This window comes from Arachis ipaensis, chromosome B3 (assembly GCF_059453495.1).
Source record: "Arachis ipaensis isolate K30076 ecotype BB chromosome B3, ASM5945349v1, whole genome shotgun sequence".
Classification (NCBI taxonomy): domain Eukaryota; kingdom Viridiplantae; phylum Streptophyta; class Magnoliopsida; order Fabales; family Fabaceae; genus Arachis; species Arachis ipaensis.
This window is the reverse complement of record NC_142438.1, coordinates 103,469,314-103,541,402: the sequence shown is the minus strand read 5'-3', so window position 1 is coordinate 103,541,402 and position 72,089 is coordinate 103,469,314. Positions and strand designations below refer to the sequence as shown.

The following is a 72,089-nucleotide window of genomic DNA, read 5'->3' as shown; positions in this document are numbered from 1 at the left end:
CAATCCAAAGGGAGGCATTAATGCCATCACCCTAAGGTCCGGAACCACACTACAGGAGAGGAATTAGGAGGAGCCAAGCTCACCAGACCATGCCTCAGCTGAAGAGGTAGTAGAGATAGAAGATGTTGAAGAGAAAGAGGACATACAGGACATAGCTGAAAAAGAAGAAGCTCAACCACAGGAGGAAGCACCAAAAGGCGCAGACACTGCAGAAAACACCACTCCCATTCTATTTCCACAACTTGCAAGGAAACCCAGGAAGCAGCTGGAACCCGATTCCAAGATGGTAGAAATATTCAAAAAGGTTGAGGTAACAGTCCCTCTTTTTTATGTTATTCAATAGGTGCCTAAATATGCAAAGTTTCTAAAAGATTTATGTATACATAAAGACAAAATTAATGACTTAGAAACTATTCCTTTAGGTAGTTCCATATCTGCTTTAATGGGAGGATTACCTGAAAAGTGTAGTGACCCAGGTCCTTTTATAGTTAGTTGTACTATTGGTGGTGTAGTAATTTATGATTGCATGTGTGATTTAGGAGCATGTGTTAGTATAATGCCTTTGTCTATATATGATATTTTGAGGCTCCCTCCCTTAAAAAGGTCGGTAGCTCGTTTTGTGTTAGCAGATAAAAGCATTATTACAGTGGCTGGAGTTGTTGAAGATGTTTTAGTGAACATTAAAGGGCTTACATTTCCCACTGATTTTTATATCTTGGAGATGCCCCATAATGACTCAGATAAGCCATCATCAATCCTACTTGGAAGACCATTCCTGAAGACATCAAAATTCAAATTGGATACTTTTTCAGTAACATACTCTTTTGAAATAGATGGCCAAATAGTAATCTTCAATCTGAATGGAGTCATAAACAACCCTCCAGAAGATCATTCTATCTTCCAGTGTGATGTCATAGATGAAACTGTAGCTGAAGTTCACAAGGAAGAGTTAGAAGAGAGGCACACTGGACAAGGTCCAAGTGTGGGGACCCTCTTGATTGACAATGAGGGCACCTCAGCATTTTCATAAGCTCCAGACAATCCAGTGCCTGCCCATGATCAGAACTTGGAATTAAAACCTCTTCCTCCACATCTCAAATATGCTTATCTTGAAGATGAGCAGAAGTTTACAGTTATCATTGCAAGGGAACTCACTTCACAACAAAAAGAGCAGTTACTTGATGTACTGAGGAGGCATAAGAAGGAAATTGGGTGGAGTTTGGCAGACATAGTAGGCATCAACCCTCAAGTATGTGAGCACAGAATATTTTTAGAAGATGGAGCAATACCAGTCCGTCAACACCAAAGAAGATTGAATCCCACTATCTTGGAAGTTGTCAAAAAGGAAGTGACCAGACTGTTGGAAGCAGGTATCATCTATCCTATTTCAGACAGTGAATGGGTTAGCCTAGTACAAATGGTGCCCAAGAAGTCTGGAGTCACTACAGTGAAGAATGAGCATGGAGAGCTCATAGCAACTAGAGTTCAGAACGCTTAGAGAGTCTGCATTGATTACAGGCGTTTCAACCAAGCCACCCGTAAGGATCACTACCCACTTCCATTCATTGATCAAATGCTGGATCGCCTGTCAGGTAAATCACATTATTGCTTTTTAGATGGTTACACAGGTTATTTCCAGATTCATATAGCTCCTGAGGATCAGGAAAAGACCACTTTAACATGTCCTTTTGGGACTTATGCTTACAAGAGAATGCCCTTTGGCTTGTGTAATGCACCAGCTACTTTCCAAAGGTGCATGATGAGTCTTTTCTCTGATCTTATTGAGGACTGTATGGAGGTTTTTATGGACGACTTTAGCGTCTATGGTGATTCTTTTAGCCTTTGCTTAGATGGATTATCTAGAGTATTAGATAGATGTATTAATACAAACCTTGTATTAAATTTTGAAAAATGTCACTTTATGGTAAAACAAGGGATTGTACTAGGACATGTGGTATCTAATAATGGAATTTCTGTAGACCCAGCAAAGGTGAATGTTATTTCTAGTTTACCTTACCCCTCCTCTGTGAGAGAGGTCCGTTCGTTCCTTGGCCATGCAGGTTTTTACAGGAGATTCATAAAGGACTTCAATAAGGTAGCACTCCCCTTGTCCAGATTACTGCAGAAAGATATTGAGTTCGAGTTCAGTGAGGATTGCAAACAAGCGTTTGATAAGCTGAAGACCGCTCTGACTCAAGCTCCAATTGTGAGAGGACCAGACTGGAACCAGCTGTTTGAAATCATGTGCGATGCTTCCAACCATGCAGTAGGAGCAGCGTTGGCTCAGCCTGAATGCAAGGATCCTTTTGTTATAGCTTATGCGTCTAAGACTTTAGACGCTGCCAAGTCCAATTATACTACTACTGAGAAAGAGCTTCTTGCTATTGTTTTTGCTCTGGATAAATTTCGAGCTTATTTACTTGGTACTAGAGTAGTAGTGTATTCGGACCATGCAGCTTTAAAGTATCTATTAGCTAAAAAGGAGTCTAAACCAAGGCTTATACGTTGGATACTACTATTACAAGAATTTGATTTAGAAATAAAGGATAGGAGTGGTAACCAGAATTTAGTGGCAGACCACTTGAGTCACCTTGAGCACATTAAGGATGATTCTACTCCTATAGATGATAATTTTCCATTTGATAACCTACAAGCAGTATCTGAGGTAGTCCATTGGTATGCACCTGTAGCTAATTATCTAGTTAGCCGCACATTTCCTCCAAACTTTTCTAAGCATCAAATAGACAAGCTGAAAAGCGAGTCTAAATATTATATATGGGATGACCCATATTTATGGAGATGTGGCGCTGATCATGTAATTAGACGGTGTGTGCCTCAATCAGAATTCCAGTCTATTTTAGAGGCCTATCACTCATCTGAGAGTGGAGGACATTTTGGCCCTCAAAGAATAGCAAGAAAGATCTTAGACTGTGGATTCTGGTGGCCTACTCTTTTTAGAGACACTACTGAGTTTTGTAAATCTTGTCTTCCATGCCAAAAATTTGGTAATATATCCAGGAGGGATGAAATGCCTCAACAAATTATGGCACCAATAAATTAAGTGTGGGGAGGTCGGTCAGTACCTGACTTCCGAAGGTAATTTCTCTTCCCTAGCACCAATAAATTAGGATATTTTAGTTAGATTTTCTTTCTTTTATAGAATAGGATAAATTGCATAGTAATAGGTTAGTTGCATGCATACTCTACTTGATTATAAAGACAATAAGTTTCTTCTAAGACTCTATCTTTGGAACAAAATTTCACTAATTTTTAAAAAAAAATTTATGATAAATCTGCTTGAAGTTGTATTTGGGACATGATTTTTGAGCTAAAGAACACACAACCCGTGAAGGTTTGAGCCTTTATACATGGTTACATTATTTAACCATAAATATTTTATTCTTGTGTGTCTACTTCTCTATGATTGTAATCTATATTTTGTTTCATCCTACATGTCCAATATTTATTATATTTGTATGCTTGCATATGATTGAGGCCATTTTTTGCTTAAACTCACTTATCCAAATTAAGCCTACCCTTTTCAATTACTTTTGTTAACCACTTTGAGCCTTTAAATCCCGTTTGTTCTATATTTCACCACATTACTAGCCTTAAGCGGAAAAACAATTGTATATCCCAAATTGAATCTTTGGTTAGCTTAAGATAGAATTGTGTGTGCTAGTTAAGCATGGGAAATTGTGGGAATAAAAGTTATTAAGGGAATGTGTCATGATAATACAATGGGAATTTGGATACCTACTCATGTGAAACTATAAGAATTAAAAATCTATGTGCATTGATAAGCTATGTTTATTTTTATGTCTATAAAATAATCAATAAATAAATAAGGGGACAAAATTACCCCAATGCTGAATTAAGAATTCAAAGATCAATGCACATATGATAAAATTAAAATAAAAAGTTGATACATGAGTATGGAATGTAAAAGGAAATTCTGGGTAGCTAGGTATGAATTCTAAGGTTACACTAAATATATATATAGGTTGGGTTAAAGCTTGGGTTAATTAAAGATTCAATTTATAAGCTCACTTAACCATAAATGTATCCCTACCTCTACCTTGGCCCCATTACAACCTTGAAAAGACCTCATGATGTTTGCATTGGTATATTAACTGTTGTTGATTGGTTAGGAGAAGAACAAAAGTTAGAGAGCATGATTAGAGAAGGATAGAGTGATTACCCTATACACTAGAGAGATTAGAGTGTACATACATCATCAGTGAGGGTTCAATGCTTGAATTTCCATGTTCCCTGCTTTCATGAGCTATCTTCTTGCACTTTTATCTGTCTTACTGTATAATGATAGAATTAGTGGAATTTGATTTGTAATTATTTTGAAGAGCTTATTTACTTTTGATCAAGTGGGCAAGAATCATATAGTTGCATTCATATATATAGGATTGCATTACATTGCAGGAGTTTCTACATGTTCATACTTATTTATTTTATCCCCTTCAATTAAGCATGAGGACATGCTAATGTTTAAGTGTGGGGAGGTTGATAAACCACTATTTTATGGTTTATATTGTGTTTAATTGTGTGATTTTATTATGATCCTTACCCACTTATTCATTAATTTAGCATGCATTTATATTTCCTTCCTGAAATTATTACATGATTGAAAACTGCTTCCTAGGGACTTTTAATTATGCATTTTAATTCTCCTTTATTCCATTCGATGCCGTGATCTGTGTGTTAAGCGTTTCAGGCTTTATAGGGCATGAATGAGTTGGAGATTGGAAAGGAAGCTAGCAAAAATGGAAGGAACACAAGAAATTGAAGAGATAACCAGCGAGAAGTGACGCGGCCGCATGGCTCACGCGACCGCGCGGAAGAGGAGAAATCGCAGTCACGCGGCCGCATGGCTTACGCGACCGCGCGAAATGGAAAAGCATAAGCGACGCGGAGGCGTGGACGACGCAAGTGCGTGGCAGGAAAAAAGCGAATGACGCGTTCGCATGGATGACGCGATCGCGTGACATGCGCGATTTGCATAATCTGCAGAATTCGCTGGGGGCGATTTTGGACCCTATTTTGACCCAGTTTTCGGCCCAGAACAGCAGACTAGAGCCAGAGAACATGCAGAAACCAAACACAACATTCATTCTACAGAGTTTTAGTTTTAGATCTAGTTTCTTCTCCTCCCCTAGGTTTTCTCTAAACACATTCATAGTTCTTAGGATTTCAATTTTCTCTTGCTTTTGCATTGGGATATTGAGAAGAGTTATTACCTCATCAAGACTTCGTCATTCTAGTTCGTTTTCTTTACTTGGCTTTACTCTTCCATGTCCTTTGCTTTGTTTAATTTTACCATTGGAATATTTTTAGGATTATTTAATACAAGGATCACTTTTTATTTTTAATTGACTATTTTGATTTTTATTTACAATGTCTTTCTTTAATTCCTTTTCATATGCTATGAATTTTACATTCACAATGAGCGAGTAGTTCCCTAACTTGATGGGGAGTTGATTGAAAGGAACCCTTGAGTTGGAAAGCTTAAAAGACAGATTGTAATTGGATTTATGGTTGGATTGTCTTCTAGTCACTAATACCAATCTCTTTTAATTAAGTGGATTGCAACTTGTAAACAGACATAGCATTCCAACTTGTTTGACTTTCTCTTACCTAGTAAAAGATAACTAAACAGGACAACCTTTAATTGTCAATTAATCCTGAGAGTATTCCAACAATAATAGGGATTCCAACTAATCAACTCCCAGTCAAGGCTTTTATTTACATTATTCAAATTCTCCAATTTAATTCCCTGTTTACTCAACTCAAACCTTTTTGAAAACATCTGATTAATAAAATAGCACACTTTTCTGCAACTCGTTGGGAGACGACCTGGGATTTATACTCCCAGTATTTTAATTTTAATTTTCTGTGACACCTTTTTAAATTGATAAGCGGATTTCTGGCGAATTAAGAACTATACTTACAACGTTTATATTTTAACAATTTTTAATTTGCTAATTTCTGGTGCCATCAGACCCCAGCATAACCAACAACAAGTCCCACAGATCACTTATCCTACTTCCTCATCAAATGACGAGATGCTTCGTTCTCTTGCATAAGGACAACAAGACATGCAGACTACACTGACCTCTACTTTAAATGGTCTGAATGCCACTTTACAAGCTCTCGCCGCCCAGATAGATTCATTACCTACTTCTACTAACCAACCTTTATGCTCCAGTGGAATTCCTTCTCAACCCTTACCTAACCCCAAGGGTGGCATCAATGCCATCATTTTGAGGTTCAGAACCAGACTGCCAAAGAGGAATCAGGAGGAGCCAAACCCAATAGAACACGCCCTAATTGAAGGGTCAGTAGACGTGGAAGATGCTAAAATGAGAGATGTTGAAGAGGAAGATAAAGTACAAGACAAGGTTAAAGAAGAAGTAGCTCAGCCAAGGAATGGAGCACCAAAGGATGCAGAGGCTGCAAGTGACGCCATTCCTATCCCATTTCCACATCTTGCAAGGAAGTCCAAAAAGCAGATGGAACTTGATCCCAAAATGGTAAAAATTTTCAAAAAGGTTGAGGTAACTGTTCCCCTTTTTTATGTTATTCAGCAGGTACCTAAATATGCAAAGTTTCTGAAAGATTTATGCATACATAAAGACAAAATTAATGAATTAGAAACTATTCCTTTAGGTAGTTCTATATCTGCTTTAATGGGAGGTATACCTAAAAAATGTAGTGATCCAGGTCCGTGTATGGTAAACTATACCATTGGAGGTGTAATATTTTCTGATTGTATGTGTGACTTAGGAGCGTGTGTTAGTATAATGTCATTGTCTATATATGATACCTTAAGGCTTCCCCCCTTAAAAAGGTTGGCAGCTCGTTTTGTGTTAGCAGATAAAAGTATTATTACAGTAGTTAGAATTGCTGAAGATGTATTAGTGAGCATTAAGGGGCTCACATTTCCCATTGACTTCTATATCCTGGAAATGCCCCCTAATGACTCAGGAAGACCATCATCAATCCTGCTTGGAAGACCATTCCTGAAGACTTCGAAGTTCAAGCTAGATGCATTCTCAGGAACTTACTCCTTTGAGATAGATGGCAGAACAGTGAGTTTCAGTTTAAATAAAGCTATGAAGCACCCTCCGGAAGATCATTCTATCTTCCAATGTGACATTATTGATGAAACTGTAGCTGAAGTTCACCAAGAAAAAGAAGAAGAGAAGCACATGGAGCAAGGTCCAAGTGTGGGGACACCCTCTGAACAGAATGAAGACACTTTACCATTATCACTAGCCCCGGATGATCCAGAGCCTAGCCAAGAACAGAAATTGGAATTGAAGCCCCTTCCTCCACACCTCAAGTATGCTTACCTTAAGGATAATCAGAAGTTTCCAGTTATCATTGCAAGGGAACTCACTTCTCAACAGGAGGAGCAGCTACTTAGTGTGCTAAGGAAATATAAGAAAGCAATTGGATGGAGCTTGGCAAATATAGTAGGCATCAGCCCTCAAGTTTGTGAGCACAGAATATATTTAGAAGAGGAATCAAAACCCGTCCGTCAACCCCAAAGAAGATTGAATCCCACCATCTTAGAAGTTGTCAAGAAAGAAGTGACCAGGCTACTTGAAGCAGATATCATTTACCCCATCTCAGACTGTGAATGGGTCAGTCCAGTACAAGTGGTGCCCAAGAAGTCTGGAGTCACAACAGTGAAAAATGAGCATGAAGAGCTCCTGACAACTAGAGTGCAGAATTCATGGAGGGTTTGCATTGACTATAGGCGTCTCAACCAAGCTACTCGCAAGGATCACTACCCCTTGCCATTTATTGATCAGATGCCCGATCACCTGTCAGGTAAATCCCATTACTATTTTTTAGATGGTTATACAGGCTATTTTCAAATTGATATAGCTCCTGAAGATCAGGAGAAGACTACTTTTACATGTCCCTTTGGAACGTATGCATACAAAAGGATGCCTTTTGGCTTATGTAATGCACTGGCTACTTTCCAAAGATTCATTATGAGTATCTTTTCAGATCTTATTGAGAACTGTATGGAAGTATTTATGGATGATTTTAGCATATATGGCGATTCGTTTAACCTTTGCTTGGATAGTTTGGCTAGAGTATTATACAGGTGTTTTAGTTCAAACCTTGTATTGAATTTTGAAAAATGTCACTTTATGGTAAAACAAGGGATTGTTCTAGGACATGTTGTTTCTAATACTGGTATTTCTGTAGATCCAGCAAAGGTGGATGTCATTTCTAGTTTACCTTACCCCTCCTCCGTGAGGGAAGTCCGTTCATTCCTTGGCCATGCAGGTTTTTACAGGAGATTTATTAAGGACTTCAGTAAGGTAGCATTACCTTTATCCAGACTGTTGCAGAAAGATATTGAGTTCGAGTTCAGTGAAGATTGCATGCAAGCATTTGATAAGCTGAAGATCGCCCTGACTCAAGCTCCAATTGTAAGAGGACCAGACTGGAGCTAGCCATTTGAGATTATGTGTGATGCCTCCAACCATGCAGTAGGAGTGGCGCTGGCTCAGCGCGAAGGTAAGGATCCTTCCGTAATTGCTTATGCATCTAAGACCTTCGACGCTGCTCAGTCTAATTACACTACTGCTGAAAAAGAGCTTCTAGCTATTGTTTTTGCTCTGGATAAATTCCGAGCCTATTTACTTGGTACTAAGGTAGTAGTGTACTCAGACCATGCAGCTCTAAAGTATTTATTAGCTAAAAATGAGTCCAAACCAAGGTTGATACGTTGGATACTGCTGCTGCAAGAATTTGATTTAGAAATTAAGGATAGGAGTGGTAACCAGAATTTAGTGGCAGACCACTTCAGTCGCCTTGAGCACATTAAGGATGACTCCACTCCTATAAATGATGCTTTTCTATTTGATAGCTTGCATGCAGTATCTGAAGTAGTTCCTTGGTATGCACCTGTAACTAATTATCTAGTTAGCCATACTTTCCCTCCAAATTTTACTAAGCATCAGAGGAACAAGCTGAAAAAGCGAGTCTAAATATTATATATGGGATGACCCATATTTGTGGAGGTGTGGTGCTGACCAGGTAATTAGAAGATGTGTGCCCCAATCAGAATTCCAGTCCATTTTAGAGGCCTGCCACTCTTCTGAGAGTGGAGGACATTTTGGCCCTCAAAGAACAGCTAGAAAAATTTTAGACTGTGGATTCTAGTGGCCTACTCTTTTTAAAAATGCTGCTGCATTTTGTAAATCTTGTTTCCCATGCCAAAGGTTTGGTAATATATCCAAGAGGGATGAGATGCCTCAACAGATTATGCTTTTCTGTGAAATTTTTTATGTTTAGGGCATTGACTTCATGGGTCCATTTCCAAATTCTAATGGTTACCTTTATATACTGTTAGCTGTAGATTATGTTTCTAAATGGGCGGAAGCAATTCCTACCCGTACTGATGATGCTAACACTGTTGTTTCCTTTGTTAGAAACCATATTATTTGCTGCTTTGGATTACCACGAGCAATCGTGAGTGATCAAGGCACTCACTTTTGTAACAGGAGACTAACAGGATTACTGAAGAAGCATGGGATTGTCCATAAAGTAGCAATAGCTTATCATCCCCAAACTAATGGACAAGCAGAAGTGTATAACAGGGAGATTAAACGCATTCTGGAGAAGATAGTAAAGCCTCAAAGAAAGGACTGGAGTGCAAGGCTACAAGATGCACTCTGGGCATATAGAACAGCATACAAGACACCCATTGGGATGAGCCCCTTCCGCTTAGTGTATGGAAAGGCTTGCCACCTCCCAGTAGAGGTGGAACACAAGGCTTTTTGGGCTGTGAGGGAGTGCAACATGAATTTTGAAGAAGCTGGTGCTGAAAGGAAGCTGCAACTAGCAGAATTGGAGAATCTTCGCCTAGAAGCATATGACAACTCCAGGCGATACAAGGAGAAGATGAAGGTTGTCCATAACAAGCACATTAAAAGGAGAGAATTTAGACCAGGGGAGTTAGTTCTTCTTTATAACTCCAGACTGAGGCTTATGCCAAGTAAACTGAGATCAAGATGGGAAGGTCCTTAAAGAGTGGAAAAGGCAGAGCCATACGGAGTTTTCCACCTACGTCATCCTTCTAGCTCCAAATTCATGAAGGTCAATGAACATCGCCTAAAGCTTTATCATGGAGAAAAGATTAAGGATCACAAAGAACTAGAGGTCTTCCTCTTGGAAGACCCACCAACAGAAGCAGAATAAGCCCGAAGACCGTCCAACTTAAGGACGTAAAAGCAAAGTGCTAGGTGGGAGACAACCCACCATGGTATGATCCTTCCATTTCAGTCTTAGTTTTATTTTACTTTATTCTATTTTTTTTTTTGTTAATGACTCTTCTCATATTCTTTGCATATAGCCTGCATTTGCATTTGCATTCTGCATATAAAAAAAATAATGCACGCGACGTGCAAGCGTCGCTGACGCGTCCGCGTCATATGTGCATTCGAAACAAGGAAGAAAAGAAATAGAGAGTCACGCGGGAGCGTGGCTAGAGGCGTGCCTTAGGCACAAGCATGCCCATGCGAACGCGTGCCCTACGCGTCCGTGTCATTTGAAAACTCAGCCTCCCACGCGTGTTCGTCGCCCATGCGCACGTGTGACCCTGCAATATCGACGTAAAGAGGTAAATGGCAGAGAGTTATAATGGAGTGGGGCTGGAATGATGCTAGAAGCACAAGCCTATCACGCAAACGCGTGCCCCACGCGTCCGCGTCATTTTTCAAAAAGAGGTCATTCACGTGAGCGCGTCACCCACGCTCACGCGTCACCCAAAATTTTTGCAATACGCGAACGAAACAGAGAGTTGTGCATACGCAAGGCTGCTCTCGCGCCAATGGCACAATTTATTTCACGCAAACACGTGACCCACGGGTTCGCGTCACTGGAACATAGTGCTAATCATGCGAACGCGTGCACCACACGCCCGCATCACATGTGTCGCACATGTTATCCAAATCAGCGCCAGATATCTTATCTTTTCTTCCCCAAATCCTAATTTTTCCTTCTCCCTTCTTATTCCTTTCTTCTTCCTTCTTTCTTCTTTATCCCTTCTTACTTTTTACTTTTTTTCTCCCCTCTTTTTCACATCCATTCTCAAGGTTCTTTTCTTTTCTTCTTCTCTTTTTACTTTTCCATTATTACTTTGATTTATGTTTTCTTCTTTTTTTTTTCTTTTTATCTTCATTATCTATGTTTTCTTTTCTTTTTTTTTTGCATTATTTTAATTGGTGTTAGAAATTTATTTGGGTGATTATTTTCTTCTATAATTGCTTGTGGATTATTAAGGAATTGATTGACAATTAATATTATTTCTTAAGGGTTGTTTGCATGTTTAAATTTACTACTTCCAACAATATATTCACCATGCATGCTAAGTGTTTGTGAAAAGCCTGTATGGCATTGTGCATTATTTCTAAATTATTCTACTACTCTAATGCCTGTTTTTCACAAAACTCTTTTATTATTTTATTAATTGAATATAATTTTCAATACAAATGTGATGGTTAGTTTGTTACGAGTGATAATACAATTTAGCATTTGATGCTTGATCTATGCTACTCATGCCTTTGCCAGCATGCCAATAAACATCTTGCATCTTCTTGCCATCACATGCACTTGCTATATTTCCATTGATGAACTTCTCACATGTAGTCGCGACCATGTGTTAACGACATCCTTCTTTACTGTGCATTGATTATCACTTGTACCATCCTCTTCCTTGCTCTAACCCTTACCTTTAAAAGTTACTTATCTTTTCTCTTTTCAGGATGGCCACCAAGAAGGGTAAAGAGAAAGCTACTCCCAAACAACCAGCAAGGAAAGGAACAAAAAGAGCACTAGTGGCAGAGCCATCTTCAACAGCAGTAAGGCCCTCAACAAAGCGAATCAAGAGGATCATCAAGGTCGATGAAAAAGAAAAAGCCTTTCCATCAAAGGACACTGTGCGGTTCACTAACCGCTACTGTGAGCAGATGTTCCCTATCCTAGCTGAGAGGAATTATAATAATGAATACCTTCTCATCCTCCCGACCAACATTGTTGAATTTGTTGAGCCCCGAATTGAACGAAGACAAAGGGGATTCCTACGGAGACAGCCACGGCAGGTTAATCTATCATGGGTAGTTGAATTCTACTCCAATTTTTACATGCCAACCATGCAATCTGTCTATGTCCGTCAGAAGCAAGTTCCCATAACTGAAGAGGCCATTCAGAAAGCTTTAGATCTTCCCCCTGCTCCAGAAGGATTGGACGCATTCCAAGAAGCCTCTTTCAAACGCCAGACATACCAATTTGACTGGGACGCCGTTCTCAGAGTTATAGCACAACCTGGCAGCAGATGGATCTATGGATACCATCGATCCCGACCTAAGAGCATATTGGCTTCAGCACTCACCTTGGAGGCTCGAGTATGAGTACAGAGCATGTCCCATTACGTCTTTTCGAGCACTCACGAGTCCTCCTTCACAGCAGACATGGCTGTTCTACTCTGGTGTATCCTTACAGACCAACACCTCAATTTACCAAGACACATTCGGCATGCTATGGGACATGTACAGATTGCGGGCAACCTACCTTTTCCTGCCTTGGTTTCAGATCTAGTCTCAGCAGCCGGAGTCTCCTACAAAGCTGGGGACACTGGTGCACAAAATCGTGATCGTTCATTCCTTGATAACGGCGCCAAAAACTTAATACGCACGTTCATAATCTAAGTTCTTTGTCACAACTTCGAACAACTAACCAGCAAGTGCACTGGATCGTCCAAGTAATAAACCTTACGTGAGTAAGGGTCGATCCCACGGAGATTGTCAGCTTAAAGCAAGCTATGGTCACCTTGTAAATCTCAGTCAGGCGGATTCAAATGGTTATAGAGTTTTAATAATTAAAAGATAAATAAAACATAAAATGAAGATAGAGATACTTATGTAATTCATTGGTGAGAATTTCAGATAAGCATATGGAGATGCTTTGTTCCTTCTGAATCTCTGCTTTCCTACTGCCTTCATCCAATCCTTCATACTCCTTTCCATGGCAAGCTGTATGTTGGGCATCACCGTTGTTAATGGCTACATCCTGTCCTCTCAGTGAAAATGGTCCAAATGCGCTGTCACCGCACGGCTAATCATCTGTCGGTTCTCGATCATGCTAGAATAGGATTCAGTAATCCTTTTGCATCTATCACTACGCCCAGCACTCGCGAGTTTGAAGCTCGTCACAGCCATCCCTTCCCAGATCCTACTCGAAATACCACAGACAAGGTTTAGACTTTCCGGATCTCAAAAATGGCTGCCAATAATTCTAGCCTATACCACGAAGACTCTGATCGTAGATCAGGAGGCTAAGAGATATGCATTCAAGCTTGTTTTCATGTAGAACGAAAGTGTTTGTCAGGCACGCGTTCATAGGTGAGAATGGTGATAAGCGTCACATAATCATCACATTCATCATATTCTTATGTGCGAATGAATATCTTAGAGAAAAAATAGGCTTGAGTTGAATAGAAAAATAATAGTACTTTGCATTAATTCATAAGGAACAGCAGGGTTCCACACCTTAATCTATGGTGTGTAGAAACTCCACTGTTGAAAATACATAAGTGATAATAGTGTTCATTGGCTTAGGCCCCAGAGAGGGAACCAGAATAACTAAGACCCTAAAGGTGGTCAAAAGACTCTGAATACAATAGTAAAAAGTTCTATTTATACTAAACTAGTTACTAGAGTTTACAGAAATGAGTAAATGATGCAGAAATCCACTTTCGGGCCCACTTGGTGTGTGCTTGGGCTGAGCGTTGAAGCTTTCACGTGTAGAAGTCTTCCTTGGAGTTGAACGCCAATTTGTAACTTGTTTCTGGCCCTTAACTCTGCTTTGCAACTTGTTTCTGGCGTTTAACGCCAAAATAGGGTAGAAAGCTGGTGTTAAACGCCAGTTTGTATCGTCTAAACTTGGGCAAAGTTTGGACTATTATAAATTGCTGGAAAGCCCTGGATGTCTACTTTCCAACTCAATTGAGAGCGCACCATTTGGGTTTTTTTAGCTCCAGAAAATCAACTTTGAGTGCAGGGAGGTCAGAATCCAACAGCATCTGTAGTCCTTCTTCAGCCTCTGAATCAGATTTTTGCTCAAGTCCTTCAATTTCAGTCAGAAAATACCTGAAATCATAGAAAAACACACGAACTCGTAGTAAAATCTAGAAATGTGATTTTTAATTAAAAACTAATAAAAATATACTAAAAACTAATCAAATCATACTAAAAAAACTATGTAAAAACAATGCCAAAAAGCGTATAAATTATCTGCTCATCACAACACCAAACTTAAATTGTTGCTTGTCCCCAAGCAACTGAAAATCAAATAGGATAACAAGAAGAGAATATACTATAAATTCCAAATATCAATGAAACTTATCTCCAATTAGATGAGCGGGATTAGTAGCTTTTTGCCTCTGAACAGTTTTGGCATGTCACTTTATCCCTTGAAGTTCAGAATGATTGGTATCTATAGGAACTCAGAATTCAGATAGTGTTACTAATTCTCCTAGTTCAGTATGTTGATTCTTGAACACAGCTACTTTATGAGTCTTGGTCGTGGCCCTAAGCACTTTGTTTTCCAGTATTACCACCGGATACATAAATGCCACAGACACATAATTGGGTGAACCTTTTCAGATTGTGACTCAGCTTTGCTAAAGTCCCCAATTAGAGGTGTCCAGGGTTCTTAAGCACATTCTGTTTTTGCTTTGGACCTCGACTTTAACCGCTCAGTCTCAAGCTTTTCACTTGACACCTTCACGCCACAAGTACATGGTTAGGGACAGCTTGGTTTAGCCGCTTAGGCCAGGATTTTATTCCTTTGGGCCCTCCTATCCACTGATGCTCAAAGCCTTGGATCCTTTTTACCCTTGCCTTTTGGTTTTAAGGGCTATTGGCTTTTTCTGCTTGCTTTTCTTTCTTTTTCTTTCTTTTTTTCGCCTTCTTTTTTTTCTTTTTTTGTAAGCTTTGTTCTTCACTGCTTTTTCTTGCTTCAAGAATCAATTATATGATTTTTCAGATTATCAAATAACATTTCTCCTTTTTCATTATTCTTCAAGAGCCAACAATTTTAACATTCATAAACAACAAATTCAAAAGACATATGCACTGTTCAAGCATTCATTCAGAAAACAAAAAGTATTGTCACCACATCAAAATAATTAAACTAATTTCAAAGATGAATTCGAAATCATGTACTTCTTGTTCTTTTGTAATTAAAACATTTTTTATTTAAGAGGGGTGATGGATTCATAGGACATTCATAGCTTTAAGATATGGACACTTAAACACTAATGATCATATAGTAGAGACACAAACATAAATAAAACCTAAGGCTCAAAAACTGAAAAACAGGAAAATAAGAACAAGGTGATTAAGGAACGGGTCCACCTTAGTGAGAGTGGCGTCTTCCTCTTCTTGAAGAACCAATGGTGTTCTTAAGCTCCTCTATGTCTCTTCCTTGCCTTTGTTGCTCCTCCCTCATAGCTCTTTGATCTTCTCTAATCTCATGGAGAATGATGGAGTGCTCTTGGTGCTCCATCCTTAGTTGTCCCATGTTGGAACTTAATTCTCCTAGGGAAGTGTTGATTTGCTCCCAAAAGTTTTATGGAGAGAAGTGCATCCCTTGAGGCATCTCAGGGATTTCATGGTGAGAAATTTCCTCATGCTCTTGTTGAGGTCCATGATCTCTTGTTTGCTCCATCCTTTTCTTAGTGATGGGCTTATCCTCATCAATGAGGATGTCTCCCTTTATATCAATTCCATCTGAATTGCAGAGGTGACAAATGAGGTGAGGAAAGGCTAACCTTGCCAAAGTGGAGGACTTGTCAGCCACCTTGTAGAATTCTTGAGGTATAATCTCATGAACTTCCACTTCCTCCCTAATCATGATACTGTGGATCATGATGGGCCGGTCTACAGTAACTTCAGACCGGTTGCTAGTAGGAATAATTGAGTGTTGGATGAACTCCAACCATCCTATAGCTACAGGCTTAAGGTCCGGTCTTCTCAATTGAACCGCCTTGCCTCTTGAGTCAACTTTCCATTGAGCCCCTTCCACACATATGTCCATGAGAACTTGGTCCAACCTTTGATCAAAGTTGACCCTTCTAGTGTAGGGCCGTGCATTTTCTTGCATCATTGGCAAGTTGAACGCCAACCTTACATTTTCCGGACTGAAATTTAAGTATTTCCCCCGAACCATTGTAAGCCAGATCTTTGGGTTTGGGTTCATACTTTGATCATGGTTCCTAGTAATCCATGCGTTTGCATAGAACTCTTGAACCATTAAGATTCTGACTTGTTGAATAGGATTAGAGAGAACTTCCCATCCTCTTCTTCTAATCTCTTGTCGGATCTCCGGATACTCGCTCTTTCTGAGCTTAAAAGGGACCTCAGGGATCACCTTTTTCTTGGCCACAACTTCATAGAAGTGGTCTTGATGGACCTTTGAGATGAATCTCTCCATCTCCCATGACTCAGAGGTGGAAGCAATTGCCTTCCCTTTCCTCTTTCTTGAGGTTTCTCTGGCCTTAGGTGCCATTGATGGTTATGGAAAAATAAAAAGCAATACTTTTACCACACCAAACTTAAAAGGGTTGCTTGTCCCCGAGCAAAAGAAGAAAGAAAGTAGTAGAAGAAGAAGAAGATGGAGGAGATGGAGGGAGAAGGTGTATTCGGCCAAGGGGGAGAAGTGGTGGTTGTAATGTGTGAAAATGGAGTAGTATTGAGGGGTTTATATAGGGTGGGGGAAGGGTAGGTTTCGGCCATTAGGGTTGGGTTTGGGAGGGAAAAGAATTTGAATTTAGGAGGTAGGTGGGGTTTATGGGGAAGTGTGGATGGATGTGAGTGGTTAAGGGTATTTGGGGAAGAGGTATGGAGGTGATTGGTGAAGGGTATTTGGGGAAGAGAGTTATGAAAAGGTGTGAAGAGGAGAGAAGAAGAGGTGGGATAGGTGGAGATCCTGTGGGGTCCACAGATCCAGAGGGGTCAAGGACTTAGCATCCCTGCTCCATTTAGGCGTGCAAACGCCCTTAGAATGAATGTCTGACATTAAACGCCAGCTTGCAGCTTGTTTCTGGCGTTAAACGCCAACTCCATGCTCTGTTCTGGCGTTAAACGCCAGTCTGGTGCTTTTTTTGGCGTTTAACGCCAGCTTGATGCGTCTTTCTGGCGTTAAACGCCTGTTTGATGCTTCTTACTGGCGTTTAAATGCCAGTACGCTCTTCCTCTAGGGTGAGTGGAGAACTGAAGATTGATGGTTTAGAAGTTATAGTAAAATATCGTTGCAAGTATAGTTACTAAACCAAGCAATCAACCTTTCTTACAAACGTTTGGTTGTCACAAGTAACAAACCCCTTTAAAATTGATAACCGAGTATTTAAACCTTGGGTCGTCTTCTCAAGGAATTGCAGGGAGGTGTTCTTAATATTGGTTATGAAGATTGTAAATTGAGGGTTTTGAAAGTAAGAAAGCAGTATGTTGAATGATAATAAGAATAAAATAAATAAATATAAAATAGACTCTTGGCAAGGTATGAAAACTGGAAGTCCTATCTTAGTTATCCTTATCAATTGTGATGAGAATTGGATTTTTTCTCCCACCTTGTTAACCTTTAACTATGAAGGTAAGTTAAGTGGATGAATTAATTCTTATTCCTCAAGTCCTAGTCTTTCCTTGGGAAAAGTTAGAGTTATTGGAACTCGAATTAATTTTTGAAGAATTCCAATTTTCAATCAACAATGAGTTTGATAACTCAAGAGTCTCCAATGACTCAACCAAAGCCAAAAGGGAAAAATCTAAATTATTTATATAAATAAAGGAAAGCAATCATAATTCTGAAATACCTCAAATAGCACTAATAAAGATATCAAATATAACATGGAAAATTTCATAAATTAAATTGGAAAAATAAATAACAGGAACATTGAACCTATGACTGAAGATGAAATGAATTAAACTAATAGAAATCCTAAAATCCTAAATCCTAAGAGAGAGGAGAGAACCTCTCTCTCTAAAAACTACATCTAAAACTAAAATTATGAATTATGAGCTTATGATTATGAATGAATAGTTTCTCCCACTTTATAGCCTCTAATCTGTGTTTTCTGGGCCGAAAACTGGGTCGAAAACAGCCCAGAAATCGCTGGAGAGAAAAACTGCCACGCTGATTTTCGGAACTGCGACGCGTCCGCGTGGAGTGCGCGTTCGTGTTGCCTAGCGTCAGAGCAACTATGGCATATTATATATCAAATCGAAGCCCCGGACGTTAGCTTTCCAACGCAACTAGAACCGCATCGTTTGGACCTATGTAGCTAAAGTTATAGCTGTTTGAGTGCGAAGAGGTCAGGCTGGACAGCTTAGCAATTTCTCCAACTTCTTGTATTCCTTCCACTTTTGCATGCTTCCTTTCCATCCTCTGAGCCATTCCTGCCATGTAATCTTTGAAATCACTTAACACACATATCAAGACATCTAATGGTAATAAGAGAGGATTTAAACATAGAGAACTTAAGGCCAAACAAGCATGTTTTCAATCAAAGCACATAATTAGGAAGGCGAATGTAAAACCATGCAAATAGTATGAATAAGTGGGTAAAGAGTTGATAAAATCTACTCAATTAAGCACAAGATAAACCATAAAATAGTAGTTTATCAACCTCCCCACACTTAAACATTAGCATGTCCTCATGCTAAGCTCAAGAGAAACTATAAAGGTGAAGAGGGGTAGTAGAATGTATGAAATGCAACCTATAAATGCAACTACATGCTAAATGCTTTTATTTACTTGGTTAAGAGTAAATAAGTTCTTCAAGACAAAAGTAATTCAAATTCCACTAATTCAAATCATACAATAAAAAGCAAGTAAACTTGTAAGAAGATAGCTCATGAAAGCAGGGAACATAGAATTAAGCACTGAACCCTCACTGGTAGTGTATATCACTCTAGTCTCTCAAGTGTATAGGGTAATTCACTCTACTCTTCTATAGTCATGCTTTCTAAACTTTATTCTTCATCTAACCAATCAACAAATATTTAATATATCAATGCAAACATCATGAGGTCATTTCAAGGTTGTAATGGGGCTAAGGTAAGGGTGAGGATATATGTATGGCCAAGTGAGCTATAATATGAATCTTTGACTAACCTAAGCTCTCACCTAATATACATATACTCTATATAACTCTAGAATCATGCTTAGCTACCCTAAATTCTCACTTTTGCATCACATACTCATGTATCAACTTTTCTTTAATTTTATCACATATGCATTGATTTCATTAACTTAACATTGGGGTAATTTTGTCCCCTTATTTATTTACTTATTGAATATATTTTTTTCTTTTTCTTTTTCTTTTTCTTTTCTTTTCTTTTTCTTTTTTTTTATTTTTATTTATTTATTTTTTTTAAAATAGAAAAATAAACATAACTTATCAATGCACATAGATTTTTTATTTTTCTAGTCTCACATGAGTAGGTACCCAAATTCCCAATATTTTATCAAAGTAAAAACATAACACATTCCCTTATTAACCCATGTTCCCACAGTTTTCCCACACTTAATTGTTACACAATCCCTATCTTAAGCTAACCAAAGATTCAATTGGGATATTTAATTATTTTTCTGCTTAAGGCTAGTGATGTGGTAAAATACAGAATAAATAGGGATTAAAAGGCTCAAGGTGGCTGACAAGGGTGATTTAAAGGGTAGGCTTATTTTGGATAAGTGAGCTAAAATCAAATAATGGCCTCAATCATATGCAAGCATGTAACACATTAAACATTGGACATATAGAATGGAACAAAATAAAGATTACAATTATAGAGAAGTAAACACACAAGAATAAAATATTTATGGTTAAATAATGTAACCATATAAATAAGCTCAAAATCTCACAGGTTGTGTGTTCTTTAGCTTAAAAATCATGTTCCAAATACAACTTCAAACAAGTTTTAACACAAAAAATTTTTCAATTTAAATTAGTGAAATTTTTCAAAGATAGGGTCTTAAAAGAATTTTATTACTTTAACCAAGTAGTAACTAGATGCATAAAATCAAACAAATATGCAAATGCAACAACTAATTTAACAAAGAAAATTAAACATTGGTGCTAAAATATGAAGTGACTAACCCATGGAAGTCGGTATCGACCTCCCCACACTTAAAGATTGCACTGTCCTCGGTGCATGCTAAGATGTGCAGGTGGACGGGCTATTCCAACTGGCGCTTTTCTCTGAAGATTTTGCAGATGGACTTGTCTGTCTCCCTATGTAAACGTCTTTCGGTTCTCTTCCTGGTGGCCATCCTGAAAGAAAAAGGGAAGAAAGGTAACCCAATAATAAAGATAAGAAAATAAATAAAGTATGGTTGGGTTAATGCCAAATGATAAGGGTCTCATTTACATGGAAGCTTCAACATGTACGTGAGAAAACAATATAAGCACATGGCATACTAGTGGTGCAAAATTTACAACAAAGGAGAGGAAATGTGGGTAATGCAAGATAGTATAAGTTCATATCAATGCAAGAGAAGTACAAGTATCATAAAAGATTAGCATTGATTTAAATAATGTTACCCAATCAGAATAAAACAAGTCATAAGCACTAAGATAATACCAGAAAAGATATAACAGTTGAATAAGAACATTTGAACACCAATGGTAAAATAATAAATTTAGAAAAGAAAATAAAAATATACAAAATTAAAATGCAATGAATGAAAGTATGGAAATAAATAAAATAAAATAAAAGATAAGAAGAATGAGAAGGGAAAGAAATAAAGTAAGAAAGAAAGAAGAAAGAAGAAAAGATAGAAGAAATTAGGATTGGGGAAGAAAAGATAAGATAATTGGCTGATCTGGATAAGCTGTGTAGCGCAAGCGACGCGGACGCGTGGGGGACGCGGTCGCGCGACTTGCGCTTAAATTAATCGACGCGGTCGCGTCGGTCACGCGGACGCGTGACACATTTTGTGCTACTGGCGCGAGGGCAACCTCGCGCTTGTACAACTCTCTGTTCAAAATGCATTATTGCCAAATATCAGGGTGACGCGATCGCGTGGTCGACGCGATCACGTGAGTGGTCATGACAGGGATGTGACGCGGACGCGTGAGCCATGCGTCCGCGTGGTAAGGCTGGGCGTTCAGTACCAGTCCAACATAACTTTCGGCTATGCACCCTTTTCACGTCGATTTTCATGTCATGCGGCCGCGTGGGTGACGCGGTCGCGTGGGAGGCCAAAGTTCTCACATGACGCGGATGCGTCAGCGACGCGGTCACGTGGATTAATTTGTGCCAAAGACACGCCTCCAGCCACGTTATCGCGTGACTCTCTGTTCGATTTTTTTGCTTCCCAATGCACTGGTGACGCGGACGCGTCAGCGACGCTGCCGCGTCGCGTGCGTGCTTCTTTTTTTTTTAAATAATGCAGTATGCTGAATGCAATACTAATATGAATGTTATGCAAAACTCCAGGTTCAATACAATAAAATAAAATAAAACTCGAAAACAAATAAAACTAAATAAAAAATGAAAAAGGAACGGTCATACCATGGTGGGTTGTCTTCCACCTAGCACTTTTAGTTAAAGTCCTTAAGTTGGACATTTGGTGAGCTCCCTGTTATGGTGGCTTGTGCTTGAACTCATCCAGGAATCTCCACCAATGTTTGTAATTCCAATGGCCTCCGGGATTCCAAACTAGGCACGTAAAGCCTTTGAGCAGCTTCAAACAGATTCTTAGGCTCCCGGGGTGTTGGATGTCAGAACAGATTCCAGGATCCCAAATCTTGCTTTTACACCCATTTTTGTCGGGATCTGTATTTTTCCAGCCGGGTGATAAGTAATTTGAATTCTCACTGCAGCTACCAAACAGCTTCCTAGACCCATTCAATTGAGTTTTATACCAATCTTTGCGTTTAAACTTAAAGCTTCCAACCATAATGAACCTTGCAGGACAATTCTTACCACTGACCATTTTTCTCTTACTCTTAATGCCACAAAGAGCTCTAAGTTGACCATCCATCTCCAGTAGCCCATATTCAAGTGGGATTAGAAAGCTAAGGGATATGAATTTTACCCACTTGAATGTTGTGAAGGATGATGGCAACTTAGGGGGAGGAGTCTCCAATAACTTTGGCAAAGTGATTTCAAGCTCCACTCCCTTGTGCTCTTTGACAACTTCCACCTCTTTGCAAACTTCTTTAATTTCAACCTCTTCCTCTTGGTAGCTTTCTTCCAATTCAATCTCTTCTTCATTACTTATCAAGGGCATGGGAGGTAGTGCTTTTTATTCTTGAATTTCCATCTCTTGATCAACCTCTTCAAAGTCTTTAGCCATGATATGCCTTGGAGGTTGTACACCCTCCTCAACATCAATTTCAAACGTCTTTGAAGGAGGTTCTATGGCTGGAGTTTCCCATGGAGGTTCTGCATCTCCTAAGTCTTCAACCACTTCTTCCTCCTCAATGGCAGGCGTAGCTTCTTCCAATTGTTTCAATATAAAATCGTGCTGCTCACTGTCCACTGGAGTTTCTAATATCTCCTTCCTGCTACGTTCTTCATTAGATTGCCCACATGAGGCCATGGGGGTTCCTTGAGTGTCCGAACATTGTGAAGGTAATCGATTTATCGCTTGATCCAGTTGGCGAAGGGTTGCTTGAAGTTTTTCACATGTTTCCGTGAGACGATCCCTTGATTCTTGTTGCGCTCGGCTATCATAAGTAGGATCATAGTGCTCTTGGATTGATGGATATGGAGATGGCAAATATTGAGGTGGTGGTTCTTGGGAGTAATTGGGTTGGAATTGGGGTGGTTCTATATATGGTTCATATGGCTCATAAAGTGGTTGGTGTGGTGGATACGGGTTAGAATCATGTGATGATGTCTGGTAGTAGGGGACTTGTAAGTATGGTGGTCCAAAGCCATGTTAAGGAGGTGGTTCATTGGCATATGATGGGGCTTGTTGGTAACTACAAGGGGGTCCACCGTATCTATTGTCTTGACATGCATTCTGGAATGGTCGTGGTCCATGGTATCTTGGAGGGGGTTGTTGCCTAAAGGGTTGATCAGATCCTCATGGCTCCTTCCATCTCTGATTATTTTGACCTTCATGCATGTTCCTGTTATAATTTCCATTCCTTGCAACAACATTGGAACCAAACTCAAAGCGAGAGGGGTGAGAATTCATAATAGTAAATAAAAATTAAAAACAAAAATAAAAACAAATTTTAAATTAAAAGGTTATCGAAATTTAAATTTTGAAAATTAAATTTTTGAATTTTAAATATTGAAATTTGAAATTTTGAAATTTGAATTTTTAAATTTTGAAATTTGAAATTTGAAAAAGTGAACAGTATAAGATAAAAATTTGAAAAAGATTTAAATTTTGAAAAGGTTTGATTTTTAAAATTTTAAATCTAAAATTTTAAATTTGGATTTTGAATTTTGGAATTTAAAGATTGAAAATTGAAATTTGATTTTGAAATAAGATAAGATAAGATTTTAAAAAAAAATTGAATTTTGAAATTTTGAAATTTTAAAATTTGAAATTCGAGATTTGAATTTTAAATTTTTAAATTTGAATTTTGAAAATTGAAATTTGAAATTTTGAAATTTTGAATTTTAAATTTTGAATTTTTGAATTTAATGAGGAAAGAGAAAAACAATAAAATGATACCAAACTTAAAATTTTCAGATCAAAACGAAGAAAACAACTAAAGAACAACTTGAAGGTCAAGATGAACACGAAGAACAACTTGAAGGTCAAGATGAACACCAAGAACAAATTTTTTGAAAAATTTTTAATAACTAAATAAAAAACCAATAACCTCTGAAATTACGAAAAAGCAAAAATAAAAACAAAAATAAAAACAAATAAACAAGCAAAAAGCAAATATTTACAATAACCAATAATAAGGCACACGTTTGCAATTTTCCGGCAACAGCGCCATTTTGAAGAATTGAAGATTGATGGTTTAGAAGTTATAGTAAACTTTCGTTGCAAGTATAGTTACTAAACCAAGCAATCAACCTTTCTTACAAACGTTTGATTGTCACAAGTAACAAACTCCTTTAAAATTGATAACCGAGTATTTAAACCTCGGATCGTCTTCTCAAGGAATTGCAGGGAGGTGTTCTTAATATTGGTTATGAAGATTGTAAATTGAGGGTTTTGAAAGTAAGAAAGCAGTATGTTGAATGCTAATAAGAACAAAATAAATAACTATAAAATAGACTCTTGGCAAGGTATGAAAACTGGAAGTCCTATCCTAGTTATCCTTATCAATTGTGATGAGAATTGGATTTTTTCTCCCACCTTGTTAACCTCTAACTATGAAGGTAAGTTAAGTGGATGAATTAATTATGATTCCTCAAGTCCTAGTCTTTCCTTGGGAAAAGTTAGAGTTATTGAAACTCGAATTAATTCTTGAAGAATTCCAATTTTCAATCAACAATGAGTTTAATAACTCAAGAGTCTCCAATGACTCAACCAAAGCCAAAAGGGAAAAATCCAAATTATTTATATAAATAAAGGAAAGCAATCATAATTCTGAAATACCTCAAATAGCACTAATAAAGATATCAAATGTAACATAGAAAAGTTCATAAATTAAATTGGAAAAATAAATAAAAAGAAAATTGAACCTGTGACTGAAGATAAAATGAACTAAACTAATAGAAATCCTAAAATCCAAAATCCTAAGAGAGAGGAGAGAACCTCTCTCTCTAAAAACTACATCTAAAACTAAAATTATAAATTATAAGCTTATGATTATGAATGAATGGATTCTCCCACTTTATAGCCTCTAGTCTGTGTTTTCTGGGCCGAAAACTGGGTAGAAAATAGCCCAGAAATCGCTGGAGAGAAAAACTGCCACGCTGATTTTCGGAACTGCGACGCATCCGCGTGGAGTGCGCGTTTGTGTTGCCTAGCGTCGGAGCAACTATGGCATATTATATACCAAATCGAAACCCAGGACGTTAGCTTTCCAACGCAACTGAAACCGCGTCGTTTGGACCTCTGTAGCTAAAGTTATAGCCGTTTGAGTGCGAAGAGGTCAGGCTGGACAGCTTCGCAATTTCTCCAACTTCTTGTATTCCTTCCACTTTTGCATGCTTTCTTTCCATCCTCTGAGCCATTCCTGCCCTGTAATCTCTGAAATCACTTAACACATATATCAAGGCATCTAATGGTAATAAGAGAGGATTTAAACATAGGGAACTTAAGGCCAAAGAAGCATATTTTCAATCAAAGCACATAATTAGGAAGGCGAATGTAAAACCATGCACATAGTCTGAATAAGTGCGAGTTGATAAAATCCACTCAATTAAGCACAAGATAAACCATAAAATAGTGGTTTATCAGTGAGCTGTTTTTAATGCTATTTTTCATTCTGTTTTTGATTTTTCAGTAGTTTTTGTGACTTCACATGATCATCAACCTAAAAATAACATAAAATAGCAATGGAAAATAAATAAATATGATTAAATAACATTGAGTTGCCTCCCAACAAGCGCTTATTTAATGTCAATAGCTTGACAGTGAGCTCTCATGGAGCCTGACAGATGTTTAGAGCATTGTTGGGACCTCCCAACACCAAACTTAGAGTTTGAATGTGGGGGTTCAACACCAAACTTAGAGTTTGACTGTGGGGGCTTTGGTTGACTCTGCAGTGAGAGAAGCTTTTCATGCTTCCTCTCCATGGTTATAGAAGGAGAACCTTGAGTCTTAAATACAAGGTAGTCCTCATTCAGTTGAAGGACCAACTCTCCTCTGTCCACATCAATCACAGCTTTTGTTGTTGCTAGGAAGGGTCTTCCAAGGATGATGGATTCATCCTCATCCTTCCCAGTGTCTAGGATTATGAAATCAGCAGGGATGTAAAGGTGTTCAACCTTTACTAACAAGTCTTCTACTAATTCATAAGCCAGTTTCATTGATTTGTCTACCATCTCTAGTGAGATTCTTGCAGCTTGTACTTCATAGATTTCCAGTTTTTCTATTACAGAGAGTGGCATGAGGTTTATCCCTGACCCAAGGTCACACAGAGCCTTCTCAAAGGTCATGGTGCCTATGGTACAAGGTATGAAGAACTTTCCGGGATCCGATTTCTTCTGAGACAATGTCTGCCTTATCAATGCACTTAGTTCATTGGTGAACAAGGGGGGTTCATCCTCCCAAATCTCATTACCAAATAAACTGGCATTCAACTTTATGATGGATCCTAGATATTTAGCAACCTACTCTTCAATGATGTCTTCATCCTCTTCAGAGGAAGAATAGTCATCAGAGCTCATTAATGGTAAAAGGAGGTTCAATGGAATCTCTATGGTCTCTAGATGAGCCTCAGATTCCTTTGGTTCCTCAAAGGGAAACTCCTTATTGGTCAGTGAACATCCCAGGAGGTCTTCCTCACTAGGATTCACGTCCTCCTCCTCCTCTTTGGGTTCGGCCACACTAAGTAAGGTTATGGCCTTGTACTCTCTTTTTGGATTCTCTTCTGTATTGCTTGGGAGAGTACTAGGAGGAGTTTCAGTGACTCTTTTACTCAGCTGGCCCACTTGTGCCTCCAAATTTCTAATGGAGGACCTTGTTTCATTCATGAAACTTAGAGTGGCCTTAGATAGATCAGAGACTATATTTGCTAAGCTAGATGGATTCTGCTCAGAATTCTCTGTCTGTTGCTGAGAGGATGATGGAAAAGGCTTGCTATTGTTAAACCTGTTTCTTCCACCATTATTAAAGCCTTGTTGAGGCTTTTGTTGATCCTTCCATGAGAAATTTGGATGATTTCTCCATGAGGGATTATAGGTGTTTCCATAGGGTTCTCCCATGTAATTCACCTCTGCTATTGCAGGGTTCTCAGGATCATAAGCTTCTTCTTCAGAAGATGCTTCTTTAGTACTGTTGGATGCAGCTTGTAATCCATTCAGACTCTGAGAAATCATATTGACTTGCTAAGTCAATATTTTATTCTGAGCCAATATGGCATTCAGAGTATCAATTTCAAGAACTCCCTTCCTCTGAGGCGTCCCATTACTCATAGGATTCCTTTCGAAAGTGTACATGAACTGGTTATTTGCAACCATGTCAATGAGTTCCTGAGCTTCTGCAGGCGTTTTCTTTAGGTGAATAGATCCACCTGCAGAATGGTCCAATGACATCTTAGATAATTCAGACAGACGATCATAGAATATATCCAGGATGGTCCATTCTGAAAGCATATCAGAAGGAAACTTTTTGGTCAGTTTCTTGTATCTCTCCCAAGCTTCATAGAGGGATTCACCTTCTTTCTGTTTGAATGTTCGAACATCCACTCTAAGCTTACTAAGCTTTTGAGGAGGAAAGAACTTGGCTAAGAAAGCCGTGACTAGCTTATCCCAAGAGTTTAGGCTATCTTTAGGTTGAGAGTCTAACCATATTCTAGCTCTGTCTCTTACAGCAAACGGGAAAAGTATAAGCCTGTAGACCTCGGGATCAACCCTATTGGTCTTAACAGTATCACAGATTTGCAAGAATTCAGTTAAGAACTGAAAAGGATCTTCTGATGGAAGTCCATGAAAATTGCAATTCTGTTGCATCAGAGAAACTAATTGAGGCTTTAGCTCAAAATTGTTTGCTCCAATGGCAGGGATTGAGATGCTTCTTCCATGTAAGTTGGAATTTGGTGCAGTGAAGTCACCAAGCATCTTCCATGCATTGTTGTTGGGTTCGGCCATGTCTCCTTCTTTTTCGAAAATTTCTGTCAGATTTTCTCCAGAGAGTTGTGATTTAGCTTCCCTTAGCTTCCTCTTCAGAGTCCTTTTAGGTTCAGGATCAGCTTCAACAAGAATGTTCTTATCCTTGTTCCTGCTTATATGAAAAAGAAGAGAATAGAAAAGAAAATATAGAATCCTCTATGTCACAGTATAGAGATTCCTTATATGAGTATAAGAAGAGAAGAATAGAAGAAGGAAAAGATAAGAATTCGAACACAGAGGAGAAGAGTGGGTTCAAATTTTTAAGTGAAAGAAGGGTATTAGTAGATAAATAAATAAATAGAAGAAGATGAGAGGGAGAAGAATTCGAAAATTAAATAAAATAAAATAAAAATATTTTTGTTTTTATTTTAAATATTAGTTATAATTCGAAAATACGAAAAGGAATAAAATTAAAATTAAAATTTCAAATAATTAGTTAATGAAAAAAAATTTTTAAAAAGAGGTTAGTGATTTTCGAAAATTAGAGAGAGAAAATTAGTTAGGTAGTTTTGAAAAAGATAAGAATCAAACAAAAAGATAGGATTAATTGAAAAAGATTTGAAAATCAATTTTGAAAAGATAAGAGGTTAGAAAAGATTTTGAAATTGATTTTGAAAAAGATGTGATTGAAATTTATTTTGAAAAATATTTGAAAAAGAAATTTAAAAAGATTTGATTTTGAAAATTAAAGTTGATTACTTGATTAACAAGAAACAAAAAGATATGACTTTAAAATTTAAAGATTGAACATTTCTTACTAGGCAAGTAACAAACTTAAAATTTTTGAATCAATCACATTAATTGTTAGCATTAATTTCAAAAAATATGAAATAGAAATAAGAAAAAGATTTTGAAAATAAATTTTGAAAATTTCGAAATTATGAAAGAAAAAATGAAAAAGATTTGATTTTTGAAAAATATTTGAAAAAGATAGAATTTTTAAATTCAAAATTTGATTTGACTCATAAGAAACAATTAAATTTAAAAACTTTTTGACTAAATCAAACCAAATTTTCGAAAATTTATGAGAGAATAAGGAAAAGATAATTTTTTTTATTTTTGAATTTTTAATGAAGAAAGAGAAAAACAACCAAAAGACTCAAAACATGAAAATTATGAATCAAAACACATGATGCATGCAAGAACACTTTGAATGTCAAGATGAACACCAAGAACTTATTTTTGAAAATTTTTAAGAAAAAGAAAAACATGCAAGACACCAAACTTAGAAATTTTCAAACTTTAGACACTAAAACAAATTGAAACTGCATATGAAAAACAAGAAAAGACACAAAACATAAAAATGCAAAGATCAAACAAAGCAAATCATCAAGAACAACTTGAAGATTATGAAGAACACCATGCATGAGTTTTCAAAAATTTTAATGAAATTAAAAAGATGCAATTGACACCAAACTTAAAAATTGACACAAGACTCAAACAAGAAACATCAAAAATTTTTTTAGTTTTTATGATTTTATTAATTTTTTTGGATTTTTCGAAAATTAATTGAAAAAGGAAAAATAAGGACTTCAAAATTTCTAATGAGAATTCCAAGAATTATGCAATGTTAGTCTAAAGCTCCGGTCCAGGAATTAGACATGGCTTACTAGCCAGCCAAGCTTTCAGTGAAAGCTCCAGTCCAAAACACTAGACATGGCCAATGGCCAGCCAAGCTTTAGCAGATCATTACATACAAAAGCTAAATTGCTGAGAAAGACAAAGAAGCTCTTCTCTAATGATAGTTGAAACCTCGGTCCAAAGGATTAGACATGGCTTTACAGCCAGCCAGACTTCAACAGATCATCATGAAACTCTAGAATTCATTCTTAAAATTTCTGAAGCCATAGAATAATTTATTTATTTTATAAAAATATTTTTTTTTTGAAAATTTTTCGAAAATAAAAATAAAAATAATAAAAATAAAAAGCTTAAAATTAAAATAAAATTACCTAATCTGAGCAACAAGATGAACCGTCAGTTGTCCAAACTCGAACAATCCCCAGCAACGGTGCCAAAAACTTGGTGCACGAAATCGTGATCGTTCATTCCTTGATAACAGTGCCAAAAACTTAATACGCACGTTCATAATCTTAGTTCTTTGTCACAACTTCGCACAACTAACCAGCAAGTGCACTGGGTCGTCCAAGTAATAAACCTTACGTGAGTAAGGGTCGATCCCACGGAGATTGTCGACTTGAAGCAAGCTATGGTCACCTTGTAAATCTCAGTCAGGCGGATTCAAATGGTTATAGAGTTTTAATAATTAAAAGATAAATAAAATGTAAAATGAAGATAGAGATACTTATGTAATTCATTGGTGAGAATTTCAGATAAGCGTATGGAGATGCTTTGTTCCTTCTGAATCTCTTCTTATCTACTGCCTTCATCCAATCCTTCATACTCTTTTCCATGGCAAGCTGTATGTTGGGCATCACCGTTGTCAATGGCTACATCCCGTCCTCTCAGTGAAAATGGTCCAAATGCGCTGTCACCACACGGCTAATCATCTGTCGGTTCTCGATCATGCTAGAATAGGATTCAGTAATCCTTTTGCGTCTGTCACTACGCCCAGCACTCGCGAGTTTGAAGCTCGTCACAGCCATCCCTTCCTAGATCCTACTCGGAATACTACAGACAAGGTTTAGACTTTCCGGATCTCAAGAATGGCCGCCAATAATTCTAGCCTATACCACGAAGACTCTGATCGTAGATCAGGAGGCTAAGAGATATGCATTCAAGCTTGTTTTCATGTAGAACGGAAGTGTTTGTCAGGCACGCGTTCATAGGTGAGAATGGTGATGAGCGTCACATAATCATCACATTCATCATATTCTTGTGTGCGAATGAATATCTTAGAGAATAAATAGGCTTAAGTTGAATAGAAAAATAATAGTACTTTGCATTAATTCATGAGGAACAGCAGAGCTCCACACCTTAATCTATGGTGTGTAGAAACTCCACCGTTGAAAATATATAAGTGATAATAGTGTTCATTGGCTTCGGCCCCAGAGAGGGAACCAGAATAACCAAGACCCTAAAGGTGGTCAAAAGACTCTGAATACAATAGTAAAAAGTCCTATTTATACTAAACTAGTTACTAGGGTTTACAGAAATGAGTAAATGATGCAGAAATCCACTTCCGGGCCCACTTGGTGTGTTCTTGGGTTGAGCATTGAAAATTTCACGTGTAGAAGTCTTCCTTGGAGTTGAAAGCCAGTTTGTAACTTGTTTCTGGCGTTTAACTCTGCTTTGCAACTTGTTTCTGGCGTTTAACGCCAGAATAGGGCAGAAAGCTGGCGTTAAACGCCAGTTTGCGTCGTCTAAACTTAGGCAAAGTATGGACTATTATAAATTGCTGGAAAGCCCTGGATGTCTACTTTCCAACTCAATTGAGAGCGCTCCATTTGGGTTTCTGTAGCTCTAGAAAATCAACTTTGAGTGCAGGGAGGTCAGAATCCAACAGCATCTGCAGTCCTTCTTCAGCCTCTGAATCAGATTTTTGCTCAAGTCCTTCAATTTCATTCAGAAAATATATGAAATCACAGAAAAACACACGAACTCCTAGTAAAGTCCAGAAATGTGATTTTTAATTAAAAACTAATAAAAATATACTAAAAACTAATCAAATCATACTAAAAACTATGTAAAAATAATGCCAAAAAGCGTATAAATTATCCGCTCATCAGACACCAAGGCCATGCTTCCACGGGATGATCAGTACGTCCCTAACGAGAAGTATATCAGACCTCCAGCAGCTACTATTAACCGGAGCACAGAACCAGCAGAAGATATCCCTTCTCCTACTACATCACAAGCACCTTCAACAAACCAACTGCTCCTTCAGATAATTGAGAAGTTAGACCGGCTTGACCGGCAAGGAAAGCGAAGAGAGCGCCGTAACAAGCGTAGATTTACATATCTCAAGGAGCTACTTGTTGGTAACCACACACCTGGAGAAAACCCAGACACCCCGGACTCTACTTCATTTACCAGCACAGGCAACCATGATGGTCCCGATTGTGGAGATGCTGCTACCAGCCTCCCCCCCCCCCTTTGTTCCTGACTGATGGCACCGAGGACGGTGCCAAGCTTTAAGTGTGGGGAGGTCAGTCAGTACCTGACTTCCGGAGGTAATTTCTCTTTTTTAACACCAATAAAATAAGATATTTATTTATTTTTCTTTTATTAGGATAGGATAGATAGCATAGTAATAGGTAATTGCATGCATGTTCTATGTGGTTGAAAAATAATAAGTTTCTTTTCAAGACCCTATTTTTGAAAAATTTCACTAATTTAAAGCAAAAATTTTTGTGTTAAATTTGTTTGAAGACAGTAAATTGGAACATAAATGATAGCTAAGAACACACAACCTGTGAGATTTGAGCTTAATTACATGGTTACATTATTTAACCATAATATTTTATTCTTGGGTGTTTGCTTCTCTATGATTGTAATCTTTATTTTGTTCTATCCTATATGTCTAATGTTTAATGTGTTATATGCATGCATATGATTGAGGCCATTATTTTATTAGCTCACTTATCCCAAATAGCCTACCCTTCCATTTACCTTTGTTAGCCACTTTGAGCCTTTTAATCCCATTTGTTCTATATTTTACCACATTACTAGCCTTAAGCAGAAAAATAAATTAACTACCCCAAATTGAATCTTTTGTTAGCTTAAGATAGAGATTGTGTGTCAATAAAGAGTGGGAATATTGTGGGAACATGGGTTAATAAGGGAATGTATCATGATAAAATATTAGAAATTTGGGTACCTACTCATGTGAAACTAGAAAAATTAAAAGTCCATGTGCATTGGTAATGCTATGTTTATTTTTATGCTTTAAAAAAATCCAAAAATATTCAAGTAATTAAGTGATTAAATAAATGAATAAGGGGAAAAAATTACCCCAATGCTAAGCAAGTTAATGAAAAGATCAATGCATGTGTGATACAAAGTTAAGAGAAAAGTTGATGCATGAGTATGTAATACAAAAGTGGGAAAACCTTGGGTAGTTAGGCATGAATTTAAAAGTATAGAGTGTATGTATAGGTAAGAGCTTAGGTTAATCAAGGATTCAATTTATATCTCACTTAGCCATATATATACCATCACCTTTACCTTGGCCCCATTACAACCTTGAAAAGACCTCATGATGTTTGCAATTGGTACATTAAATACTTGTTGATTGGTTAGGTGAAGAACAAGGTTTAGAAAGCATGATTAGAGAATAGTAGAGTAATTACCCTATACACTTGAGAGATTTGAGTGCATATACACCATCAGTGAGGGTTCAATGCTTAATTATATGTTCCCTGCTTTCATGAGCTGTCTTCTTACAAGTTTAATTGTTTTTACTGTATGATTTTAATTAGTGATATTCGATTTATGTTTGTCTTGAAGAACTTATTTACTTTTAACCAAGTAGGCAAAATTATTTTAGCATATAGTTGCATTCATATACATAGGTTGCATTGCATTACATGAGTCTTACTTTTTCCTACTCATTTATTTTATCTCCTTAAGCTAAGCATGAGGACATGCTAATGTTTAAGTATGGGGAGGTTGATAAACCACTATTTTATGGTTTATCTTGTGTTTAATTGGGTGGTTTCATCAAGTCTTCACCCACTTATTCATACTAATTGCATGATTTTATATTTCCCTTCCTAGTTTTATTCTATGGTTGAAAACTTGCTTCCTAGAGATCTTTAATTTGTATATTTTAAATTCTCCTTTATACCATTCGATGCCGTGATCCGTGTTTTAAGAGTTTCAGGCTTTATAGGGCAAGAATGGCTTAGAAAATGGAGAGGAAGCTTGCAAAAATGGAAGGAACACAAGAAACTAAGGAGATGACCAGCGAGCACTGACGCGCACGCATGGCTCACGCGAGCGCGCGGAACGGAGAAATTTGCAGCGACGCGTGCGCGTGCCTGACGCGTACGCGTGGATTGGAGTCTGCACAAAAGACGCGCACACGTGGACAACGCCTATGCGTGACAAGGAAAAAACGCCAAATGACGCGCACGCGTGACTGATGCGTATGCGTGACCTGCGTGATCTGCAAAATTAACAGAAAATGCTGGGGGTGATTTTGGGCCGCGTTTTGACCCGGTTTTCGGCCCAGAAACATAGAATAAAGCTAGGGAACAAGCAGAGACTCAACACACAGAGACATACACATTCACATATTCTCATTATGATAGTTTTTAGGTTTTTAGATCTGAATCTAGAGAGAATTACTCTTCCTCTAGGTTCTGTTTACATTCATAGTTTATTGCTTTTGCTTTTGGATACTGAAGAGTCATCACCTCCGTTGAAGATACTATTCTAGTTTGTTTTCTTACTTACTCTTTTATTTATTCCATATTCTTAATTCTTGTTTAGAGTGGTAATTGGATTATTTTCATGGATTGTTAATGCAAAGGATTACTTTTACTTTTAATTAATTTTGAATCCTTATTATATTTAAATTATCATGTCTTCTTCTTATATTTCTACAAGCGTTATATTCATGTCAATGGAGTAGATTCCCTACTTGACATGGGGTTAATTAAAAGGAGACACTTGAGTTGGAAGGCTTAAGTGATGGTTAAATTGGAAGTTGTTGGCTAGTTCTGTATTTACTAACGGTAGACCTTCCCAAGGGAGAGGACTAGGATTTGCGAATAAGAGTTAGCTCAATCATTTGACTTTTCTTTATTTAGTAAGGGTTAACTAAGTGAAAACAACAACCTTTTTGATACTACACTTAAGAGATCCCAACAAGGATAGAACTTCCGATTAATCATTCCCCCAGTCAAAGCTTTTTAATTTGAATAATATAAATTTCTTTTAATTTTCATTGCACTAAATTACAATTGTTTATTTTCTGTTAATTAATTCTCAAAACTCTCGGAAAACTCCTGATTAATAAATTAGCACCCTTTCTAGCAACTCGTTGGGAGACGACTTGGGATTCATACTCCCAGTATTTTTATTCTAAATTTTTGTGACAACCTTTCTAAATTGATGAGGCAGATTTTTGCTGGTTAAGAGCTATACTTGCAACGCTGTTCTATTATATTATAATCTCTTAATTGGTCTAACTTATGCCGCTTGTCAAACTCTCCCTGTTAAATACCTTGGAGTCCCCTTAGGAGCTAATCTGAGGTTGGTTAAGACCTGGAAGCCTATCATTGATAAGGTGGAGGAGAAACTAAGCCTCTGGAAAGCTAAGGTGCTAAACAAAGCGGGGAAGCTGGTGCTTATAAAATCTGTCTTGAGTAGCTAACCAGTGTATTACCTAAGCCTATACAAGATGCCGAAGGCGGTTGCAGAGAAGCTGATTTCCCTACAAAGAAGATTCCTGTGGAGTAAGGAGGACGGGAGACAGGGCATGGCGTTGGTGAAATGGGAGTTGATGTAGGCCCCTAAAAAATTCATTGCGCTGAGAGTTGGAGATACTATGATTCGGAACACTGCACTGTTGTTTAAGTGGTGGTGGCGTTTTGCGAAGGAAGAGTGCCCATTGTGGAAGAAGGTGGTCTGTTCATGTAATAACTTGAGGCTGAATGAGTTACTATCTACACAAGTGTTCCCTACTAGAGGAGGCCCTTGGAAGGATATTTGCCATATAGAATTTAAGGAGCAGACTCTGAGGGATAAGATTATTACAGGTCTGGCCATGGAGGTTGGTGACGGACGAAGGACTTGGTTTTGGGAGGATTTGTGGTTGCATTGTGGTTCCTTGAAAGATCGATTTTCCAGACTTTTCTCTGTTTCAAACCAATGTGGGTCGGTTATTGGGGATTGTGGAGTTTGGGATGGGCTAGAGTGGGTTTGGAATTTCCAGTGGAGGCGTGAGCTTTTTTAGTGGGAGTTAGAACTCCTGAGTCAATTACATGAGGTGTTGAGACATGTGAGGCTAGTGAATAATAGGGAGGATAGAGTCGTGTGGAAATATGATAGACTATGTATTTTTTTTATTAACTCCTTAGTGCAGGTGCTACAAGAAGGAATGCTATCAGAGGATGTTGCCAGATACAGCTTCAGGAATACCATCTGGAAAGGGCTGGCTCCACCAAGAGTGGAGCTATTTGTGTGGTTTGTCCTGGTTGGCAAGGTGAATACAAAGGAACGGCTAAGCCGTCTCAGGATTATTAGCCAGGATGATAAGCGTTGTGTCTTGTGTAATAAGGATGATGAACAGGTCCATCACTTGTTTCTTGACTGTGATTTTGCTTGGCATGTGTGGAGTGCATGGATATCTGCGTTTGGCCGACCCTGTGTCTTTCCAGAGCTAGTGAAGGACCATTTTCTGAGTTGGACAGATGAGTCGAGAAGAAAGGAAGACCGAAAGCAGCGCCTGAGGTGCTTCTGCGCGATTATCTGGCATATTTGGATGGAGCGAAATAGAAGGATTTTTCAGAATGAAGTAAAGGCGTTGACGAGATCATCTCAATGACTGTCCTGAGTTGTGACGAGTGGAGGGGTATGCATCCCTAGGGTTGTTGATGGCTATGCCAAAGATGACGTGGGGATGTTGGTTCTTTGGGGTAGGATCCTTCGAAAGTGGTCTATCTTCTAGCTTGGCTTGATCCTGTATGCTTCACCTTAGTGTGTTGAGCTCTTTTCCTTTTAAAAAAAAAGTAGTAACTAACTTTATACCATTACTAAATCCTCAAATTTTAACTCTATCTCAAAATGCTCTATAATGCATAAATCCTTAATAAATAAGTGATTCTATAATATTATAAGTTTAATTACAAAAAAATTCTTTTATATAAATCCAACGAATATATATATATATATATATATATATATATATATATATATATATATATAATAATATAACGTTACACCTAAACCTTTAACCCTAATCATAAGTCTTTCACATTTACATTTATCTTATGAATAATTAATTAAATAATATTATGAACAATTTACAAAATATATCAAAATAAATACGATAACTATGTCATAGTGTATTATAATAAAAAATAGTAATCATAATTATATATACATTGAATATTGTTAGAAAGGTACGTAAAAATATAATAATCAATATATCTATTACTTACTATGTAATTATCTAAACAATATAAACAATACATTTATTTTATTTATTAATTAAAAAGCTTACAAAGGACTAATTTTTATATCTGTTTATTAATATAATTAACAAAAAATATTAACTGTTTCATTTAATAATATTATAACTCAAATAAAATTAATTCACTATAACATACCTACGTCATACAAGTATGGCCTGGCTTCTCTATTGTTAGCATATGAAAAATTCATAACATCATTACTCAATACATTATTTCTTCTAAACTAGCGAGAATAAAATTTTTTTTCAACTATTTTTCTAACAATCAGAATTTTCCTTTCCTGATCCACTACTCTCTCACTCACCAACTTTACCCAATAAGCCAACACTTCTTTTTATGGCTTCAGTCCTTCTACCAAAAGAAAGAAGTTTGTTATTATCCAAGAGATAGAAGCCCATCACTTAGTTATTATTTTAAAAACTTGGGTCGGCTATACATATTAGCCACGTAACCATGCCTTGGCTCTGGTTTCGCAGCCTCCAACAATTCAGCTGCACTCTATGTCTCTATGCGTCACGGACCAAGTATTCTCTCAGTACAAGGGTACTGCAGGTTGCAAGCTCTCCAACAATAAATAGAACTAGAGAGCATTCTAATATTCTTAAACAAATCACAACCATTCATATTATTTTATTTTACATCCCAACGGATCACATTATTAAAATTTCAGACTTCCAATAAAGTAACTGCCATACCTAAAAGTTTTCCTATACTTTAATGGTTATATTAAGCTTAGTGAAAGAAAGGAATAACATATGTTATAATGTGAGTTCTACCGTGTAGAAAAAATATTCTTTCTACACCTATAGAAAGACACATGTTGATATTGAAAGAAAATAAGGAACTATGCACACAAAATTAGACAGTATATTCTACAAAATTGAGTTTTACTAATCTATAAGTTTGCAGTTTGGTTAGTTTTATAATAAAATGTTCTATGTGTTAAGTAGATGTTGATCCATATAATTATCATATTAATTATTCAATTGTATTTATCAATTTATTTATGCATTTTTTTTCTTAATAGGTGTAGATATTTATTATATCTTTTTTAAGTCATAAAAAAAAGAAATATTTTAAAAAAGCTATTAAAAAAAATACAAGAATAATACGACAGATTCAATTCACATTCACATGTATATTGGTTATTGAATAGCCCTTGTTAATTTTTATTAGGTCAAAATCACTTAAATATTTTTAACACTCAACATAAATGTATCTTAAATTCAACAAAAATATGAAGCTTATACCTATTCGGCTTTTCCTTTCACAAAATTAAAAATTAAAATTAAAAGTAACAAATGCCTCCTAAACAAGGAGTAAAATAGGAACTTATCAGAGTCATACTTTCATGTACTTGTAGATAAATTTAAATCTCAAACATCAAAATTTAAATAATTTAATGCATTTAAATTATGATTTTTTAAATATAAATGTCATGGGAATGTAAATTTTTTTTATTTTTTTTGTACATGACAAAATAAAAGTATGCATTTTCTGTCATAGTCCTGCAAACAGTGATAGACCCAGAAAATTTTAAGAGCGAGGACAAAAATATATATCTTAAAATAAATTTTGTTGAACATTGTTAATTATATTAAAAATATAATAGAGATATAAAATTTAAAAAGAGTTAGTAAGGAACAAACATGTTTTAAGTTTAAATTTTAGAAATAAAAAAAATATTTTTTTATAAATTATATATAATAAATAGTATTTTAAATAATAAAAAATGTTTTAAGTTTAAATTTTAGAAATAAAAAAATATTTTTTTATAAATTATATATAATAAATAGTATTTTAAAAATAAAAGTGTTCACTATTATATTTCTATTATATTTTTAATATAATTAACAATGTTCAACAAAATTTATTTTAAGACATGTCTGTTTCTCATTAACTCTTTTTAAATTTTATATCTCTATTATATTTTTAATATAATTAACAATGTTCAATAAAATTTATTTTAAGATATATATTTTTGTCCTCGCTCTTAAAATTTTTTGGGTCCATCACTGTTGCAGGACTATGACAGAAAATGCATATTTTTATTTTGTCATGTACAAAAAAATAAAAAAGAATTTACATTTTCATGATATTCATATTTAAAAAATCATAATTTAAATGCATTAAGTTATTTAAATTTTGATGTTTGATGATTTAAATTTATCTACAAATACATGAAAGCATGATTGTGATAAGTTCCTATTTTACTCCTTGCTTAGGAGGCATTTGTTACTTTTTATTTTTAATTTTTAATTTTGTGAAAGGAATAGCCTAATAGGTATAAGCTTTATATTTTTGTTGAATTTAAGATACATTTATGTTGAGTGTTAAAAATATTTAAGTGATTTTGATCTAATAAAAATTAACAAGGGCTATTCAATAACGAGTTAATACTCAAAATCGTCCCTGAAAGATACCCCGATCTCCATATGAGTCCCTGAAAGATAAAGTTAATCAAAAGAGTCCCCGAAAGTTACGCGAGTTAATCAGGTTCGTCCTTCCGTTAACTCCGCTGGTGACCTGGCTAACGGTTGCTGATGTGTGTGGTTAGCTTCCAACGTGGAAGAGGCACACGTGTCATGAGCTATTGCTGACAAGGTAAGTTTAAGAAAACAGTTCAAATAAGTCCCTAAGTGTTTGAAACCTAATCCTAAATTCCACGATAAATAGGTCGCCTTCATCAATCAGGTGGCCATATGCCTAGGTTCGTGTTCAAATTGGTGGTTTCGGGCGACGATGGATGCCGAAAATGGAGGCCGTGGTGGCAGTGTGTCGTTGTTCTTGAACGGCAGTAATGGTTCCAGCGCCTCAATGCGAAGCAGGAGGAAACCCCATGAGGAATCATGTTTCTGTGGGTTGAAGGCTGCGATAAGAAAGTCTGGGACAGCGGAGAACCCAGATAGACTATTCCGTGCATGTCCAAGGTACCGGGTGAGTGTTGTGTAAGATTTTAATGGTTTTTTTATGTTGTTTTGTGTGTTGGGATTTTGTTTAATTTTTTATTTTTTGATTTCTGAATTTTCAGAAGGGCAGTCACTGCAACTACTTTAAGTGGGTTGAGGATGATGAGTATGAAGGGATGGGCCAAGGTGGAACGAAGAAAGATTATGGGGCTGAGCTGCAGGTTGATAGTGACTGTGATGAATGGAGGTTGAAGGTGGCATGGAGACTGGGCAGCTTGGAAGCTGAAGTAAAAGCATTGAAAATGTTAATAGTTTTCCTGTTTGTGGTAGTTGTGCTTAATGTGATTGTTTGTAGTTTGTTGTGTCGTTCCAAGTAAAGCAAATTCGAAACACTTGATGGTGTAATGAGATGAATCCATTGAATGAGAATAGATGTTTCATTTGGTGTTTTTATATGAAGACAACACAATCCAATTCAAAGGTTCCAAACTAATTTGGATGACTATTAAAGTAACATGTACTAAGGAATGGACACAATCAGTAGTGAAAGTAGTGTTAAACATTGAGTAGTCAAAGTACTATTAAATATTGAGTTGCCATAGAAGGCTAGATGTCACATTTCCTTAAGGACCAAAAGGTTTAACATAGGAAACAGACCACATCAAAGTCATAAGCTTTTACATAAAGATACATAACCTAAAAAGTATCCTAGACCAAAATAAAAGGGCATAGTACAACTTTCAGTGACATAGATAACCAAAATGTACATAATGTAACTCCAGTTGTCCTGTGCAAAAAAACATAAAAGCATCCTCACACAAAAAAAAATAGAACCACAATACATTTCAACACTAATCAAAGTCATTTATCAGTCTTTCTTGGGGGCTTGAAGGTGGGAGTAGGAACGAAGGTCATAAAGTCGGCCAGTTTTTTAGCAGTGGCTGAACTAGTCCCCTTGATTGTCTCAGCAGAGATAGCGACTGGTGCGGCTACAGTAGGTTTAGGAGACGACTGAAGTCTGGCTTTCCCTTTAATGACCTTTAACTTGGATGGCCTAGCAGTGACTTGTTCCTACACAAATTAATGGTACATCTAGATTTAGATTTAGCTTATTAAAGAAATGAGATTAAATAACAAAATAACAAATGTTTAAAATGAATCACGTATGGCAGATTACCTGTTGTGTTTCTTGGGTTGGTGGTATACTGTCACACTGGCTAATATCAATTACTGTTTGTGATGGAGCTGGATTAGGTTCAGCTGGGACAGTGCTTGCTTCAGGGGCAGCCCCTTATGCAGCAGGGGCAACCAGAGCTAGTTGTAGCTGCAGCTGCCTAGCATGCTCCTCAGCTTCGGTAACTTTCTTCTTTGCACAGCTTCGCTTGTTGTGTCCTATCTCATTGCAATACATGCATCTGATAGGGTTATACTTCCTCTTCATCTTTGTTTTTGACCCAGTGGGTTGTTCCTCTTTGTCTCTTCTCCTTTTCTTCGTTGGTCTTCCAGGCTTTGCCTTAAATGGTGGTGGGATGGGAGCTAGGTGTGGAGTTTTTTTCCACAGATCCTGACCTTTCACTGGATTCACATTGAAGCAATAAGTTTTCCTGTACGCTTCCATTTTCAACCAATCGTGACAATAGTCTTCAGCACGTTTATCATTCTTATCCTGTATAGCTGAGATTGCATGCATACACGGCATCCCTTACATAGAGAAACCAATCATTATTTTGAAGTCGTGCATAAAAGAAAATTACAGTAACTAAATGGTGAAATTTTTACCTGTTAGTTGCCAAAAACGACAACTGCATGTATGCTTTCCCAGGTCAACCACCATATTGGTTGGCCAGCCATGAACTTCATAAAGTTCTTCTTTTTCATCACCAGACCATTGAGGAGCCCAGTGGCTAGACAACGCTGTCATGGCTTCAAGTCTGCTCTGCTGAACAGGGGGGAGAATCCCTTGATAATTCTCTAGCTTCTTCCGATTGTCAACAATACTCTTCATGATGATTCTTCTTACTTCCTCAGCTAATGTCAGAATCGGCTTGCCCCTATCATGCTTGATTTTTGCATTGAAAGACTCGCAAGCATTGTTGCATATGTTATCCACCTTTGGCAGTTCACTGAAGTGGGCCTTTGTCCATGCATCTTTTGGCCATTTGTCGAGATATTCCCATGCTTTTTGATTAATTACCTTCACTCTGTTCATGTTTCTGTTGAATTCAACTGTTGTCCTAGACCGAGCACATTCCCAAACCATGTCCTTCAGTTCAGTACTAGACCACTGTTTTGAGAAATTGCGCCATAAATACCAGACGCAGAATCGATGGTGTACCCTGGGAAATACTTCCTGAACAGCTGGTATTAACCCCTGCAAGTTAACACAGACACGACAAGATAACATGTCAAATTCGTCCCTACGATAACTTCATTAAATCAAATACATCCCTCAATGTTACTTCATTAAATCAAAATAGTCCCAGTTTTGTCCTATCAAAATCAATAAAGTGCTCACCTTCTGCATGTCTGAAATAAAGCACCATTTGTTCTCTCTGTAGTCTCCCAAGTTATTGTGCAGTAACTCAAGGAACCACTTCCAGTTGTCCTTGTTTTCAACGCTGACTATGGCATAAGCAATCACAAGTATGTGATTGTTAGCATCCTGGCCACAAGCTGTTAAAATCTGACCCCCATGTAGTGTTTTCAGAAACGCTCCATCAAGACCAATTAAGGGTCTGCAACCAGCCTTAAAACCCCTCTTGCAGGCATCAAGGCAAACATAAAAGCGATCAAACAGGGGAGGACTCTCAGGCATGGGGATGACAGACACTTGAACTGTGGAGCCGGGGTTACTAGTCAGCAACTCATTGGCATAGTCCCACACCAACCCATATTGAGCTATCTCATCACCCTCGACTATTTTCCTAGCGGCTTTCAAAGCTCTTGTAATGCATGTGCTATTGAGATAGACGTTGCACTTTCTAACAAACCAGTCATAAACCTCTCGATGCTTCATGGTTGGGTGTTTTCTAAGCTTAGGTACTAGTTTACTCAGAGTCCAGGTTTGGGTTGCAGCTCTGTTTTTCCTCCTTCTAGGACAAGTGTGATTATCTACTAGTGTCTTAATTTGCCAAGAACCATCTTGCTTATTACATGCACAGTAAACTACCCAGGGACAATCTTCAGACTTACAGACAGCCCTAACTCTAACTTTGTCATTTTTTGAAAACAGAATATTTCTACCCCACTGGATTGTATAATCCATAGTTGCTTGCATGAATTCAGACTTGGACTTAAATACCATACTGACCTCGAATTTCAACTCTCTAAACTTTGTCTTGTCATTGAACTGAGGGTACACAGCTGGTGATTCTTCATCAGACTCCAACACCTTATCAGAATCCTCTGAATGCCAGGAGTCAGCATCTGAGGCAGCATCACTATCATCTAAATCTGGTAACAATAAACATTAACACATTAGAAACCCTAACATTTGCATAATAATTTACGAAACAACTAACCCTAATGGAATTAACATACCAGACTCAGAACTTTCTTCTTCTTCAGACCCCTCATAGTTGGAATCATCAGTGTCTATCTCTTTATCAGCTAGTCTTTTCTTAGGGGGCTTCTGCTTTTCTCTGACTTTAGACCTGCTGTCCCTTTTTTCACTTCTTTTTCCCTTCCCAGAGTCACTGTCACTCTCACTGCTATAGAGCTTGTCTCCTACAACTTTTGGAGGCCTATACAGTTCATCTTCAGTACTCTCATAAGAGTCATGAGAGTCAGTGTCATCTTCCTAGAGGGGAGCTTCCTTCACTTGTCTTCCACATCTTGTGACTCTGCAGCCACTACTATTTTGTTTGTCCTTTGCCCCTTGTGAGTTATTGCCTGCCTCTGATGATGACTTTGATTGAGGTGGGACTGATTTGGCCTGATAATTGGTCTTCTTGGCCTGAGAAACAGGCTTCATGGGCTGAGCAGTTGTCTTCTTGGGCTGAGATGTTGTCTTCTTGGGCTGGTGGGCTGCTTTATTGGGCTGAGACATGGGCTTCACATTTGGTTGATTGGGCTCAGATATGGGCTTCATTGTTGGATTGGGCTGTGACTTGGGCTGTGAGGTTGATCTGTTGGGGTGAGAGGTTTGCTTCTGGGACTGAGGATCAATTGTTGTGGGTTTCTTCACAGGTTGGTCACTGCACTTCCCCTGTTTCAACCCTTCTGCTTCCACATTCACTACTTCATCCTCAATCTGGCCTACTATACAAGGCTGAGAGATACAATGCTCAAGGTAGATATTGATCAGATTGTGGTTTCTCCTGCAATCCTTGCACATGGCAACCAAGTCTGCGTCTGTGACTAAGCTTCTTAACCCTGATGAAAGAGGAACTCCAGGATCTTTCCACCAACAATTTCCAGCTTCAATGTAACCCAACTCCCTATAATAACCCCTTACATAGAAGACGTCAAGCGTGTCTCCGTCAACCCCCATCAACACCTCTGTATTATCGGGTTCGTATACCATATCTCCTTCCGCATTCTTCTTAAACAGCCCCCATGGTGAAACACAAAGGTCATCGGAGGACCTTCCATCTACAAGCAGAAACAACAAAACCTCCTTAGCCCACACAGATTGCAACTGCCTATTTTCAATCATAACATAAGAAACCCTAACCCCAAAACAAACATGCAACAACGAAAACTAACTACCATTAACATCAAACATCCATAACACAATATCATCACAACGGCATTCAAAGCAATGCATTCTGACTTTACACAACAGTCACACAAACCCCTACCCCTAATCAGACAGAGATATACAGAACGCCACCCCTAAGACATCAGGCTACAAACTGACTTCAAAAAAAAAGAAAAAACTTTAATGCTTACCTCTAACCGTCACGCTTGCTTCTTCCACAATCAATGTTGCTAACAGCTGACGACCGCTCTTCTCAGTACCAACAGCTACTCGGCTTTGATCGTCAACCAACGACGACAAACATGGCTGGCGATGTTCGAATGCAACTTGAAGGGGTTAGGGCATGGCTTGAGGGAGACGAAACAATTTGGAGCCAGACGTGGAGATACTCGTTAAGGAAGAGGGTGAATCCACTCTGCAACGTTTTGAATCCAATATCTCCACAAAACGACGCCGAATCATGTCTATCTGGACATTTCCTCAAAACGGCGTCGTATTCCTTCTCTGCCAGCATGGAAGTTAACGTGCCACGTGAGCAGACGTTAGCCATGTCATCAAGCAAATTAACGGAAGGACGAACCTGATTAACTCGCGTAACTTTCGGGGACTCTTTTGATTAACTTTATCTTTTAGGGACTAATATGGAGATCGGGGTATCTTTCAGGGACGATTTTGAGTATTAACTCATTCAATAACTAATATGCATGTGAATGTGCATTGAACCTGTTGTATTATTCTTGTATTTTTTTAATGGCTTTTTTAAAATATTCCTTTTTTATGACTTAAAAAAGATATAATAAATATCTACACCTACTAAGAATAAAATGCATAAATAAATTGATAAATACAATTGGATAATTAATATGGTAATTAATATGGATCAACATCTACTTAGCACATAGAATATTTTATTGTAAGACTAACCAAACTGCAAATCTATAGATTAGTGGGACCCAACTTTATAGAACATGCTATCCAGTTTTGCGTGCATAGTTTCTTACCCTCTTCCAATGTCGACATGTGTCTTTCTATAGGTGTAGAAAGAATTTTTTTTTTTACATGGTAGAACTCACCATGTTATAAAAGTATTTTAATAGATTACATATTGTTAATTTTTTTTAAAAAAATTGAACCTATTTTAATAAATTGCATTTACTATCATTAAAATCTAAAAAAATATATATAAAAAGTTGATAGTAAATTTATTACTTTGCGAAAGTGTTTATTTGGCTGTCATTAAATTGATAGAAAAAAAAATTTTAATAAAAAAATTTATTTATTTTTTATGTGATTGACAAATTTCTAATAATAAAAACAAAAATACTAAAAACAAATAAAAATATCCTTTTTGAGAAGTTATAATTTATATTTATTTTAAAAAATCTTAAAAAAAGATATTTTCACTTAATAAATAAAAAAAAATTATATTATTATACTCAAATATAATTAATAAATAAAAAATTTTTTATATAAAATATCTAAAAAAAAATTACTTTTATTCTTTTAGAAATTCACCAAAATAAATCTTGAATATTAATAGGATTATAAATTTAAATATTTTATTCTCACTAAATTATTAAAAAGATAACTAAATTTTAAAAAATTTTAAAATTTTAAAATTAGTTTTTAAAAAATTTAAGTCAAATATATTAATCCCCGTAAATATTAAATTCTGTTTATTGTATATAGAAGCCGTATTATTTAACAAAAATAATATGAAAACTTATGTTAGTAAATAAATTTTTTTCAAACTAAAATGTCCGACCAAAATATTCTTAAAGTTAGACTCAAATAGTTTTTGATATTAGCGTCATACATTAAAATTGTTATTGAAATTCTAATTGCACCAATTACATCCATAAAATTGACAAAAGTGTTTTACGTTAGTCCCGGATCCATTATTTTTCATTAAAGACATGATAACATGGTTTAATGACGTGGATTATTAATGACACATGTCACTCCATGATTTGACCATGTGTAATGGTATGATGATGTGTTCACCAGTGACACGTGGCAGGCTGATGTGAACGGTTGTGCCACGTGTCACAATGCTATTTAACCACGTGTTCGTTTGTGCCACGTGTCACAACAGTATTCGTCCACGTGTCATCCGCTATGTCATCATTGTAGATGCACTAAATTAGTCTCTCACTTTGTATTAAGTAACTCATTTTAGTCATTGAAATTGAATGTCTTGGACCAAATTAAATGTCGTGCACCAAACTAGTCACTTTACTAATTTTTTCTATAAATTTAAAATTCTCAATATCTTTAAATGCATTAATTTCAATTCTATTTTTTACATGTTATTTAAATACAAGTGCTTTTATAAAATAATTTTTCTCTTGCGAGTACTCCTAACCGCTGTCTTGGAGTTGACGTGAAGACATTTCGAGTATTCCCACTACCATCTCCGACCTCTTTCGTCTAGACTGAAAGTCTGAAGAGGTCGGAGATGGTAGTGACGGTACTTGAATTACCTTCAGTTTAGCCCATTTACACACAACAAAAATGTGTATTTCATAAGAACTGAAAAAAAAAGGCATTTTAATTTTTTATTTCTTGTTAAAAACACATATTTTTTTATAAAAAAATGTGTCTAATCAATCATATAATTCTTTTTTTATAATAACATACTTATATATTACAAATTTAACAATGTTAAATTATTATAAAAAAATTATATATTTAAAACTAAAATCTTAAAAATTTTTATAAAAGCACTTGTATTTAAACGATATATGAAAAAATAGAATTAAAATTAGTGCATCTAAAATATTAAAAATTTTAAATTTTTTAAAAAAATGAGAAAAAAAACTAGTGAAGGAACTATTTGGTATACGACATTCAATTTCAAGGACTAAAATGAGTCACTTAATGCAAAGTGAGGGACTAATTTGGTATATCTACAATGATGACACGTAGACGGATACTGTTGCGGCACGTGGCACAAACAGATACGGGGCCAAATAGAATTATGAGACGTGGCACAACTATCCACATCAACATGCCACGTGTCACCGGTCACATCATCATACCATTACACGTGGTCAAACTATGGAGTGACACGTGTCACTAACAGCCCACGTCATCAAGCCATGTCATCACGTCGTTAATGGAAAATGGGTCAAGAACTAATGTGGTGCACTTTTATCAATCTTAAGAACGTAGTTGGTACAATTAAAATCTCAAAGACGATTTTATTTCATGACGCCAATCTCAGGACCATTTTAGAGTTTAACTCTATTCCTGGAAACTAATATAAAATATTGGTCTAAAATTAAACCCAAAATATATGATTTATATTTTCGCAATAAATAGTGTTAATGTGGGTTCTGAGTTCTGACTTCTAAAATTCCTCTACTTATTACTCATTTTGGAGGAAAAAAGAAAATCAGTTCCGCTGAGCACAGTCAGGCTTGCTTATCCCTTCGTCATAGTACGCTGACGACCACCGTCGCTAGCACCGGCAACCTTTTTGTGAGTCCTGAATCTTTATTTGGGTTAACAACCAAAAACACTCCCGAATTATTCAAACGCCGACAAAAATGCATCTAAATTTTACTATCAACAAAAATGCCTTCAAATAATTTAAAAATATGATAAAAATGCCCAATAGTAAATATATATTTTTAAAAAATGGCTTAGAGATTGAATTTTGATGTGATTTTTTGCAAGCATGATCATAAAAGTGAGATATTATTATCCTTAAAATTTGGTGATTTTTTATTAAGTATGTTTGTTTTTATTAACAACCAATAATACTTTTAAAAAATCACAAAAAATATATAGTTAGCAAAAAATCACTAAATTTTAAGAAATATATATTTAATTTTAGATATTGTGCAAGATTATCTAACATTAAAGATGTATTTCTCAAAAATACATTAAAGGTTGAATTTTGATGCGATTTTTTACAAGTATAATTAGAAAAATGAGATATTATTATTTTTAAAATTTGGTGATTTTTCGTTAGTATATGTTTTTTTGTAATTTTTTATTAACAACCAATAATACTTTTAAAAAATTACAACAAAAATATACTCAGCAAAAAAAGTTACCAAATTTTAAAAATAATATCTTAATTTTTTAATTATGCTTAAAAATATTATATCAAAATTTAATTTTTAAAATAATTTTTAAAAATAAATATTTATTGTTAAATATTTTTGTCCCGTCCTAAAATTATTTAAAAATATTTTTATCTGAAAATAAAATTCTAATATATTTTTATTTATTGTCTTGATCGGAGGTGATTGAGGGTTGAGTTGGTTGTTGCTTCGAAGATACTGTGTCTTTATTTGTATTTGGAAGGTTCTAGAAAATGAGTGGAGCAGCGGAGAAAGAGAAAGAGAAAGGATCTGGAACCACAAAGACCCCTGCTGATTTCCTCAAGTCCATTCGCGGCCGCCCCGTTGTTGTCAAGCTCAATTCTGGCGTTGATTATCGTGGTCGGTATTCCTAAATCCTAAACCCTAATTCCCAATTCTCACACAATCTTCACTTTATTGGCTATACATATTGTCGGTGATCTCCATAAACACAACTGCAATTTCAATTTCAGTTTCAATTTGCAAATCAAAATCATTACTCTAGTTAGTATCACAATTCACAAATTGGCTGAAATTTGTTCATTTGTTTGCGTAACCTTTCCAAAATATTCCCTCCGTCTTCGTTGTAGTACAACCATTTCTCATTTGAGGTGCTAAGGACACAATGTAGAACTAGAGTTGGGAAATTGAATTGGAATTGCGGAACCTGTCTCTTGAACGCACCAAATAATAGGCCTACAAATTCCCTGTTTTGAGAGTTGCGATCATGAATGTATTTTGATGGCCTTACATTACGAGTTTTGCTTCTGGGTACAGATTAGTTACTTTTACTCCTTGTGGTTAATCTTGTAGGTATCCTGGCTTGTCTTGATGGCTATATGAATATTGCAATGGAACAAACAGAGGAGTATGTCAACGGGCAACTGAAGAACAAGTATGGTGATGCCTTCATTCGAGGGAATAATGGTACCAATGCTTGACATATACAGTTCTTTACTCATAATCTATAACTGAATACTGTTATATGATTGAAATATAATTGAAATACCTTCCTTTCTTTGATGCAGTTCTATACATTAGTACCTCAAAGAGGACTCTAGCAGAAGGGGCGTAGCGTATCATCTCAAACGCTTTTATTTGGAAGACATTCTTTTGTGTTTGAGTTCAACAGATAAAGTATGTTTTTTCGCTTCTGTTGAAATCATGGAACGGGATTGAAATCACGTTGAAGTATAATCGAATGCAATATTTCTGAATATTGAAAGAAATTGAAATTAGGATCCCAATTTTCAATTTTCAATTTTTTTTTATCGTTTTGGAATTACGTAACTGATATGATATACATGAATTTATCAACATAACTGAATACCTAAACATACAATTACTTCTGTTCAGTTTGATCTCTGATTTCCTTTATAGGATAAACGCAAGATCCCGTTTGTTATCTTTTATTTTCATTTTTAGCGGTTTTATTAAAAAAAAAAAAACTGAGAAGAGAGGTGAACTAGAAAATAAAAAGAGCCGATAGGAATCTGTTGATTTTACTTGTTTCGTTATAAAATGTTGAGAATTAAAAAACCGGACTTGAGAATATAAACAGAAAATAAATTTTCAAATGGTATTTATCCTTAAATGATCTGTTTTCTTTTTCTCTCGCATAAATTACCTGTTTTGGTTTATTGGTAACGTGAAGCAAATAAATAGTCACAAATTGTCTTCACTCTTCACCCGACAGGTGAAATCGAACAATTATTAAGTTCCTAATATTAGAGTGAAATGTAGGAGCTAACATACTATATCCAAATCCCGCTTATTTGTAGCTTGAAGTGATGAACATGATTTACTTCTCAGCCTAATAAGTTATTCCAAAAAATACTGGCTCTCTATCTGAGGGAAAAAGGAATCAGTTGACACCATAAATCCATTTCTCCGCATTGCTAGTGAAACTGACCAACTCTTCTGGCTTAAACCACAACTTAATCTCATTCTTTGCAGTCTCCGGACCATCACTCCCATGGATGATATTTCTGCATAGTCACATTATTATGGAGAATGTATTGTTGCATCTGTAAAATGTACAAAGAAAAACTAGGTAGTAAGTTCCTTTAAAAAAAACAGTACCTTCCAACGACAACAGCCAGATCACCCCTAATAGTTCCGGGCTCTGATTTTTGAGGATCTGTGGCTCCAATCAGTTTTCTGCCATAGGTAATAACTCCCTGTCCTTCCCACACCTATATATCACATCCATGTTTTTTTTTGGAAAACATGTTAGGAACACTCGCGTGGTTGTCTTCGTTTTTCAAGGACATAGATTTAGTCAATTCTAAGTTTGTAACTAACCATTGCAATGACAGGACCAGAGCTTAGGAAATCACACAGCCCATTGAAGAATGGTTTATCTTGGAGGTCATGATAATGCTTTTGGGCAAACTCCTTTGAAGGGATGATTACTTTAATTCCCACAAGCTTGAATCCTTTCCTCTCAAAACGAGATATGATCTCTGAGATCTGCACAAAAAGAACACCTTATACTAATTAAGTGGGGACCTATTTGTGCCATGTAGGGACAAATTAAAGTTGTGAAAAATGTATACTCAATTTACCAGGCCTCTCTGCACCCCATCAGGCTTAATGGCAATGAAAGTGCGCTCCAACTGAGTTGGAAAAGGTGAACACATTATTAGCACATAAGAATTGTACCAAGCCAGAAAGAAAGAAAGGAAAGACGTGAAGAAGACATGAAGATGCGCAGTAGAGAAGATGTTATGTTTACCTCCGCAGCATGCACCTCTTGATCCTGAAGCATGTAAGCTACAAGTCATAGGAGAAGAAGAAAAGTGAAAAATTAGGTGTTGAATGTCTGGCTAAAGGATGGCTACTGTAATATTTTGCAACATTGATAAATTCATAGAATAGCGCAAACCGTTGGTTGACAAACTACCATGATAAAACAATGTATATATCGTGGTCTGTGGATATTGATGCATGAATATTGATATAAAAAATGAAATGGAAAATGTTAATTCATGGTTAATTCTAGTTTGGATATTCCTTTATAATGTTGGGGTGTGAATATTGAGGGAGGTAGTAAATTCTATACTACATCCATAACCTCAATTTGACCACCAAGCACTGCAATTGATGTAGAAGAGGTCTCGGAAGATACATTGCTAAAGTTAAGCAAGGTACAAGGCTCCTCTTCCGTCTTTTTCTTTTTTTTTTTCCCAACAAAAATAAATTATGGAGTAATCATTGTTATGCACTATGCGGTGGGGGATAAGGGATTGTATATTTGTAACAAGTAGCAAAGTATAATGCATTTATGTCTCCCTTCATGGAATTAAACAGTAGGCAAACACTGAAATGATTTCAAGTAAGAGTTATTCTATTCTATTAATGCACAATTTAAATTAAATTAAATTAAAATTAAACCTGCAGCAGGAAGAGCCAGAGCTCCAGAGACCCATGATGAGGATGCAGGGCCAGAATCAGCACGTGCCCTGCCATAGTTTGAAGCAAAAAATGGCATTTTCCTGCTCAATGAAACAGCTCCAGCTGATGCTGCTGCGCGTCCTTCTGCAAACATCAACTCATTCATCTCATCAAAGAGGAAAATACTCCAATTTTATTTATTCCGCAATTTAGAATGATTAAGCATAACCCTAAAGAAACAGAAATAAATCAAGGTCTGTAGTGTTAATCAGAGATAACCGCTCACACTGGAAGAAAGATCTCGTTGCACCAAATTATTATTTTAATGGCCCTTAAATAATGGCAATATAATGTGAATAAATTACGAAACTAAAAATAGGGGGAAAATTGAGAATAGAAGAGATCCATAAAAGTGGCGACAAGAGAAGCACGTTGGGGAAATGAAATCAGCGTCAAAGAGGTAATCAAAGCTCAGATAGATCCAATGAAGGAGTATAGGGTATTAGCATATAATGAGTGATAAACAACATGAATGAATAGGATATGATAGGAGAGGATTGAAGGAGTGTAAGCACGAACCTGAATAAAACCGAGAGCCTTTGGAAGCAGAGAGAAGGGACCTTGCGGCTCTCGATGCGGATTTGCAGACATTTGAGGCCATCTCAACTCAGAGAGAGAGAGAAAGAGAGAGATGATATGGTATGAGTGAAGGATGAAGGATCAACTTTGTTGTGTGTGCCCTGTTAAAGAGTGAGAGTGAATGTGAGTGAAGACGCCACTGCGTCGGTCTCTCGTTAAATATTGGTTGGTCCCAACTCCCATATGCTCGTATCTCGCGTTCCACGTTTGTTTTAGATCAAGTGGAGTGACGATGACGTATCCGCGGGCTATTGAAGGTACGGGCTTGGGCTTAGGGATGTCAATGGGGCGGGATGGGGGCAGGGGATGCCTCCTGCTCTCCATCCCCGCTCTCAGATTTGCTCTCCATTTTCGCTCCCATTTTTCGTCGTGGGGGAATATTGCTCTCCATCTCCATTCTCCATCTAAGTTCTAACTAATTATTAATTTTCATATGAATAGAGGTGCAAGTATCTATCTTATACAAAAATTGCAAGATTTTATACAAAAAATTTAAATGATACCATGATGGCTTCTTTCGAAATAACGCAATGGGGGGACGCAACGACGAGCCAAAGGACAAAGCAGTGGATGAGGCGGGAGACGCGGCAACAGAGAGGAGAATGGACACGACGGCAGAGTTACGAAAGGGAACACCGCAAATAAAAATTACGACGCGGTAAGGGTGATGGCACGGTGAGGTGTGATGATGCGGTGAGAAGGGTGACGAGCGGGTGGCTGCAGAGAGGTTGGATGGAGTATGGACAGCCTTAGGGATCTCTAAATTGAAGAAGGGTTATGCAAATAAAGATTAGGAGTTTTGGGTTTTTATATATATGTGTGTGTGAGAAATGACTAAAAAACATATATGAGAAATAAACTATTAAGGATTGTTGAGTTAAGAAATTAACTAAATTAATTAGTGATGACAAACATTATTTTTGGACAAAATAAATAATTAGTGTTGAGTGTTAATAATTATATGTTGCTAATTATTTATAAATTATTACAGGCCAAAATTTAATCAAGCAGCCCAAATTGAAATGAAAATAAAAATATCAAGGCTAATGGGCTGGTTAATCAAGTGGAGCCCAAAAGAAACAAAGCCAAATAAACCAACGAGCTGAATATGCCAACCCAAGCCTGAGTTGCTTACCCAAGTGGATCCCACCAAGCTTCTAATACAAGATTGAAGACTTCACTCTCTCTTATTGCTTCGGTCAGCAACAAAACAAAAGAAAGAGAGCTGTGTTCCTCCTGCTACTTTTATCAGAGAAGAAAGAAAGAGAAAGCTTAATCATAAAGCAAAGATCTAATCACCCATCAAGTTGAGTTAGAAATTAAAAGGTGATTTATTTCCATTTGCATGCAACTTACTTTCTTCACTTCATCTCAAATCTTCTGCTTTATCATTTTTGGATAAATGGAAAAAGTATTCTTTGATCTTCACTGCTGTGCATCTACGGTCATATATGTGTCTTGGGGACAAGTTATTTTTCAATGGCCAAGATCTTGGATTACCATTGAAAATGTTTGTTTCTACTGCTCTGTGTCTTCGGTCAAGCAACAAGGAGACAGTTTGGAAATTCCTAATTTGGGAAAATGAAGAAAGCAATCTCTGTTTACCATTGCTGTACATCAATGGTCAAGATTGTTTCTTGGGGACCAAGAAGTATCTCAAGAGTTCAGATCTGGGTTCACTATTGAAAATAATTTTCTTTGCTTCCCTGAGGCTTTCGGTCAAGAAAGAAGGTCAGACTCAAACTTCCAATTTGGGGATTAACTGTGAAAAAGGTGATGTGGTGAGTTGGTGAAGCACAGTGCTCAAGGTGTTGACCTTGGAAGAAGAACCCAGCAACATGCAAGGAGATAAAAGAAGACCTTCTGCTCATTCAGGGGCAAGGAGAGAAAACCAGAGTGTGAGAACAGTGTTCTGTTAAGAAGTTCCTCTACTTGGATAATGCTTTCTTTCAAAGAAGCATTCGGCCAATACTGAAGAACTGCATCTGAGGTTTGCGAATCTGTTTTTGCACATAGCAAAGAGGCTGCTGATGAAGTCAATCTCCTTCATGTTTTACAGATTGTAATGTACTTTTCTATGTTTATCTTTTTTTAATTTCTTGTGAGAAAAGGCATTGTGAGAAAGCTCAAGTAAAAGCCATGAGTGGAAAAAGGCTGAGTAAAACACTTGAGAGAAAAGCCTAGAGTAGTTTTCAGATTTCTTTAGGTATGTCTATGTCTTGTATCTTGTACCTGTGAGGTATCCCTTTCTTAGTTGGGTTAGCACTAAGAGTGATTAGTTAGGTATTAGTATAGCCAATGTCAAGTTAGGTTAGAATTTGAGTGTGAAAGGATTGGGTCAATCCTGTGAAATTGGCGTATGTAATACTGTTAACTATAGTGAAATTCTTTCATAGTTGTGGAGGAGACTAGATGTAGGTTGCATAGCACAAGGCAACCGAACCAGAATACATGCTGGTGTTAGCTTTTCTCTTCTCTGCTGAGTTCTGTTTTCTGATATTCATGAAACAAAAATAAATTGTCTCATAAATTTCCGCTGCTGAGTTCAAACAGAACCTGAATTGAAAGTTTGTTTAAAAGGGTAATAACAGCAACTAAAAGGAAGGCATAGATTCAACCCCCCTTCTCTAAGCCTACCACAACCTTCAAGAATAATTCAAGGAATTCATAAATTTCGGGGAATAGCGGGGACGGGACGGGGATCCCGGCTCGGATTCCTGCACCTGCTTCGGGGAAATTTTGTCCCCCATCCCCATCCCCGCGGGAAAAATTCTCCACAATCAGATTCCCATTTGGGGCAGTCCCCGCAGGGATTCCCACGTCTTGGAAAATTTTGCCATCCCTACTTGGGATATTGTTGCAATTCGTGTCAGTGGACGCTTTGATTGGCAGATTAGGTCATGAAAATTTTAACTTTGAATTAATTAATTTAAACAAAATATTAATTTGATCTTTTAAGATAATAAATAAAATTTTATTAACTAAAATTTAAGATAGGGGATTGTGGGTTTTGGGATGGACTCGAGTGGATTTGGAATCTCCAATGGCGAAGGCAACTGTTCCAATGGGAGATGGAACTTCTCCACCAGTTTCATGAAAGGCTAAGGCCGGTGAAGTTGGCAGATGGTGCAGAGGATCATATGGTGTGGAGGTTTGATAGTAAAGGGGTGTTTTCTACTAGATCTGTTATGCAGGTTCTTCAAGCAGAGACTATGTTAGATGAGATCACGAGTTACAGCTTTACAAGTTCAGTCTGGCGAGGTGTGGTACCTTCGAGAATTGAGCTGTTTGGATGGTTTGTGCTGGTTGGTAGAGTGAATACTAAGGAAAGATTGAGTAGGCTAGGCGTTATTATTCCCAGTGATAATATCTGTGTTCTGTGTAAGAAGGAGATAGAAACGGTCGAACATTTATTCCTTCTATGTGATTTAACATGGCAGGTGTGGTGCAGTTGGTTGAGGAGATTTGGTGAGGCGTGGGCTATCCCTGGTACCATTAGGGAACTGTTTGAGAGTTGGACTGGTAGGCATAAGAAAAAACAAGTGCAGAAAAAGTGGCTGATTGGGTTTTTCACAGTGATTTGGAATATCTGGATGGAATGTAATGCTAGGATCTTCAATCATAAAGAAGCAGGTGTTGAGATCGTAATAAGGAGGACGTTTCTAAGTTACAAAGAATGGACTGATAGTAATCCTTTTGGCAGTTGACAGGATTTATTTAATTTTATGTAACTATTGTTAGTAGAACCCTTTGCTCCACTGTACTGTGTTGAGCTTCTTTTGTTTCAAAAAAAAAAACTAAAATTTAACGATGATATTTATATGTACTGTTACTTATTTTACGTATTTATTTATGAAAGATAGATATAATATATTTTGAAACAAAACTTCACTTATTTTGATAAAATTTGTGATAAATAGAGAACAGTTGATAAAATGGTATATGAAAACTCAAAATATAATAAATATTTTACTGTCCAAAACTACATTATTTTTATGCTCATGTGACAGTAATGAGACATGCACCATTGTAAATAATAAAATACATGGATAATTCTATTTCGTTTCGCACTATCTTGTGATTGAATTCATTAATAACTCTGATTTTGTGATTTTGAGTTATTGGGTTCAATTTATTATCGCTTGTTTTGAGTTGATTTTGTGATTTAATTTGTTAATAATTCTGATGATGGAATTTTGAGTTGTTAGATTTCTTTTGAGTTGATTTCTGAGTTAATGAGTTAATAATAGTATAATACTGATTTTGTTAATTTTTGTTTATTCTGAATTATTGATTTTTCTAAAGTTTTGAGTTAATTTTGTTGATGGTTAATTGTTTTTGTTGTACGTTGAAGATGGAACAATCATAAAGTGATTAACAGTAGTAAGACAATGCTGTCCGTAATATTGTTTCTTTTGGTGGTAGAACATTATGTGTTTGTTATTTATATGCGCTTTGATTTTCTTTAGTTATAAATTTTGATATTTGAAGTTATTTATGAATTTTAATGATAAATTATGGACAATTTATTATGTGAAATTGTGAAAATTTGAATTTTATTAGTTTAGAAATGATTGAATTTAAATATTTGAAATTATATATTGAATTTTTAATAATTTTATTTAATATTTAATTAAATCGATTGAACTTCGATTGAATCTTAGAACCATTAAATTATTGAACTAGTCACCCTACTGGTTTATTAACTAGTTCGGTTCTCAATCTCACAACCTTGATTGTAACCATTGTTTTCACTCTTAAAGAGAAAACCCTACTGGTTTATTAACTAGTTCGATTCTCAATCTCACAACCTTGATTGTAACCATTGTTTTCACTCTTAAAGAGAAAATTACTATATCGATAAACCTAGAGAAGAAAAAAAGAGAGCATGACATGAAAAGAGAGTATTTCATAAAAAATACTTTATGAAAAGAGTATCTCACTATTTTATAATCAACTAAATTTTAGTCATATATACTATTCCAAATACATGAACTCATGAATAATTTCTATCTTAATTCTTCTCGTGACATATACTAATTTTAGTGTCAGAATTCTTGTAGGTACACTCCACTATTCTCCCGTTGAGAACTTGAAATAAGAGGATGGTAACAAAATTATGTCTCCAACCTATTTTATATAATTTTGTTTAGATAATTGCTAAATTCAAAAATAAAAAAATACTTCTGAAGGTTCAAAATCATAATTTTTAAACCATTGATGTATCAAATTTTGAATTCTACATTGATCATCTTTTTTTTATCACTTATTGAAAGATTAAATTTTTAAACATCATCCTTTTCAATTAAATTGTTTTTCATTTATTAAAAAAATAAAAAAGATAAAAAAAAAAACAAGATCACTTTCTCAAAATAATTTCAATAGTCTTGAAAAATAGTCTCACATTATGGTATCTTATTACAAATAATTTGAGCATAATGCATGCCCATAATTTGCACAATACACACACAAAGAATATGAAATATACAAAAGGAAAAAATACTATGTGATTGGTTCAACGATTCAACCTTAAAAATTATAATTTTTTGTCTATGTTACTGTTTTATATACTTATTTTTTCAGAGCCAATGAAAATTCATCCATGCTACCACAAACTAGAAGCACAAAAAAGAAGTTGGAATCCTTTTATTATCATCTTTCGAGTGGAAGAAGCGAAAGGGGTTGACAACGTTAGGCTGTAAAAAAAAAAAAATTTAAGAGTTATAGTTTAATTTTTTCTAAATAGCTCTCGTTATTTATTTAACATTATTTTGTAAAATTAGAATTTAGATTTTATTATTTAAAATTTAAGAGTTATAGTTTAAAATTAAATTAAAAATTAATTTAAAAAATTTACATGATATTACTAAAAAAATTAATTTCTTGATTGAACTGTTAAACTCTTTTATAAAATATTTATTTATATTTAAATTATTATAAAAATCATTGTTCAAATTTAATAAAATTTTCAAATTATTTTTTCAAATACACGCATAATAAATTAAATCTCAAAAAGTATTATAAAAAATTGACTAAAAATTATTAAGAAGTTTGTTTTGTAAAATATATTGAAAATTAAAAAAAAAATTGATCCGGCTATTATAACTCTAATAGCTCAGTTGTAATCCATCAATAATTCAGTTGACAACAGATTATTTTAGATGACGAGTACTCTTACTTTTGAGCTAATTTTTCTTTTTTAACTCTTAAATTAAGTTTGGTGTTAGTCACCAATCCACTTTTTGAGTGTGAAATAATGCCACATCTCAGGAAGACTAGGACGATAATGCTTGCTTTTGTTAGTTTAAGGAAAACAGGGGTAATTAAGTGACTTTAGTAGTTAGGTCAATCATTTACCAGAACGGTAGGACTCCACGCGATAGGAATCTGATGTCTCCAAGGTGATGATCCTTCTCATCTACAGGAACTCAGTTAATGCCTTAATGGTCTCTTTGGTTAGTTCGGTTGCTTGCTTTTCTTTTACATTAACTTTTTATATCCCACTTGTGGGAAGAAAAAGAATTCAATTAAAAAATAGGGATCAATTTCTACTAATAGTGTAATTTTTAATGGAAAGGGGATTTGATACTGGTACTTTTGATCTTTGTCAAATGTCAATTGCAAGGTTCCTTGTTATTCCTTGCAAAAATAGCTTCCTTACGAGGTCAGGCTAAATAAACTGTCTGTTAATCTGTTATACCGGTTGTAATAACAACAATTAAATGCTAATAATTCACATTGCATCAAAGAGAAGCAGCATGACAAGTTTGGCACTCCAACGACAACGAGGCGTAAACAGATACTGTTTGGTTGAAGGGGCAATTCGCTTTCCCTTTATGGATTCGTGGTCCAAGGAGAAGGTGACGAAGAAACTTTCGCTCACCTGGAATTTTTAAAAATTAGATTACGATATTTATTTATAATTTAAAACAAAAATTTATTTAATTATTTTTAATTTTAAAATTTAAATATTTATTTAAAAATAATTTATAAATTGATGAATAAATAATATTTTTTTAAAATAATTTTATTGGATTAAAACTGATTTTTAATTATCATTTATCCTTATTTTTATTAGAAATTATCAATTTATTTTCGCTCTTTTTTTTAAATCAAAATCCTAACTTTAATTATACACAAACACACTCCCTCACCCTTCCTTTCCTTCTCGGCAGCCACTACCCGCCTTCCCAAAGCTCACACCACACACACAAAAACATATACAGTCGAGAGAGAAGAGAAACAGAGGAAGAAGAACGTTGCCGACAGAAAAAGAGGTTGTTGCCGCCGCCAATCCAATGAGCCACCCCATTTGTTGTTGTCTTTCTGTCTGTCGAGCCTCCATCACACATCGTCGTCATTGTCGTAGGGAAAGAGGAAGAAGATGCGAGAGAGAGAGTGCGCCATTGAGCCACGGGTCGCCGCCGCTGGAGAGGATCGTTGTTGCCATTGTTGAGGGAGAAGAGAGAACTCGAGAGAGGGAGGCAAAACGCGAGGAGGAAAGAGGCCGCCGTCGTTGCGCCTCTACTGCTGCCGCGAGAAGACGCTGTCGTGGCGGGCATGGGGGACCGTTGCCATTGCTAGTGGGGCCGAGCCTGTCACCGAACTGAGCTGAGGGAGAGGAAAACACGATGGAAGGAGAGCCGTCCACCACCGCCGTTGCTGTAGCCGCGCCACCTGTCACAGGAAAACGGCGCTGTGGTCGTCGAGAAACGTTGCCAGAACTGGCTTAGTTAGTGCTACTATCGCTGGTAAGGGTGTTCTTGCTTCTGGTTTCCTTTCTTTTGATTTACGGGATGTTGTTGTCACTGCGTTGTTGCTGCAGTTGCCGCTGAGGTTTTCCATCAACATTGAGTTGCTGTTCTGCCTCGTCCTAGTTTTTCGTTACTTTTGGCAGGTTCTTTTCTTGTCGGTGAGGGCCGTCGGGGCTGCTGCTGCTCCATTCCTTTGTTCCTTTTAGATTGCAGTAAGTATTTCTGTTCTAAAACCCTCACTGTTAATGTTCTGTTATAATCTGTTGAAGATTTTGAGGTATTTGATGTCATAGGGTTGAGTACCATTATTGCGTGCTACGTTTGTGGCTAATGCTGCCGCGAAAAACGGTCGGAGCTGATGCCGCTGCTGTGAAATAAGAATAAAAAGGGAGTTTGTGGCGTAGTTGAGTCGCGTTTGAGGTAGTGTTTTTCATAAAACTTATTTTATACTACAAAATTGTTATAAATAGATATTGATGTGAAAAATATACTTTTGTGATCACGTGAGTCTTATGGATTATACTGATTTGTTTTGAATGGATGTGATTATTTACTTAATTGAATTATTGATTGCTTGAGTTGGTATGCAGTTGTTGATGAAAATTGATTTGAATATTTATACTGAAAAGTGGTTTTATTTTGGAAATTCGATTTATATATTTATACTAAAAAATAGTTTTGTATTGAAAATCCGATTTATATAATTATATTGAGAAATGGTTTTATGTTAGAAAATCTGGTTTATATACATATTCATATTGAGAAAAGTTTTCGTATTGAAAGTCTAATTTGTACGTTTATATTGAGAAATGATTTGATTTTGAAACTGTTGAGAAGGATTGAGAAATGTGGTTTGGACAGAACCTTTGAAGGGTGGTAAATTCCTAGTTTTAGAGGAGGTATTGTCGAAATTTTTATAAGTATTTAATTGAATTTAAATAAGTGAGATTGACTAGTAAAATAAAATTATTTTTAAGTCTCTTGTGGGAGAAAATCTTGAACTAAAGAAATGAGTTTTTGTTTGATTAATTTTGGTTTAAGGATTATGTTATTGAGGAGTTTTAGAAAAAAAAAAAAAACTAACATAATAGAAGTGAATTAGAGATTTAACTTACTTTGGTTTGGTTGATTATAAAAAGAATTATAATTTGGGTATTTAATTGAATGGAAATGGGTTTTATTGAATTGATATGAATTAAAGAGTGGTGTTTTGAGGATTTTAATGAACAATAAAGTAATATAAGTGAGTATTTTAGAATAAACGATTTTCGAGTCTTTGAGAAAAAGTTTTGAGATTGAAAAGAAGTTGAAGTTGGTTAATTTGACTGAACCATTCTGTTTTAAGAAGTTTTAGAGGAGTTAAAGTATTTGAACTTGATTTGGTGAAAATGAAATGGATTTCAAGACTTTTTGAAAATGCCTTAACTTAAAAGTGAAGATGAAAATTGTTTTGGGGAAATTTTTGTAAGTTTGGTTAAAAATGAGATTGGTTATCACTCCCTTAAAGTTTAGAGATCTTACCGTGAAGTTTAATTAATAAATTCCAATTTAAATTCATTAAGTGTTTGATTTAAGAATAAATAATTTTTTTAGTCTTTTGAAAGATGTTTAAACTTAAAGTGATTTTAAAGTTAGCTTGGAAAATTTTGGTTAAGTGCGAATTGAGTTTTATAAAAGAAAGACTGATTTTAAGTGAAGTTGCTTTGGAGATTTTGGAAAATGTTACAAAAAGTGGTATTAGTTTTAAAGGAAAATGATTTGAGAAAAAGATATCCTTGGCGTGAGGTGAATTAAATGGATATTGCTATTGAAAGTAAATGGGCCAAGAATAATTTTGACTCAGGATAAAGATGTGTATAAAGACACATGTTTTGTTTATGACTATGAATTGAGTCTGATTGTGATCCGATTCACTGTGCTGGCAAGGGTTGAGGTTAATCCCGCTTGCATACTGACTGATGTTTACTCTTGGCAAGGACGTGGCAAGGACGGTGGTGAATCCCGCTTGCACATTGAGCTGAGTTTTGCTCCAAACAAGGACGGTGGTTAATCCTGCTTGTTCGCGATTCCGAGCACAACGGTGGTTAATCCCGCTTGCTCGAGATCCTGGGTAAGGACGGTGGTTAATCCTGCTTACTCTTGTGGTTCTCTCTCTGGTTGCAAGGTGATAAGGCACTAATCCCCCGATCTATATGGCACGACCTCACTAGGAGAAGGTGGTAGGGCACTCATCCCCCGATTTATGCCCCTAATGTCTGCCTCCAGGAGAAGGTGGTAGGGCACTAATCCCTTGATTATATGCCTTCTAGAGATGCGCAATAAAGAGATAATATCCGAGTTAGCTATCGGATGTGTCGGGTTCTGGCAGTTAAACCGACACGTGAGCTCATGGCCAGTAGGATAGGCATGCATCATATGCATCTATGTGACATTGTTTGGATGTGCATATTGTATTTGGTTTGCCTATGTGAATATTTTTGTTTAACAGCTAAATGTCATGCTTACTGTAATTGCTTTTGATTGTGTTTGAACTTCATTACTTGTGATTTTGACTAGTTGGTTTGGAATATGGTGGTTTGAGTGGTGATTTGATTTTGTTTTAGGTCCGAGGCCGTGATTTGATTTTGTGTTAGGCCAAGGGCCGTGATTTGATTTTGTTTGGGCTGAGGCCGTGATTTGGTTATGTTTGGGCCGAGGCCGTGATTGGATGACTTAGTGATAAGTGTGGTGATAATGGTTCTTTGATAGGTAGTGAAACTTTTTGGATATTATGTTTGATTGGCTTTCTATAAAGTTAAAATACGAATTTGAATTTTTGATAAGTAATTGTCGATTTTCAAAAATATTCACAAGACGAGCGATGATCACTGTAGTTGAAAACGAGTTTCTTTTATAAAGGTTACGGAACCAAACTGGTCAATAAACCGGTAAGGTCAATGTTTCAATGGTTTATTGATTCGACAGGGGTTTAATCGGTATAACTAAATATTAAATAAAATTATTAAAACACCTATATATAATTTTAAATATATAAATTCAATAATTTCTAACTCGATAAAATTTAAATTTTCACAATTTCACATAATAAATTATCCATAATTTAATATTAGAAGTTCACAAACAACTTCAAGGTTCAAACATCAAAGTTTATAACTAAAAAAAATCAAAATTCACATAGTGACAAACACACAATGTTTTACTATCAAAAGAAACATTAACAAATAAATTTTGAACTAATCAAAGACACAACTCATCATAAATCATAATCATCATTAAATGTTCCAATATCCCCATCATAAACAGGTAATCCCAAGCCACCATCTTCAAAAGTACCACCAAAAGAAGCTGTATTTGAAGAATCAATCACAACATCAGACATATCCACATCAACTTTCACATATCCTCCATCTAATAAAATAGAATAAAAAACTAAGAAGAAACCAAAGTTAACACTTAACAACATATATTTTTAGTAAATGAAACAAATTTTGCTATTTCACTCACCTTTAGGATATGAAGACATAGCATTATTAGTGTAAATTAAACTTTCAATGCTTTCAATGTCTCCATCAGTAAACTCAGGATCATCTTCATCCGCCATTACCAAAAAATCTACCGTGTCAATATTTTGAATGTCAATTGGATCATAATTTCTCTTCTTGCGATACAACTTAGATTGAAGGCGTAGATTATAAGTCACATAAACGATGTCACTTAGCCTTTGATGCTCTAATAAGTTCTTCCTCTTTGAATGGATTTGTTCAAAAAGGCTCCAGTTCTTCTCACATCTAGATAAGGAAGATGTTTGATGAAGAAGACGCATTTCCATTTTTTACAAATTAGGAGCACTCCCACCGTGTAGCCTCCACCGTTCATCTACATCATATAAAAGTCAAATATCGGTTATCACTCAATATTTAAAAAACCTTCAAAGTAAATTTAGCATAGAAATAAAATAACTTACCAGGTTCGAGTCTCTTTGTCGCTATCAAAGCACTTTCCCTCCCAAAACTTTCTTTTCGATCTCGATACAATTGTATCTCTTGCATTGCAGCAACTGAGTCATCGCAAAGTGAGTCAATATCAAGTAAATTAAGTAAAGACATCAAGATATTTGCCTTCTCAACAAAACTCTCATTATAGAAGAAGACTGGATTCAGAAAGTAAGCTGTTGCATGGAGATCACGCTTCAAATGCTTATCCCATTGCATTTTCAAAATACTTGTATAAGGCGTGTATGCAGCTTTTCTATTTCTAAACATTGTCTTGATAGCACTTTTGACTCTTTGCATGCCTTTATACACATATCCCAGAGAAGGTTTCTCATCAGCATTAACAATTCTCAACAACTTAATAAGAGGACCAATAATTTTTATAATAGTAACACAATCTTGCCAAAATTTACTATCCAAGATAATTGAGCTAACCATCTTTCCATTGGCACTCTTGGCTAATTTATGAGAAGTGAAATATCTGTCCACCATCAATGCTTGCAAATCTTCCTTATGATCATATATACTTTTTTAAAGTAATGAAAACGGTGACAAAACATGTAACTCCCGGTCGAATAATTTCTTTTCAACTTTGTCTTTTTCTAAGCCAAGATAAGAAAATCATATGATTGTAAACAAACAAAGTCACTTTTGAAGCACGAGAGGCAAGGTCAACTATGTGAGGAATACTTTCTATGTCTTTCAAAATAAGATTGATGCAATGAGTGGCACAAGGAGACCAAAAAATATTTGGATACTTTTCATGAACGAGTTTTTCAGCAGATACATAATTTGTAGCATTATCAGTAACCACATGCACAATGTTACTAGACCTAACCTACTCAATAACCTTAGTAAACAATTTAAACAAGGTATCGGCAGTCTTTATCATATCAGAAGCATTAACAGACTTAACAAATGACATACGAGCAAGACAATAAACTAGAAAATTAATTAACGTACATTACCTTTGATCAGTCTAACCATCTGCCATCAGTGTACAACTGGTGCTTTTCCATGAGCTCCTATAGCTTTCAACAAGCAACTGACATTCTTTCTTAAGATCAGCCGACAAATGAACTCTCATTTCATCATATGACGGTCCCTTGAAACCAGGTCCAATTGCAGCAATACCATCCAAAGCAGGTTGAAAGTAAGGTGATTGAATTGCATTGAATGGAATACGCGCATCAATGATCCATTTTGCAAGCCCCAACTTAACCTTGTGCACAACTTGTTTATTGGCTAAGACACTTTTCAAAGTTGGTTGAGAGCCTGGCGTAGTCCTTCCCTTAAAATAACTTCCAATTGGAGTAGCAGCAATAGCTCTTCTCTTTCCTTTGTCTCCCATTATTGCAGGAGCTGGAAGTTGTACAAGATTAGGCAATTCACACTCTTCTTGCGCTTGTGTTTCCATATCATAACAATCACTTGCAAATTTCTTTTTTTTTACCTTATTATGTTTGTTTTCCTACAAAAGCCTTTTGAATTAAAGTTTAACATCTTCGGTCACTTTGTTACAAACTTTAATTTGTCTAAAAATTTTTACAAGGTGATATTTCATTCTATATTTCCCTCATCCATTGTAAGTATTCAAATAGAAAATACATGTATATTTAGCCTTGTTATTTTTGTCAAACTTCACAGTAAAATATTACCAAGTTGGATCAGATTTACCTCGAGAAAACCAGTTTGAAATTCTTGAACAGCATTGTCTTGTGGCTGTGGGATCACTTTGTGATTTTTCTATCTGTAACATACAACAAAAAAAGTCATGAACAAAATTAACTCATCAAACAAATTTAACAAAATCCAATTATTAACAAAATCAGAAAATCCAGCTAATCAGCAAATCAATTACTAACAGATAACAAGAGTAAAACCAGCAAACACAAAAGAGATGACGATGAGACGGTTGCGAAGTACAAACACAGAATTATCAAAGTCCAAGTCATAGTTCTTACTAGCGGCGAGGAGGAAGGGGAGTGACAGCGATGACAGAGGAGACGGCGACACCGGCGAACACAGAAAGAGAGAGAGCTCTGCAATGACAACGACACGGTGCTGCAGAGCTGTGGGGGTTACGGTGGTCGAAACCGTCGTTTCAGTGGCTGCGGGCTGTGCGATTGAGGGGCTAGGATTCTTCTTTTGATTTCAAAATTTTACTTCAGTTTTAGAGAGGAGAGGAGAGGAGTGTGGGATTAGGTTACGGGTAATGAAAGGGATTTAGGGTTTCCTTTTTTTTAAGTCAAAACGGCTTTGTTTGGAAGGGTTTTTATTGAATTGGAAACCTTTCAAAAAATTGATCGGTTCTGACGGTTCACCAGTTAACCGCCAATTCAACTAGTTTTGTATCCGGTTTTTTGCCAGACAGTTTATGAGCCTAACCGAATTGGTCTGGTGAACGATTTTTGGCTAACTCGATTGAACTTGTAAGAACCAGAGTTTTTCACGTAAAACTGTTTTAATAAAATAATTTTTGTGCCCGGAATAGATTCAAAATTTAGAAGTTTTAATTTGAAAATATAAAGGAGAAATTTGATTTCAGTGAATTTTTCTGAGTTGGAAAATGTATATTTTTCGAAAAGTTTTTGTAAAAATGCGTACTAGCGCTTAGGCCGGCAGTACCGGCTCTAGTCTGTACTGTCTTTGGATAAAAATAAGATTTTAAAATTTTATTTATTATTTTGAAAGGACAAAAAATAATTTAGTATTGAAAATCGGGCACTAATCTTAAAGGTTTTGGCCCAAAGTGGGCCAGACGGACCAAAAACGCTAACGGGTTGGACCGGGCCCAAGGCCCAACGTATATAAGGCCAACTAATGATCTCTAGTAGCGGGTTTTGGTGATCTCTAGTAGTGGGTAATTGTTGGATTTTACCCCTAATCTTGTTGGATAAGGTAAGTCTCTTCAAACTCTTGTGGTTTGATATTTTTGGTTAGCCATAGTGTTGATTTTTGGTATGTTATGTATATAGCTTGATAGTTGGTGAGTTTTAAAAGTGGTGTTGGTGCTTGAGACTTGTTGATCTTATTAGAATCAAGCTTTGGGTGTTCGCGCATATTGGAAATCGGCCAAGGTATGGTTTCAGTTTTCTTTATGTAATATGTAATGTTTCTGGAAACTTAGGCTAGTTGACCTTAAGATAGGATTGAATTGAATGTATATGTTAATCGAATGTGAATTGTGATTTAGTGATTGATATGATAGTGTATGGAGTGGATATGGTTGAGGAGTGATATTATATGTTGATGGTTGTTGATGTTGAGAAATTTGATCATGAATGTTGAGATTTGTTATGGTTGTTGAGAGTTGTTGGTATTGTTGATGAGTAATTAATGATGATCAATTGGAACGTTATTGGTGAATGAGGAGAATTATGAGTCTTTATGATGATTTTGGATGTTGTTGAATAATGATTATGATGTGTGATGATATAAGTTGATGATTATTTTGGGGTTTTGAATCTTGTGGTTGGTGTTGATATTGATTGGTGGTTGAGGAATTTGGATGTGATATTATGTTGAATTTAGAGTTGGAATGAGGTGAGTATTAAATGGTATAATGGTTGAGAAAGTTGGAATGAGAGGTGTTGATATTGATTGTGTAATTGATAAAATCGTTGAAGGAGTGGTTGGTATGAATGTTGGGTTGCTTTGGTGTCACGACCCAAAATGAGTCATGACTGGCGCTCAGGAAAATAATCCTATAGCAAGCCTAACATAGTCAAATATATGTTCAATAAGCAAGTACAAATATTTTACAAGTTCTAAAATAAATAGTTATATATTTTTAACAAAAAAATAAATAAATAAAATAAAATAACTAAGAATGGTTGGTCCTACCTGTGACATATGGAGCATATACTTCTAGGAATTGACAAAGAATAGGTACTCATTGCAGACCGTTACTCTTGAATAGAAAGTCTCACACAGTTAAATATTTGTTCTTGAAAAATATTTTTAGAAAAACGGGGTGAGTTTTACAACTCAGTGACTAAACAATACATCTATAATTAACATGAGACTATACAAACATTATCATTAAAGTAATTTTAATTAGAAAGTAATAGTTGATAATAATAAGTGAATCAATAAGGGGGTTCTCATACAGAAATCAAATCAAAAGTCCACACTTGGGCGGCTCCACCTTTATGGGTAGCCCTTTCCTCTTGTGTGTCCTAACAGAATAACAGATCTAACGTGTGGCCTACACATTAGGCTAGCAACACCCCTGCTAGCTGGAGTCTGAGTTAGATGCATCTAAGTTAACGTCATAACCGCCGTTAACTACGGTTTTCTAATACGAGCCTCCCAAACCAATTCAAAATATATAATTTCAAATACAACAAATATTTGATCTTTCAAATATATAAGGTATCGAATCAAATCATATCAAATCAAATCAAATCAGATAATACTTTTTCATCAGAAATCTTTTCTCAATCATACTTTTTCAACCATAAGAGATTTCAAATATATTTCACAATTTTTAAAGTGAGTGTCAACAAATACTTCAATGCTTCAAAAACAAATATTCAAATAAAATCAAACATTTTAGAATAATGCAAAACTTCATCAAAAATATATATAGTCTCATGTATAGTTCCAAAAGTATAAACTTCATAAAAATGAGTTATTTAATTCTAATAAATCAATTATTTTAATCAATTCAAAATCGTTCAAAGCAAATATAGCTATAATTCAAAGATCATAATATATATATATATATATATATATCAAAATAATTGTAGATGCACAATCAAACAATCATAAATGTAAAGCCTACTCACAACGTAGTCCCTAGGGACCGAAGATACCAAACCCAGAGTGCCAAATTCAAGGTAAGGAGGATTGAAGTGGAATGGAACGAATGAGCGTAGAATTTGAACCGGAGTAGCGACAAGATAGAGCTGGTTATAGTTCTCGATTGTTGAAACTATAATCCAAACGCACCGACGGAACCTTTCCTCTCAACCCGAAATTGCGGCAGGCACAACCTCAGCTCCAAATCACTTTCTCAGCAACTACAACGACTCAGACTTAAGGGAAACAAGTAGCGACAGCACCGGTGGTGGTTCCGGCAACAACAGCACCATACCCATTGACCAGAAACCCCGACAGCGGCGGCGGCAGAAGAACGGCGACCTCAATGTGACTTCCCAGCGGCCAGAGGTGCAGTGGCTCTTGCGGCAGCGGTGAGCCACTCCAACAACCCCTTGTGCAAGCTCTCTTCCCCCGGCAGCGACCCAGACGACGACGACTCTCCATGGACGGCGGCGGGTCTTCGGCGGCGGTGCAGCTCCAGTGACGACGGTGCATGGCGGGACAGCGTTCCTCTCTTCCTTGAGCTCTCTCTCTCACTAGCGCTCAAGGACGACGGCGAGGGTGGCTTCAATGGCGGCGGTTGCAGCTCGCGACGACAGAGACGCTCCTCCGCGACGGTGCAGTTGGCAACGATGGGCATGAACGGCAGCAGCGACCTCCCTCTCTTCTCCGCGTCAGTGTAGGTGCGTGTGTGTGGGGATGAGCGACGGCGTGAGGGTGAGCGAGGGGAGTGCGTCCGTGAGTGTGTATTTCTACGAAGAGGGTGTGTGAGGAGCGGGGTTGGGAGTTCGACGGCTAGTGAGGGATTGAGGGTTGAGAGAGAGTGTTTTTGTGTGATTAGGGTTAGGGAAAAAGTAAAGGAAGAGTGCCCCACAAATTTGTTTTTTTTTTTTTTGAGCTATTACATTCTTCCCTCCTTTAGAAATTCGGTCCCCGAATTTCAAACCAACTTACTATTTATTTTGCCTCTTCGGCAGTACAAGTCACATCTATTTCGTACAACTAGACCCTGATGCAAGAAATGATGCATTTAGGAATAAGGAAAGAAAAGAACATTGAGACAACCTTATCCGAAAGAAGTATGACCACATCATGACACCATAAGTTTAATAATTTGCACAAATAGATAAGAACAAGGCTAAAAATCAAGCTATCTGAGCAAAGTTGTAGGAAAGAACTTATGCACTTTAACTATATAATATTATATCCAGATACAAATTGAACCCAATGCATAAAGAAAAATATTTTGCAGATATTATGCAACGATCAAATGCTGTACATTTTCTTAATATTCACATATACAATGTAACAAAAGGAATCGATATGAAGCACCATCAATCACAAAGAACAAATTGCATAATTAGAATGATACGAAAAATTTCAAAAGCACACTACAAACTCTAAGTGGAGTCCAAATAACATAGCCAAAAGTGTAAAACATATAGAGTAACACAAATTCCAACAATACACCCAAAACATAAAGCAATAATTAAAAAGCACAATCATATGAGATTCCAAGAGTTCGAGTTCAATTATGTGGTGGATAAGGATGAGAAAAAAGAGAGGCAAGGTGAAGAATTAAGCATAATATACATGGCCAGATTCCAGATTTAGAGACAAACATAACCACCACATCAAACCAAGCATGCAAGATATAGCCAGCAAAACATTTTCAAATCATATTATGCATATTAACCTTAAATGTCAAGTGATAAGAGGTAGGAAGGTTAAACAGAAGGAAGGAATTTAATCGATCTACAAGGCTCTTTAAGGGCATTGTGAAAGCAGCATATTAGTATGAATAGTTTCGCTTACTCAAACATAGCATTGGCCCTAGCCATCCTTTAGGTTAGCAATCGACAATCCCAAATAATAAACTAACAAATGTGCTACATATACACCAATTGATAAACAAACAAAATGCCATTAGTTGGGAAACAATACCACTAATCTAGCAAAGTTTTGAATTTCATTACTCAACCACCATTACAATGCAGCGCACTTAAGGAGTAATAAAACCACGGATTTAGTGAAGCTCAAGAATATCGATAGGCGACAACATATTTCAATTAGTTGCAATCATGAGCAACTTGAAACCAGCAAAGTGATGTCTCAAAAAAAGTCATACAACATAGGATCAGTTAAGCAGCAGACTAATGAATCAATGTGACTGCCTCAAAAATTCGATCATGTTAAGAACTTTGTAAAGCCTATATATCTTTGGAAGAAAAATGGTTGATACAACAATTTAAAATAAATTTTACTTAGATCATGATGTGCAAATTTAAAGAATAATAGTACAACTGATAATCAAACCCTTAACGTATGAAGAAATGTCAACCTAAGATGTGGGCTATGAACTAAGGCAAAATACTAGTAGTAAAACAGTCGATTTTCAGAATTTCTAATAGACAATATTCAAAATACACTGTGATTGTTACCAAGGAAAAAATTGGCCAAAAAGGAACAACTTAACACAAAACCCTCAATGCAGAGACTCTTTAATCAATTAAAATCCTTATTGGGCAAACAAAGTAGAATCCGCGACATAGTTAGATAATCAACAAAACCATGGGGTAATAGAAAATATTGATTCTGCAAATAAAACAAAATCAGAAAAAGAAAACCCCCCTTTTTTTTTTGAAACCATCAGTAAGAAGGAGTAACTTAATACAAAGCCAGCTACTAAATATCACCAAAATTCAAAACTACATAACAAAAACAACAATCCTATTAGCCAAGATAATCCAGCCAAAAGTACAAAACTAATTTATCTCACTGCCTTTCACTATTAAAACAAATGAATCAAAGCTCAACAGGCTGTAAAAGGACAAGCTGATAAATTTATTACACTAGAGCACATAGTCTG

General features: G+C 36.2%; 3 protein-coding genes and 1 non-coding gene across 4 annotated transcripts; 3 read left to right on the top strand and 1 right to left on the bottom strand.

Moving 5' to 3' along the window:
• Nucleotides 1-27,281: 27,281 nt before the first annotated feature.
• LOC148571861 (small nucleolar RNA R71) lies at nucleotides 27,282-27,389 on the top strand. The gene has a single exon (XR_015907785.1). It is a non-coding gene; the product is annotated as a small nucleolar RNA R71 (small nucleolar RNA).
• A 7,870-nt stretch (nucleotides 27,390-35,259) lies between these two features.
• On the top strand, nucleotides 35,260-36,258 carry LOC148571860 (uncharacterized). The gene is made up of 2 exons (XM_088507332.1): nucleotides 35,260-35,484; nucleotides 35,797-36,258. The coding sequence occupies exons 1-2, from the start codon at nucleotides 35,260-35,262 to the stop codon at nucleotides 36,256-36,258; spliced, it is 687 nt and encodes a 228-aa protein (XP_088363458.1).
• A 12,521-nt stretch (nucleotides 36,259-48,779) lies between these two features.
• LOC107634545 (sm-like protein LSM36B) lies at nucleotides 48,780-49,961 on the top strand. The gene is made up of 3 exons (XM_016337991.3): nucleotides 48,780-48,972; nucleotides 49,426-49,539; nucleotides 49,641-49,961. Exons 1-3 carry the CDS (start codon nucleotides 48,846-48,848, stop codon nucleotides 49,685-49,687), a joined length of 288 nt encoding a protein of 95 aa, XP_016193477.1. The 5' UTR covers nucleotides 48,780-48,845; the 3' UTR covers nucleotides 49,688-49,961.
• Nucleotides 49,962-50,194: 233 nt separating this feature from the next.
• On the bottom strand, nucleotides 50,195-52,832 carry LOC107630707 (nucleoside diphosphate kinase III, chloroplastic/mitochondrial). Its single transcript, XM_016333912.2, has 7 exons — nucleotides 52,588-52,832; nucleotides 52,009-52,152; nucleotides 51,350-51,387; nucleotides 51,180-51,230; nucleotides 50,917-51,084; nucleotides 50,695-50,807; nucleotides 50,195-50,600 (listed from the first exon to the last, which is right to left on the bottom strand). Exons 1-7 carry the CDS (start codon nucleotides 52,667-52,669, stop codon nucleotides 50,477-50,479), a joined length of 720 nt encoding a protein of 239 aa, XP_016189398.2. The 5' UTR covers nucleotides 52,670-52,832; the 3' UTR covers nucleotides 50,195-50,476.
• Nucleotides 52,833-72,089: the final 19,257 nt, after the last annotated feature.

Coding starts and splice junctions, on each gene's coding strand:
- LOC148571860 (XM_088507332.1), top strand. CDS start 35,260: ATGATTCGGAACACTGCACTGTTGTTTAAGTGGTGGTGGCGTTTTGCG. Junction 35,485..35,796: donor TTACAGGTCTGGCCATGGAG/GTTGGTGACGGA, acceptor TCCTTAGTGCAG/GTGCTACAAGAAGGAATGCT.
- LOC107630707 (XM_016333912.2), bottom strand. CDS start 52,669: ATGGCCTCAAATGTCTGCAAATCCGCATCGAGAGCCGCAAGGTCCCTT. Junction 51,231..51,349: donor AAGAGGTGCATGCTGCGGAG/GTAAACATAACA, acceptor TTTCCAACTCAG/TTGGAGCGCACTTTCATTGC. Junction 50,601..50,694: donor CTGGCTGTTGTCGTTGGAAG/GTACTGTTTTTT, acceptor GTGACTATGCAG/AAATATCATCCATGGGAGTG.
- LOC107634545 (XM_016337991.3), top strand. CDS start 48,846: ATGAGTGGAGCAGCGGAGAAAGAGAAAGAGAAAGGATCTGGAACCACA. Junction 48,973..49,425: donor TTCTGGCGTTGATTATCGTG/GTCGGTATTCCT, acceptor TTAATCTTGTAG/GTATCCTGGCTTGTCTTGAT. Junction 49,540..49,640: donor CTTCATTCGAGGGAATAATG/GTACCAATGCTT, acceptor TCTTTGATGCAG/TTCTATACATTAGTACCTCA.